Source organism: Rhea americana, unplaced genomic scaffold (genome assembly GCF_003343005.1).
Source record: "Rhea americana isolate MKP2758 unplaced genomic scaffold, rheAme1 scaffold_10, whole genome shotgun sequence".
Classification (NCBI taxonomy): domain Eukaryota; kingdom Metazoa; phylum Chordata; class Aves; order Rheiformes; family Rheidae; genus Rhea; species Rhea americana.
This window is the reverse complement of record NW_028185039.1, coordinates 777,464-847,031: the sequence shown is the minus strand read 5'-3', so window position 1 is coordinate 847,031 and position 69,568 is coordinate 777,464. Positions and strand designations below refer to the sequence as shown.

At 40.0% G+C, this 69,568-nt stretch overlaps 1 protein-coding gene across 1 annotated transcript; it reads right to left on the bottom strand.

The window, feature by feature from the left end:
• Window positions 1–20,590: 20,590 nt before the first annotated feature.
• CARD11 (caspase recruitment domain family member 11) lies at window positions 20,591–46,005 on the bottom strand. The gene is made up of 24 exons (XM_085300441.1): window positions 45,969–46,005; window positions 45,388–45,600; window positions 44,580–44,717; window positions 43,599–43,924; window positions 42,103–42,282; window positions 39,968–40,120; window positions 39,750–39,875; window positions 39,039–39,236; window positions 38,366–38,545; window positions 37,285–37,339; window positions 35,998–36,113; window positions 34,736–34,839; window positions 31,982–32,034; window positions 31,273–31,405; window positions 30,528–30,729; window positions 29,527–29,653; window positions 28,192–28,432; window positions 27,779–27,875; window positions 26,603–26,698; window positions 25,539–25,671; window positions 24,811–24,990; window positions 23,580–23,704; window positions 22,629–22,744; window positions 20,591–22,104 (listed from the first exon to the last, which is right to left on the bottom strand). The coding sequence occupies exons 1-24, from the start codon at window positions 46,003–46,005 to the stop codon at window positions 21,900–21,902; spliced, it is 3,534 nt and encodes a 1,177-aa protein (XP_085156567.1). The 3' UTR covers window positions 20,591–21,899.
• Between the last annotated feature and the right edge of the window lie 23,563 nt (window positions 46,006–69,568).

Below are 69,568 nucleotides of genomic sequence, written 5' to 3'. Positions count from 1 at the left end.
GCGGAGCTGCCCCCGAGCCGGGGCTCCGCCGGCGGCTGCTGCCGCTGCCTCCGGTCCCGCTGAGGCGCCGCGGGGACGGCGCGGCCCCTCGGTCAGGGCGCGCCGCCGCCTGCTGAGGGAGGCACCCACGGCTCCCTTCCCCCCACTCCGCGGGCTCCGCGCCCCATTGGGCGAGCGGCGTGTCGGTCAACGTCTCCCGCTTCCAATTGGAGAAACAGCAGTGGAGGGCGGGGGCAAGCAGGAGACGGGGCGCAAGGCAAGGCAAGGCCCGGAGGGACAGCGTGAAGGCGGGGCAAAGGGGAGGAGCTTCGTGGGGGCGGGGCAAGACAAGGGAGCGCCAATCAGAGGAGAGCAGGCCGGGCTGTGGGCGGGGAGATTCTGTAGGAGGCGGGACCTGGGCGTCGCTGTGGGAGAAGGCGAGCTCGCCTGTTGCAGGGCGGGGCATGACGTCACGCCGCGTGCCGGAGCCGTTGGGGGCCGTTGGGGGCCGTTGGGGGCCGTTGGGCGCTGTGCGCCCAGCCCGGCCTGAGCCGGGGTTGTGTTCCCAGCGCTGGTAGAGGCTGCGTGAGAGAGGCGAGCAGTGTGCTCCTCATGGACGTTTTTACTTCCCGAGCAAATCGTGTCCACGCTGGGGGGTGTGTGATAACAACGAACTGGTGAAGAGAGGGCAGTGGGAGTATGGTTTGGACCTCTTTTAATTAAGCCAACTTGCAAAGTTATGCAAAAATTTCCCCTATTCCCTCCCTTGGCAGCTGAAGAGCCTGGCCAGTGTCATTATCCACACACAAACAACAAACCCCAAGAAGTTTTAAYCACTGTCAGAGCAAAAATGTACCAGGGACTGATAATTTTGCTGCCGCCTGCTTGCTGCAGAGCTGGGCACGGATGCAGAGGCAGCTGCGGAGCAGAGGCTGCCACGCAGAGGAGGCCCTGCCGCAAATCTGCTCTTCTACAGCGAGGGGACTGAGCGCGGGCCTCGCTGCAGGCCAAAGCTGCGGGGTGCAGCGCTAACCGAGACTGCTAACGAACAGCTGTCCCAGGAAATTGTTCCTGAGCTTTTAGACCTTTAAAGGTTACAGTCAACATTTTAAAGGCTCCCTGGAGAGCAGTAAATGGCCGCTGCCAACAGACAGCATTGGAGCTGTGTCCTCTACTGAAAAGTACCAGAGTCTGTAGTTGTTTTCTGCATGAAGTTTACTTTCTTGATTGACATCAGGTGTAATTTCATGTAAAGCATATTGAAGCAATCTAGTTCAGCRGTAGATTAAAGTAGCAAAGTACACATCTGAGAGAAAATCCCCTTAGTCTCTTGATTAGGTATTGAAGGAAAAAACATTTTTGAAAGCAGCTGGTATGTGATCACCTAGCAGCAGCTGCAATCCCATACCTACTGGCTACAGATTGAAATCATAAATAACGGACACATGTTCTCACTTCCACAGCATGATATTATCCCTTCTGTATATCTTCTTTTGTCTCTACTTCCAGTAACTTATGTTGTAACCATCTAATGAAGTTTAAACTAGTTAATTCCGACTCAGGCATGTACCCACCTCTAAATATTGGGACAATGTATGCTAATATGTACTGGGCAAAGTGACACAAATGCACAGAGCACTGAGGGAAACTAGTAGAATGACTGGAATTTCATAAAGAGTTAGGGCTGTTAGGGCCTTAAGTTGTCTCAAAAGATGATGAAGTTCACAGATTTAGCAAAAAGATTTTTTAAAAAGTTAAACAAAACCCTTCAGGGAAGTTAGTATCCAGTGTGACTATTAATCAGACTGAAATGTTGCTTTAAGTGTTCTCCCCCCCAAAACCTAATTTTTTTCTCCTTAGTAAGAGGAGTGACTTAAAACTACCTTTGGGTATCACAGAGTCAGGAGGAGAACAGCACAAAGCACACCATTCATTGTAGCACGGAACCTTTTTTTGGGGAAGTTATTCTCTCTCTCATGATCTTACTCTTTGACTGCAGTTTTGAGACACAGCAGCAGCAAATTCCACTTATGAAATACTACTGTAATTCACAAGTTCACCCACTGGATGTCCTCATTGCCTCGCAAGAAGCCAYTCAGACCAGTAGGATGTAGACAAACAAATCTATCCCCACAGCCCCCCATATTCTGTAGTCCTGATTTTCAGAACAGCTGAGTGTTCAGAACTCCCTTTGGAATCCACAGATGCTAAGCAGCCTGAAAATCAGACTCARTATAACTGTGAAGTGCCCAGATTGGTATTTTCTGATTAGCTCAGTTACCCCTGCTTCACTAGCTCTGTCTAGCTTCCATTCGAGAACCTCTTCAGGCATCTGGGGTTCTAAGGATTTTTGGCAAAGAGTTCAAACAGCTATGAAGACCAGCTCCCCTTGATAGGCCTGCCTCTCCTGTAAGTAAGAGTGAAATTATAGTATACAATAAACTCAGCAGATAAATCAGTTGGCAGATGTCCTTAGTTCTTTACACATTCATCCATGAAAAGCAGCTTTCAGTAGCAGACATCTAACGGCCAAGAAGGCCCACTCCTCCCTCATTCTCCCACAGTACCATTGTTGCTTCCCTAATCATTCAGAAGCTGTTCTGAAAACAGGACAAAATAATTTGTTTACTATTGTAAAGCTGAAGCARTATACCTTCTGTTGCTCTGCTGAGGTACTGGATGGAATGTCCCAAATGCATGTRAGGATGCCTGTTGATGTTTCTGCATATTTTTTTTCTATAAGCATAAGCAATAGGTGTAGAAAGGCTTGAAGGCAATCTCAACATGTTCCCATTCTCCATTTTCTTACTGTCTGCTCAGTTCTGAATTTTAAGACTCCCAGTTCATCTGTCTTCTTTCCTTACTTCTTTGGGCTTATATCAAAATCAAAAAAAACATATTAATACAAGCTAGAATAAAATAATACTAGTATTTTCATTTTTCTATTCCTTTTTTACTTCCTAAGTTTTCTAGCTTTACCTTTTCTCTATTTCTATTCCATTTTCCCTGTCCCACACTGTTACTTCCTATAACTCTTGTTTTCTTTTTGCTGAGTGAAGAAATACCTGTACAGCTGTTTCTATTTCTCCTTCCTTTATCTTCCACAGTGAAGGAGAGGGAGACTGAARGATGGGGAAAAGTAGAGGAATGGAAGATTGAACAAAAGAAGCAATGAGGGTAACATTATTTCCATTTCCCTTCTTTGCTACAAGGCAACTGGATTATGAGCAAAAAGATGGGGAGCACTTGGGGTAAAGGCTGGAGCATGAACTTGTGAGGCTTTGAAAAGAGATAGCAAAAATTTAGAGCTGAAAATTTGTATGACAGATGGAGAAGTTAATGGACAGTGTGTATGTGAAGACCTTATTGCAGATGGGGTGACATCTGGGGCACCTCTGGAAAACCAGGAAGAATTTACATAAGAAGCCCTAATACTGAACTCCAATCAGTACGGTGCTTTTTCTATGACTATTATAGAAAGCCCAGAAGAGGACATGGCCTGATTGATGAATGCTGGCACAAAGCATGTGAAATGAGGAGAGCTGAAGTGCTTGATCTTGGCTCTTTGTACTTGTTGCAGTCCTCACTTGTTTCTGCTTTGGTCAGGCACAGAGAGGAATACATGATTTAGCCTTTGAAAGGACGCAGAACTATCATTTCAGCATCTTGAAGCTTGTAGTTGGCTAACCTCTAATTCTTGTTGAGGCCCCATTTGGATGATAGCCCATTCTTTACCCAGTCCCATAGCTTATGTGACCCATAGCTTAAAAACTACATTCTGTCCTCTAAAAGTACRTTTTCATCAATAGTGGAGAGGCACAGAGTGGAGGAGGTGCTAGCCCTTCAGCTGAGAATGCAGCTAACAGACCCTGTAAGTGCTACACAAACTGAATGTTTGCTCATACCTGGGACACTGATGTAATTTTCCCAAGCATTGCCAAACACTGTCACTGCCAGGAAAAATACTTTGCTTGGTGAAAATGGGAAGCAAATAAAACAACAGTGAGGATATACCTACACATTACAGTACAGCACCATGCAACAGTGCCATATCTAGCTCTAACATAATTTAAACTTCAGAATTTAGGTAAGTATCTGTTAATCTTAAGACAACAGAAAGATTAAGTATGCACAAAGGGAATCACCTGAGTTGATAAATCACCCACCTTGTCCTTTTTGACCACTATGCTAGATGATCAGACCGAGTCAAAATATTGACCTGTTGTTCGTTACCACAGGGCAGAAGCACTCCTGGCTTAGTGTGACTTATTTAAAGAGGTTGGTGCCCTTGAATTGCTTGTTGTGCATTTAGATAGCAAAGCTTCTAGATTTGAGGATTTCTGCTCTAATCTTTTGCTTTTTCCCTATTGCTGAGACTGTGACTCTCGTTGCTCACCTGAGGAGGTGCTGCAGTATAAATGCACCTCAAGCACTCACCTAAACTGGTAGATTTGTAATGTTAAAAGAACTGTATTCTCCTTATTGAATTCTCAGAGGTTTTACATGGCTTTTACATGGCCAYGTCTCTGTGTATTCTCAATAGCAGACTGAAAAAATAAAGAGGGAGAAACTGAACCATATCCTCCAGGGGAGGAATGAAACAAAAATTGTTCAAATAGATCTACTATTTCTAGTAACATCATTAAGTATATGAGTTTCTTCCAGTACTAAGGTATGAGGTTTTTGCTACAGGTACTGAGACCTTTGCTGGATGTTTTCTGCAAGTCTTTATGATCGCTATTGTAATTTGCTCATTCTTTGAGATCCCAATTCTTTGAAATTATAGCAGTCTTAACTCCCATGAAGTAAATGAAAACTGAAGTARCTTGGCACATCTTTACTTAATAGTAAATCTGGATCTCAACTTTACCTTTTCCCCTTTTAGCTTTGCTTTAATATACAGCTGAGTTCGGGACACTCATCCATTTTTCAGGATCTGGATTTGCCTAACCTCATTGAACTTCTAACTACTGACATCAAAATCAGAGAATCATAGAATCATAGAACAGGTAAGGTTGGAAGGGACCTCTGGAGATCATCTAGTCCAACCTCCCCGCTCAGCAGGGTCACCTAGAGCATGGCAGACAGGGTTGCATCCAGGCAGGCCTTGAATATCTCCAGAGAAGGAGACCCCACAACCTCTCTGGGCAACCTGGTCCAGTGCTCCGTCACTCTCACAGGGAAGAAATTCCCCCTCACGGTCAGGCAGAACTTCCTGTGCTTCAGTTTCTGCCCATTGCCTCTTGTCCTGTCACATGGGACAGCTGAAAAGAGTTTGTCCCTGTCCCCTTGACACCCTCCCTTCAGGTACCAGTACACATTGATAAGATCCCCCCCTCAGCCTTCTCTTCCCCAGGCTGAAGAGGCCCAGCTCTCGCCGCCATTCCTTGTAGGGCAGGTGCCCCAGCTGGTCGTCTTTGTAGCCCTACGCTGGACTCTCTCCAGTAGCTCCATGTCTCTCTCATACTGGGGAGCCCAGTACTTTGACACAGTACTCGAGATGAAAATATTAAAAGCAAGCCTAGACAAAGAACTAGAGAACCAGGAACAGCCTTGTAAGAGTGGAAGAAGAAYGGATAACCTAAAATTACTTTCAAATTCTAATTGTTTTATTTCAATATATTCTGATTTTTAATTATATTTTCTTTATTGTTAGTTCTGTGAGTACAGAAGCTGCAGAATGTCTGGTTCATGCCTCATGTGAGTTCAYAAACATGGATTCTCTTGCAACGGCCCAGCCACTACCAAGCAATAAAATTACCAAAGGATGCTGTGAGGCAAAGTATGTCTGCTCCTTTCATTAAATCTGTGGGCTATTTTTTTCTTTTCTATGTGACTTTTTCATCTTCTGTCTCTCAGAGGATACATTATTCATACACGTAAAAGTATGTGAGTTGTGGCACCTCACCCAGTTAATTTTCACTATTTTCAGACTGCTTGACAGTAGCCTGTTCTCCTTCATTTCACACCAGCCAGCTAGTGGATTAGTTCACTTTCAAAACACAAAACCTCATGTTAATCCCCAAACAATTAATTACTGGGAGAAGACAAGCATAGTTTAGCCCAACCTGTGACTTTTCCACTGATTTCATGCAGTAAGGCACATTCTGTGTAATTCAAGGCATGCCCTGCTAAGCGTCTCRGAGGCTGTATTTTCTTAGTGTAAGGTTATCTTGGTTACCTCCAGGGATGGCGTATTTTGGTCCTGAGAATATAGAAAGAACAGAAAATGAGGATCTGCTTGAAGGTGTTTTCTCAGAGGATACAGAAACTGGACCCATGGGATCTGAGCGTAGGTTATGTCTCAACAGCCCTTGGTTCTGAGTTCTGAATCCTTGGAAATATTCTCAGAGTACACAGTGACAGAACAGTTAGGAAAGGAAAATTTATCTTCAGAGTATCCCCCCCCCCCAAACAGGAAAACAATGCAAAAGCTGATAAAACTCCTAAACATGCTTGGACCTCAGACACTGAAGCAGTAAGTTGTATTGTCAATTCAGGCTCATGTTTAGTTTGGATGTCTGTGCTATAAAAAGTCATTGGAAAACAAGATGAGCAACTTTAAGAGAAAAAATAAGGCAAAATCTCARAAAGTACCAGGATCTTAACACACAAAAAAGTGGAGCTCCCTGAGAACAGAACCTGTTGTGATTGTTGCCAATCTATGCCCATTTTTTCTGCATTATCTTTAAAATGACTTTTCATCTGGTGATACAGAGCCAAATATCTCTATAGGTAACATGTAGCTCCCCAAACTAGTAGGAAATTAGCAAACCTTAATCAAATTCATGCATGGTTTGCTATTGCAGTTCCACATCTGAAGAGAAAACAGATGTTCTCTTTAGTTATTCAGGTCCAAAGGAAAGCTGTTGRTTACTGTTGTTTTTTTAAAAAAGGCTGGTGCTGAAAAGTTTTCAAATGATGCAATTTTTTACAATTCTGCTCCAAGGCTGACCTGAATTGCTGAGGTGATGTTTGCAGATGTCATGTCACCCACTCACCTGCCTCATATTTCTTAACACCTACCCTTTAGGATGAATAAATAGAACAGAGTCCACAGTGTTTACCTGAGACCATTAATGGGCTAGCAGGCCAGGCTTCCAAGTCCACTTGCAGAATTTGTTGTTACATGTCTCAGCATTCTGCAAGGAAAAGCAGAATGGTTGCACATCTGAGAAGGYAGTGCCTTCCTAGGCAGAGAAGGCATCTCTGCTGGTAGAGATGTCACTAAACGGGGCTCTCGAGACTTCAGTATGAAGAAGAAAAATCTTGATCCTTTACCTCATTCACCTGGCTCCCTTCACTTAACACGTGTTGTGCGTTCTGCCCATATAATTTTTCACCACACTTTGCAGATGGGCAATCTTTTCTCCTTCTACTTTTATACAAATATTTTCAAGATGTGAAAAACATTGGCACTTACAGTGAGTCTTTGCCATCTGAAAGAGATTGCCACTGCAAACATGTATGAATGCATCCACATATATTTGATATTCAGTTTTCACTGTGCAGATGGGTTTACAACACAGAGGCTTTCAAAATGCTAATTCTTTAGGCAGTAATACTTGTTTGTTCCTACATGTTTATTCATTGCTCCCTGGATGGGGGGATCCCAAGCTTTCCTTATTCCTCTGCAGCTACCAAGTGGAGATTAACATGAAAAGCAGATCCCTGTCAACACAAAAAAGCTCCAAAAAGAACAGCAAGAGCAATAAATTAGTTCCATTGGCATAATACCCTCGCAAAGTATTTATCTAAACAGTCTTTGTTAGCCTGTGAACATTCATGGTCTCACAGATAATTTGGAAGGAGAAACAATCACATGCACACCTAAATGAGACTACTAGCTAATTTAGGAATTAATAGTCTCCAACAGTTGAGTAGGAAAGGACTGTGTCATTTAAAGAAATGACTGCAAATGATGCAAAACCTGGGCAGCAGGAATGCAAGAAAGAGCTGGCAGGAACTAACCAGATGAGTGATCAGCATTTTATTCAGATGGTGTTTCAGCGTCCACCCAGAGGAGATTAAGTATCCTGTCCTCTCAAAGCAGAAAAGGAGAAATAAATCAGGCTTTACCACAAGCAGGGTGGCAGGGAGTTAATTAGGAGTGGAAAAATATATTTCAGTTTGCAAAGGAATAAAAAATGAGCAAGTGAAGGAACTAAAATACATTGAAAAGACATTGGAACACACCTGGGAAACAGTGACTGAGAATCTGGCAAGGGGAGTCTACAGCCACTAGGGACTGCACACAACAGGTGATTCAGACAGCTCAGTTAAAAGCTGCAGTCCAGTAGCCAAATGCTATTGCTCTGACTTGTCATATGAAAGCAGACATTTCCCATATCCTGTCTCATGTCAGATTCTCTCTGACAACAAAGCATATAAAAAAATGGCAAGGTTGCATAAAGAAATAAAATAACCTTCAGTTTCCTCTAAAAGTAGTTTTTAAAATAACCTTCAGTTTCCTCTAAAAGTAGTTTTTAGAATAAAACCCTGCAGATGAAATTAGCGTTTAAACTGAAAATAAATTTTGGAGTAAGTTAAATTCTTACTTCACTGAGCACAAGCATCATTAAAATCAACAGGTATTTTCCCACACCCCATAGGGTTTGCCTCCCAGGGTTTTTGCAAAACTGGAATGTAACGGGTTTTGCTATTAAAACACAGGAAACTACACAAGAAAATTACTGGAAGTCACAAGAAGCAGAACAGTGGTGAAGCTACCATATTGCGACATTGATTCTCATTAATTACTTAACAGTGAAGCTCAATTAAGTGAGTAGTAGATAATGATACATGCCAGCCACAGTTCTGTGTTGTAGGAGCATGTGCATATAGATACATTAAAGCAGGAGAAACTTTCAAGGGCAACACACTAGATATTTTCCTTCCCAGACTGAGGTTAAACAYATCAGGGGAGTGTGCCCCTGTAGTCCTAATGAAGATCAGTTCCAAAGTGAGACCCAGGAGTCCCCGCTTCAGTCAACTGAATGATGATACCACGGCTCTAAGTGAGGCAGGGACGTCCGGTTCCCACTGGGTTCTAACTGGGGATATTTCACTGCCGAAGACAAAGTACTGGCCATCATTGATAAGAGGCGTGTTACCTCTCCAGCAAAAGGCATCAGTTCTGCTGTATGCCCTTCCAAATCTGCTGACATACTTTATGGTATGAATGCCACAGGTTGCGGGTGTCTGCCTGACAGGAAGGGCTTGTGTGTGAATGGATGCATGGAGGGCTTCTGGTTGAAATAACTCATTTAATTAATTAATATTTCAGTGACTTTTTGCCACCAGTGAATAYCAACATTCTTAGTTTTTGGTAAAAACTAGGAGTCACATTTCAACAGATTTGACTGTAATATGTACAGATAGCATCGAATACTGCAAGAGCACAGTCTGTGGTCAGTCACCATTCTATTAATTTAGGAGCAAAATCATGGTGAGTGCAGGAGAAAGCAAGCTGGCTTTCAACTGTCTCCATCTTTGTTATTTACATACCATGTCATTTTGATCTTGTTTTTTGCTTGCTGCTTTGTGCTGACAGGTCCCTGATTCCAAAGGCAATTCAGCCCCTGATGTGAAGCAGAACAACAACACACTGGTCCTGTAAAACAACAGGGCTCCCCCCTGCTGCTGTCAGAATGCAGGGATTAGATGCAGAATAATGCAGTCCCCGATCAAACCTGCAGCTGTAATTCAACCTCTGGACAGTGCTGATGCCATAAATTTGTGAAGAAAGTGCAGCTCAAGCGATTTGTGAACAACGCCTGGTGAGTCCAATTGAATTACGGTTGTGGGAGCAGCCGGGATCCCCCTGCACCGAATTGTTAGTAGTGAGAGTCAGAGGATGATTACTTACGATTTTAATGAAATTGAATTTTAATTTATAACCTTGGCTAGAAGAGGAGAAAAAACCATACAGTGAATATTTGTGGGTGACAGGGCAAAATACAATCAGAAGCCCAAAATAAACAGAATGAAAATGCGTTCCCCAGGGAGAGACAAGATGACTTTATCTTCAAAAATATATTCATATTTCAGCAAATGGCTATGACATAATATGCACTGAAGAAAGCTATTCTATGTCATAGTTCAGATGATGAAAAAGTTCAGGAATAGAATACACAAATATTAAGTTTAAGATATTTTCCATTATTTTCTCCAATTCATTTATGATACCTTTTGAGCAATTCTTGCAGCTGCAGTTTTATTGGAGGTGAGAACATAGTAATAAAGCCTTTGGAGACACTGCAGTTAAATTTCATGCACAGGAATTACATTTAAAATGTCACCCATGCCGGAAGGAAGATCTTTGGAAAAAAACCCTACGTCTCAGAAAAAGCAGAGTTGTTTAGCTGATGCTGAAGCTGTCATAGTCCATTGTTTTGGCATGAAATCAGCAGAATGGTAACTCCAAGCATTGCTCACATATTATAATCAAATAATCACACGAACCCTTTCGGAGTAAGTCTTCCAAATTTAGCACTGTGTAGTTATTATTGAAAGGAAAAGCATGTTTAACACTAAATATCGGTTTACATAAAAATGCTCTTCCAAGTTTTCAGATATTACTCTGCTATTTCAATGTCCTTTTAATATTGCACTAAGTAATTCTACTGGGACCATAGTAAGGCATATGGACATTAAGAAAAGTGGTTTATGAAGTTCATATCAGGTTTAGAAATGTGAAGATAGAAAAATGGAGAAGTTTCAGTAAGGAGTACAAAATGTATGTAAGGGAGTACTTGTGGCTCTCAATACAGGATACACAAGTGTTGCAGCTTACAGTAAAAACCTGCAATTCAGGGATGAACAGAAAGATGTGGCATGTAGAGTGGAAGATAGGAGACTTGGGGCTTGCAGCGGGGGGGTCACACAAGTCAGGCAGAGTACTGGAGAGGTGCTGAAAAATGCTTAGGCTTTTGGCTTTACATTTATTTTACAGAAGGTAAATCAATATCTTCTCACCCCAGTGCACTTGAATCATAAGGCTTACTGTTACAAGGTGACCAGKGCTTGAACATGTCTCTTCTGAACCGAAAACAGCTTAATCCAAGTAGATTTTTTCTATAAAATATCTAAAGCACTGCATTACCTCATGCTGCAAGGCAATGGGACCTAATGCGGTATTTTGTCCTACAACTCTGGACTCAGGGGATAAAAACATCATGCTATTGAAATAGTAAAACATGCAAATTAAGGGGGGGAACTTCAGTGCTATTTGCATATATTAAACTTTTGTGGAAATGAATAGTATTAAAACACGATTTGCTACATAAGAGAAGACTGTCGAAGAAGCAGGGTAGTCCTACTGGAAGAGATATTATAAAATAAGTGGCTAATAATGAAGGGTCATTCTTTTCTTACATGTGTCACAAAGTTATTTCACATGTAAGTGTATTGTCATGCACACTCACATACTCATAGTCACATGGCCTGATTTTGGAAACGAAAGCTATGTTACTTTGCCACTGGGGGGAGACATCATTCTTTTAAAAAGGTGTAAAACTTCTGCTGGCATAAATACATTTAAATAAGAAAAGGTTGAAAAATAATCTTGAGAAATACAGTTGTTGAATTTGATCCAGGCTGGACACAGTAAATCACAGGTCGTAATAACAATAATAACACAGCATGAATGAAACAGTGCCAGATTAACAAAAATACTTAATGTTTCCACTTTGATCAATACTGCTCAACTGAATTTTATCAAAGATCTGAACTTAGTCCAGGTTAAATGCACCACCAGTATTTGTATATTCTCGTTCTACCTCACCCCTTCCCAACACTCACAAACTGTGCTTGCAGAAACCCATTTATGATGTTACAGTCTCAGACTAATATTTCCTAACCCTTTATCTGTGACCTTAAGTGTGACCAAAAAATGTTCCTGTAGATGACATTTAGTTTTCACTTAACCCCTAGTGACCTAGTGGCTCATTTTACAATCATTCAATTACCCTGACTGCTACTCAAAAAACCTAGAGAGAAAATAATTGTTTGTTATAGCTCAAGGTCATCAGCTGCAGGAAGATACAGATCCATCAGGCAAGTTTGAAGCCATTCTAATCATGCACTGTTAGGACAACTGACAAGTGTATGTACGTACTTGAGAGAGGGGGCCAGGGCACTCAAATTCAACATCTTCTGCTCTAAAATCCCAAAGCTTCTGTGAGTAGAACAAAGAAGCAGTTCTAGTTGAGTTAGCAGAAAAAGGAATAATTCCATCTGATGTAGTGTGGCACATTCCCAAAGAGGGTGATGTTGCACACAAGCCTGTATGTACACGTGCAGATATGTGGTGCATACATGCACACAGATGTGTGTGTACACAGATGCAAATAGTCATACATTCTGCTTAAGTACAAAACAGCATCTCAGCAAGATAAAACACGTGATAAGAAAGAAATTCCTGTGTGAGAGACCCTCACATTTCCAGTAACAGGCATGAACCTATGGAAACTTTCAGCTCAGCTGATTATTTGTGGTTTCTGTTTTGAACTTTATTAATGACACATGCTGATTGCCCTTGCCACCTGCTAGCTGCCTCCTCACTCCTGAATTAGGCTAATTATAAAATTAATGTAGAAAACAAAGCTTTTTTCACATGTTTTCGTCACCTTCCCACGCAACTGTATCTCACACCTACGGCTGCAGCCAACCATGAGTTTCCTGTTGTACTCATTGAATAGGGCAATTTCAGAATATATATAGTTCAAATACTTATAAATCTCTAGAGTAAAATCATAGTTGCACTGAAAATGGGAGTTTCATCACAGATTTTCATAGCTTTTTCAAGCAAAGTTGTAAAGTTGCTTTTGTTTCTCAGCCTTGTTTATGGAGAAGAGATGATTAATGTAAACTTACAACATCTGCCATCCTTTGTCCTTTTGTTGACTCAAGTATCATCTTTCATAAACCACTGCATACTACCTGACAGCACTCATCTGGTCTTCCTTAATGTTTTAGATGTGTTGGATGAAGTCTGCAAGATCCAGCTTGTAAACAGTGATCGATTAGCAAAGAACTAGGAAGAAGCAGGAAAAAAACATGTATCATCATCACCTTCATTATTTTTACTGAAAAACAAAATCTCATCCTGAAACTGTCTAAGTATATGTGTATGAATATTCTGCATACCCTTTCATTGTACTTTCTATCTGCATTAGCTGTATAACTGTTCTGATCAGTGCTGAGAGCTTTTAAGACATGGCATCTTGGAGAACTAATTTTCAAAAGTGCTCAGGATCCATGATTCTCATGGATTTTCCTACGACTTCACATATAGGACTTCTAATTATCAGAAAATCTTCATATACCATCTCATACCAGAGAGAAGAGCATGACTTGGTGGAAGAACCAACTGTTCTGACTATCATAATAGAAATAATAAGAGCAAAGAAGAGAAATTCAAATACACATCCCTACTGCACAGTGCAGTTCAATCTTTCTGAGGCACACAAAGTAAATAGTAGTAATAAAATGTGATGGGAAAATCAATTGGAACAAATGAAGCACTGTCTGTGCTGTATTCCAGCTTCTCTGTCCCATTGTTACTGCTTTGATTAATAAACAGCAATCTGATAATGAGCAAATCAGCTCAGCACCATGATATGGACAAGTAAATGCTGCAGACGTGCTACAGTGACAAAGCTAAATCTCACCAGCATGAGCAGTTGTCTTTGGAAAGCTGCTTGACTATTTCAGGCAGCTGGTAAGGGAAAGATCATTACTACAGCAGGGAAGGCAGTGCTTGGAGGGCAGCACTCTTTGGGAGAGATGCTGTTGTAGGCCGCTGGTTTTGATGTTATATTTATAAATGTGCACTCAGAACCAGGCATCAATTTTTCACATTCATTTAATACAAGTTTACCCCACTGACTTTCTCTAGGGTGAAAAAATGAAGGCAACAACCAAAAACTGTCTCTTAAAACAGTATTTTAACAATACAGCAACACTGCTATAAAGGACTCCAGCTAGGTCAGAGTAGAGAGCCAGCTTAGTTTCTTCTGGTACTTATTTAGACAAACTGGAAGTTAATGTACTTATGCCAGGAATAAATCTATCAGCTTTCTCTAATCGTGAGCTAGTCTTTATTTCTTACTATGTTTTGTTCTTTCCTGAACATTCTGGATTCCCCTGTGGCGAGGGAGGATGTTGCCTTGTGTGTTGTGGCTCTCCCTGAGCACTGTCCTGATGTGCTCCGGCCCCTTTTTAAGCACCATGTCAGTACCTAGTCACTGAATACTGGTTTGAGAGTGATGGGATTAAATGTGAGCAAGCTTCAGTGCCCGTTTCTGTTTCCTTGCTGCTTTGCTAATGCCTTGATAGATGCAGTCACTGCAGGCTGTGCCAGAGATCCCTGTTAGTTCCTCACCTCCTCTGTGAGGAAAAATTATCAGATTCACTGACATTTCAGAAGGAGAGACAAGGAGAAAWGTGCATAATTGATGTACTTTCTGTAAGAGCAATAGTTGTAGAGACTTTAAATCAGAAAAAGAAAACTGTTTTCCAAAGGACTGGATACACCAAAGACTTGTCATCGAGAAACGGTTCCAAAATCTGACTGCTGAACACAGTAAGGCTTTCTATCAACTTGTGGAAGAGAAATTAGTGAGATAGCGAATAAAGGACAAAAGAGTTGCATCTTAGCTTTCAGGTGGAATTCTTCCAGATAGCCAGGGTGGCAGAATGGCTATTTTGCCATTGCCGTGAAAAGTCACGATGGCTGCTGCAGCTCAGAGAGGGATTTGTGGAGTGGTACCTATTACTCTTTAGACTCCTTTGTAGCAATTAATTCATCTCTGCCCTGAAAACAGCAAGAGAAGCAAGCTGCACCCCAGGACTTTTCCATAATCCATCTCAAATCCACTATTTTACGATACTTTTCAATTTTCTATGGTGGGAATGCCTGGTCCTGGCCCCTGTCCCAGTTCTTCATCCCTGGGACAGTAACACTCCATTCTGCACATACCACTGAGAAGCCTGGAGATGGAGCTGAAATGGCTTGTGAATCTGTTGATAACTTCTAACCTGCTGGCTGCTGTTAACATTGCTCCTGGATTGGGTGTTGTGGGTACTCTGCTGTCTGGCAGTCCCATCTTGTTATTTGGCCAGGCACGATGGGGATCCTATGAAAGAATCATCTCTCTGTCTTTGCTTCCTGTGTCTGCAGTTTGGAAGAAAATCAATATTGCTATGTGTTGCTAAATTGTCAAACAGCTTTTGATGCTAATATCTGATGAAGCAGCCATGCTGGTACAGATATTTACTCCCAGACAGTTTCTCTATCACCCACCATCTGCTTCTACAGGGTCTTTTTTTTTTTCCTTTTTTTCCAGTGACTAATGGTGCATTTAACCCCGGAGAGCCTGTGATCTGAACATCAGAAAGTTTCTGCAGTAGAGGAACAGAAAAAAAAGAGGCGGGGGAGGGAGGGTGGATGAGCTTCCTGTTGTTCTGAACTTAGCTTACTGGTAGAGCTCTCAAATCAAACTAGAAATCTCACCACTGAAGGCAGCCACCACTCCAATCCTTGATACAGCTGCCAGACTTGTTTTATACTCTCATTGAGAGTCTTGAGACTAGAACAGTTTATATCACTGGGAGTCAGCATTGCGCAGGGCTTAGAGCCAGGCCGTGTCACTGACCTGCACAAACAAGCCACATCAACTCTCTGTCCCGTTTCCCCACCTGCATAGAGTCATTAACAACACCTTCTTCATAAACATTAGTTCTATAGATGTAAATTATAGGCATGGGAGGCCTTCTGTTCTCTCTTGAAAGTTCAGAGGCAGAGATCAGATTTTATACTAGAAACACTCAGGCCAAGTCCTTGAGAATGGCATGAATTCTTCAGTGTGAGGGTTCAGGATGATCCTGGAGGGTCAGGAAGAGTTTTGTGGAAAGATCAAGTGTGATTTCAGGGAGCACTGCAGAATGATGTGGTCCCTGGAAGATTCAGAAGGAAATTTCCTGTCATAGACTTTCAGCGGTGTGCTGGCTGAGCTAGGTTTTTTGTTCAGGAAAGTGTCAGACAGGATGGTTCCACCAGTTCCACCAGGTACTGTGTGGGCAGGTCTCTTAGATAGTAGCATCAGTGTAACTCCTGCTATGCCAGGGGGACTGCAGCAGCCTGTGACTGTATTACCACCACTGCCAGAGCAAAAGAACTATATTCATCATGCTTGCACCAAAAATCACACTGGGATTAGGTCTCCAAAGTCAAAAGGCCATTGTACACTACATTGATCCAAAAGAGACTCTCCTTTTTCTCCTGCAGGTAAGTCCAATGAAGCAAAGCTCTTTTCTGGAATTATCATTTCAATTTACACGCTTCCCTTAATTGTTTGATGCAGTAGATCACTGCACAGAGTAGTGCTCAGTAGTTCCTCAGAAGGATCTGAGGGCAACCCAAGTGCGCTGCCAGCCCTGAATCTATGTGTTCATTACATGGAGTGGAGAACAAATAAGAACTTTGGCAACGAGGCTGGGCAGGAGAAACAGGGGGAAAAACTAACTTATAAGAAAATAATCACATACCTCTTGGCTGAAATCTTGTGTATCTTTTAATGGTGTATAGCACAAAATAGTGCTACATTAAAATAGAAGCTGTGATTCTGCAATGTGTAAGGATCAATGCACATTTTGTGTGCATGTATATGTGCCTACACTATGTCATGCACAGATGTGCAGGACAGAGACATCAGGGTAAGCAGTCACTTGCAAGTGTTTTGGGCATTTCTCAGAACCAAACACGTGCAAGGGAGATGGTAACTGCACCAAGAGGGAACACATATGATAAGCTTCACAGTATAGTAGATTAATGCTGAAGGATTTGGAGCACACAGTTCAAATAGACACAAAATCCTAGAACGTTGCTCTCCCAAGAGTCCCCAAACCCTAGCTTGTGTCTTGCTCTTCCAGTCTCTAGAAGACAGCACAATAACTATTTAAAAGTCTCAGCCTTACATGACCACGCGGTCAGTGTATTCTAGCCCCAACAGCTCCAGGGTTACATACAGATCTGAATCCATCAGAACTGAACTCAGCCTACCTGAATGCTGCCTGCCTGACTCTGTCCTTGCTATAGAGTCCTCCAACTTCAGGCCATGAATACAGCTTGGCATAAAAGACAGCAGACATCTCTAAGGGGCTTACAGGCATTTTTCCAGCTTTGTCAACTATCTCCATTTAGTGTTCATAGGCAAAAGTCTGTTCCGTGTGTTTTCCTACTCCCTTGCAAATTGTGCTACCAGAGCTGTCGGTGCTGCAGACAGACCGATTGACAGCTTAGCCTCTAGCCAGAATTCTGGTTCAAAAGAATATCAAATTCTGTGTAATAAAGTTTGCATGAAATTTTCACAGCCAACAATTCCCAAATGTGCTGAACTGCATACTGAGACTTATCTGCATGATAGCTTACCTGACTTAACTGTGAGATACCAGCTTACAATATCATTTTAGTAGTGGAGATAAACAGAATATAAAGCCAAATTTAGTTTGTTTTTTCCATGATCATAGAAATTATAGCACATCTGATACCTATAAGCAATTACTTCTATTCATTTGAAATATATAAACATCAGATACAAAATTTCCTTCAAAAATTGTTTCAAATGATTTAATAGACTTTCAAAAATATTTCAACTATAAAAATATAAAAAACTCAAAATAAAGAATTGTTTCTAAGTAAAAAACTGTTGTGAAATAATGAAAAAGACTATTTCAGTATTACAGAAATACTTTTAAAATGTTTTAATATAATGTTATCAAAATGAATACATTTCGATAGAAAATTGATTTGGATGAAAACACATTTTCTAACAGAAGACTATTTAATTGAAAATTTTCCCAATTGCATTTTCCAGTGGCCAATTTTTCAAAGACGTTTTTCAGAGAACACTTTGCATCTGAAAATTTTCCAACAAGATCTTGCGATCTCAAAGGAAAGAAGTTTCCAATAACGTTTTTTAAAAGCCTGTTACTATTGTATTCTGTATGCCTTTTTACAGAAAAAGTAGCATACTAAATAGCAGGGAAATTTCCCTGACTTCCTGATAACTCCTTGTTTCACTTAAAATATAAATAAAGTTGAGAAACTTCACTTAAACCTTTAGTGATTTGATTTTAGAAGGGATGGGTGTAAATATTGCTTACCTAGGGCAGGCATATGCCCTCGGTATCTTGACATGTCTCTGTCAGAGGGCTTGATCTGAATTCTGATGCCAAACATGGATTAGAGCTCAAACCTGGCTTCATAGTTTTTTTTTTTTGTTTGTTTGTTTTTTGTATTAGAGTGAGTTAGGTAACTCATCTGAATTCCAGTGGTATCTGTAAATCTAATCATCAGTCACAAACCTTGTATTGCTGTTTAACAATACAAAAAGACCTGAAGAACAATCCAACAAAAAGCCTGTCAGACCTTTAAACTTATAGAAGATCAGATAGACAGTCTGCTTTGGGTTCAGTTGTGATACTGTTTACAACAAATGGAACCATTTCCATTTTCCATCTCCATTTCTTGTCCTTGTTTCCAGTTTCTTAACAACATGATCACTACTGAAGGTTGATCAATAAGATGTCTGTACCTAGGTGGTCATTTGTATATGTGACCAAGGATCAAGGAGTGTATGTATGTATTACATTTATATGGAAGGAAGGAAGTGGTTGGCAGCTTAAAGCAATACCTCACAAGTAAGAATTAGCAGAATCAAAAGTGATCTACAGCCTAAGTTCCAAGCTTGCACTTCAAGCCTACCACTCGAGGACCTGGAATTCACACACTGATTCCAGCACTCTGACAGTTAGGTAAATCCACATTCTCTTTTCAAGCCTGTTATTTTAAATATATTTCAAAAGATACAGAGGTTAATTTATTTCAGTTCAGACGGATGGCATTTGGATCTGGATCAGAAGCATTTCTTCAGCTGGTGGAAATGATAATGGTGCCTTTTGCTCTGGTGCACTTCTGAGAATGTGCTCCTCTTACAGATCTGCTCTTTGAGTTCATATCCAGAAGTCAAGGGAGAATATAGTTTTCAGTCSTTTTCCGTTGAATGAAAGAGGGATGATGGTTATGTAGGCAACACACACAGCTCAGTCAGTGAACTTCACTTAACAGAATCTAGCTGCTTTGCATTAAATGAACTGACAACCACAGTGCCTCATAGTATCTGCAAAGCTGGGAATTTAGAGGAGGTTAACTCAGACACCAAGTTAAGAAACCCATGCTATCTATTCCTTCCTCTCAAGTTTCACAGAAATAATTAGAGCTATTATTTTTCTCTGTCTCCATCTCTAGTCCCATCTTTCCCATAAGGTGAATTTAGCTGTCCTGTATTACAGACCTGGAAGTTAAATGCTAAAGGTCAAGCTAATTTTTTAGTTTCTTCCTATAGCCAATGGAAAGAAATAGACAGGAGGACAATTCATGTCATCCTCAGATAGCCATCTATAGTAAGTTAGATGAATGGAGGCGTATCATTGTAGAAGGAATCTCCTTTAGGCTTTGGCATCTACCATTCCCATGTCTAAAGCTAAGTGAGATGAACTGTATCCACAGCTGCTGTCTGTGCAAAGCAGACTCAGAACTAAAGCTGTGGTGAGAGATTGCTGCAGAAACAGCTATAGCAGTTTGGGATAGTGCATCCCCTTCTTCCCCATTAACTGTCTGCTCTAGCTACTCTACTAGATGTCATTGAGCCCTGTGGCACAGCCAGTGGACATGGACATCATAAGAGTTATGTCCTGCGGGAAGTCAGTCCCATCCGGAAGGGATGGGAAGCTGACCTGGCTGACTTTTTTTGCTGAAGCAGCTGAGGAATAGTTTCATAGCCACTTCCACTGCTCAGCTGTGGCCTCAAAACTAGTAAAAGATGGGCACCAACAAACCATGAGTGGCTGTTACCCAGGGTTACATTATCAGGACAATAGGAACGTCTGGAAAATGCTCTTGGAAGACTTAACTTCTCTAACTGATACTTTCTTATTTTTTGTTGAGCCACAGAGGATCTCTGAAGACACATCCATGACTGGTTGTTATTTTTGTCCAGGAAGGAGTTGCAAAATGTGTATGCAGCTTGTACTTTGCAGAGATTGCAAAATAGTAGTATCTCTCTGCTTGCAGAGTCCTAGCAGATGGCATGGGGCAGGTAGACTGCTATTCTCTGAGAAGCACTAGCTATGAACAGTCTTTCAAACAATAACGCGAGAAACAGCAGTAGGAAGTTTAGATGTAAAATGACATAAATGATTTCTAGAAGGTACCATTAGTTAAAAAAATGATGTGCATGAAAGTAAAAGAGCAAAACAGCACAGCCCCACAAGCCAACATGAATAGACTGAATCCACCTGAGAGGCATCCACAATATCAGAAGCTCATCTCAAGGACAATGTAGCATCTCATCTAGTGAGGGCAATCAGTCCAGATGTTTAGCTTGGATTCTGTCTTTTTACTACCAGCTGCTGCATGCTGGCCCAAAGGTGAGGGGCTTAGAATGAACACAGAAGCAAAGACAAATTTGTCATAAAATTTGTCTTAGAAGGTAGGCACCTTCTAATGGCAGGAAATGAAGGACTCAAGGATAATGGTATGTACAACTTTTCATCCGTAGGTCAGACTTTATTGCATTTCAGCAAGTTGTGCAAGTCATTATTATCCGATCATTCTTATTGAATTAATTTGGCTGTATAGAGGAAAAATTTTTAAAGCCCTAAGAGATTTAGGAGCCCACTTTCCACTAATTATCAGTGAAACTTAAACTCTGGGGACTGAAATACTTTTGAAAATGGGGTGTGGTCTTCCAAGTSATGTACAAACTTTGAAAATGTTACCCTATTTGCCACAGCACAGTGTGATGCTCACTGGTCTCTTTGCTGTCAGTCATAGCAGAGAGGTCAAGGACTGAGTGGCTCATAGCTATTACTGGCTTATGAAATTCTGTTTTTCCTCTTCTCAGAACTATCCCTCCTGTTGAGAGCAGGCATGTTGGCAGGCGATGATGTTGTAGAGGAATACAGATTTCAGTGGAGAAACAGAGAAACCTTTTGTCTAGAGAAGGCACCATAGTATTTTCCTTGAATAAAAAATGTTAAAAACTGAGATGCATAAAAGAATACAATACAGAGGCTGAGATAAACTAAATGAAACATCAGCAGACTTGGAAAGATGTGATGTGCCACGGGGACTTTGGAGTCTACTTTGCTGTAAGTGCCAGGACTACAAAGAACACCTGTAAAAACGTTAAATAAAACTCAGATTTAGAAGCGAAGGGAAAATCGTCATTTTAACTAATGCCAGAAATAGTAGTTAATTAATTATTTTCTTCCCTTCTGATTAAATGGTCATGTCAAAACAGGATTACGGAGCTGCTAAGGCCATCACTGGTAGTGTTTTAATTGCTACCAAACAGCCTTCAGCTTCCTTAATTGAATATATTCAGAATATCACCTCTAGACTGGGTGTGGGGCACATCTCACTTTTCATATCCTTTAGTCCAATCCTCATTCCATATTTCTCCTGGATTCCACTTATCTGGTCTCATCAGCAGTGTTAAATGAGGCAAATGCAGTCCATATTTTAACATAATAAATTACCCCAAGCTCCCACTCAAGATCTTTGTCCTTCTCACATGCCATACAGCTGCTGTCCCTGAAGAGATACTGGGAGGTCAGAAGTAATAGAGATGGCAGTGTTCTGATCCACGTCCTACCTCCCTAGCATCTGAGACATTCACTATTAAACACAGCTCCAGTTCCGTTCCACGCATGTGTTCTGCCAGCAGGAAGAGTCCTCAGCCAGCGAGGGTGAAACAGGAGCACTGGGAACTGAATCAGAGAATTCTGAAAGCCCCAGCTCCACTTTGGTATGTCCTTAAGTAACCATAGAGCTCCATTTTATTTATTGTTCTTTACAGCTGATCTTCATCTATCCAGATGGTTTTACGCTGCTCTTCTCCAATCTTGTCTTTTATCGTTCGGATAAGATCTTCAATACTGCTCCATGCATCTGCCTCTATAGAGGCATAAAGACATGGCAGTGCTTCCAGTTCTTTCTCCTTCAGACGGCACATACGTAAAAACTCATCTTCGGTCTCCGGCTTTGGCAATAGTTTCCTGTATCAAATGATTGGACCAAAAATAAATGGCTTAAATTTTAAATGACTCTCATATGTCCAGCTGTCCCATCAAGAATTTATTTTCTGCTGATCATGTACAAGCAATAAAAGCAGTGGGGAATGCAGCTACTCCAGCTATCTTCCCCTGTCCCCCAGTACTGGCTCTAGGGATAAAATTTAAGAGGACAGAACACAGGGAGAATGTGTTTATGAACTTTTCTTTTCCAGCTACATTACCACAGGAAATGCTATGGGAATACTGAAGAATATTTGACTTCCTCCATGCCCAGTCTTATCCTCCCACAACATTCATTGCTGTCAGGGACAGCAAAAGAGTACTAGATTTGGGGAAAATCCTACTTTTTCCTGTTACAAGATTTCAGGGAGGAATCATGGGAGGAAAGAGTGCACATAAAAGCACCAGATGAAGAGAGAAGAGGTTCTGTATTTCTCTCAGTGGACTCTAGAATTATTCACCAAATAAGACAGAATATCAAATATGCAAAAGATTTGATATGTTACCTGAACCTCTTGATGTTTTTCTCTGAGACTCTGATAAAGAGAACAATAGGATATATCTTGGCTTTGATTAAATCCTTTGTGCAGCTTATTCCAGCTTCCAGCAGACAATGCTTATTCTGAAAACAAAGTCATAACAGTGTCACAAAGGAACATTCACAGCTGTGGAATCTTGGGATAAAGGTATCCATACTTCGTGGGGTCAAGTGAATAGTTCTCCATTTACCACTGCCTGGGTTTAAAACCTTTTAATCAAATATACATTTAAATTCTAAACTCCTCCTACCAGTTTACAATCAGTCAGTCAAATAAAGGCTAAGTTTAATGGCTTTCTAGAAAGGTTCAAATACAAATGATTTGATTTAAAGATAAAGACTATGATAAAATACAAGTTTTATGTATATACACAAACACACATACTCGCTCTTTGTTCAGAGAGAACATCGACTACAGCTACTTGCCAAAAAMCATCACTTGAATTCTCCTTTTCTCCATGCTGTGCATCAAATTTACTCTACTTGAGATGAGATTTCTGTCTTTGACATTGTTATCTTTGTACAATACACCTCCATGTCTGTGTTTCAGGCTATCCTCCCTTTTGTCTAGGTCCTTGTACCTCTTAGTCTCACACACATTTATATATACTTATAAAATGAAAAGGAACTGAATAAGAGACAGAGCATAGAAAATGAAAGGATATTTTACTGTATCAATGTGGGTCATCGCAGGGAATGAGCAAGAATATAAAAGAATATGGCTGAGGATGAAAAAGGAAGGAAAAGCAAGAGCACAGATCAAAGCTATTTGGAGGAATAAACAGAAATCTGAGATTGAATGCAGACAAGGGGGAGAACATGCAACTGTAAATTGGTCTTTCTCCTATTCAAGAAGATACACACATTGCAGACAGATTCACAGACAACTTATTGAAGAGATACAGAATACTCTAAGCACCTTGGCAGTGACAGCCTCAATATTGGCAGGTACAATACATTCATATGTGTTCAGATTCTTTTCTCTGCTGAAGATGATAGTCTCTGTCCTTTGCTTCCGTAAGAACTCTTCCTTTGTTACAATATCTGGAAAGAGAAGTAGATGAGGACAAGGTCAAAATTACAACAATAATACACCTAAGAAACTACCCAGTAATACTTCCAGTAGGATGTAAGGATGGGAAAGAGGATCAGCAATGAATTGTCTTTCTAACAGCTGCCTCATTTCTTCCATTTAATTCAATTAAACTTTAATCTGATCACAGCTGAGTMTCTCAGCTATATCCTGCATCAGCGAGTCCTTGGGCAATTACCACAACACTATCAAGGCATCATATTAAAGCAGTAAATACTAGTTCTGCACCTAATATTACATAGTAACATATCAGGGCTGGAAGATGCTGAGAAGTGCTAATAAAAAGGTTACTTTGGTATAGGTTCCTAAAACATGGACTTAGTGTTCCAACATTTCTGCTTAAACTTTCAGAAAATTTGGCTTAGGTTGCAATGTGTGATACTGGTACCCTTGTGAGTTTCAGCTCTGCATCAAAGCTTTTATGCTGCAAGACAGAGGATATTTATTATAATACTTAACTTTCCAGTTTGTCTGGGTAACTGTAAGACTGTGTACTATGCAGTGGGTATTGAATAGAAGTGTAAAAGCAAAATGTCAGCTGTGTTTAATGCTGTGCTGTATACAATCCTGCCCTACAGCAATCACAGTACTGCATATTGCTTTAATAATAAATACTTAGCAAAGAAGAAAATCAGTCTTTGGAGTACATCAAATGCACAATCTTCACAGCCTTGGACTAGATAGAAACCTAGAGTTGCTCTAGGGAAGATATTTCTCATAATAGCAAATACTAGACACAAATTAATCAAAACTTCACATTGCCTAGATATGCAGTATGCAAACAGGAAAAGCACTCGCAGTATTCCAGTCTCTGAGGAGCAACCTAGCAATCACACAGCATACTCAAGGATAATATTCACACACAGAACCTCAATGATGTGTACTGGCTGTTTCAAAAACATTCAGAATATCTCAAATATTCTTAAACACTAGGATTTATAGCTACACTTCACTCTGATGTGTTATGAAGAGAGCTATCAACTGTGCATGCCCATATGTGTGTGTGCATCTGTATATTTGTGTTTCTAGCAGTCATGATCGTCTTTTGTGTCATTACCTGGTTTGCACATGTTGAATTCCAGGGCACCTCCAGAGTTGAGGAGTTTCTGTACCAAGGTCTTGGCAAGCATGGTGGGGGTGAAGAGTACGGGGCGCCTGCGCTCACAGTGGATTGGTCGCACCAAGCTATAAGGGATCAGACTGAGGCTCTTATTGATTTCGCTTTCGGAATCCAAATCTGAGTAAAGAACAGGAGGTTTGTACTCTGGTTTCCTCTCCAACATTRTTTGGAGAAAGAGACAGGAGAAATATATACATTTTAATAAGAACTGACATGGTTAGTCAGAATGGTCCTTCCTTCTCTAATGCCAGGGTTGCCTTTACCATACACGCAGTAGTATGATGTCCAACCTAATACTAAGTAATTCAAGTGCCTTTTGCTTTCGAGAGATTATTTCATAGTTTAACATGCCACTTGCTTGAATCTTCCTGCTTATTAGCTTAACTTACTTTGAGYTAAACCTTTTTGGAGGAAGAACAAGAGAGAACCTAGGAAGAGTTGCCAACCAAATACAAAGGTTCAGTATCATGAACTTGTTCATGAAGGCCTGGTGCTCCAAGCACTTCCAGCAAAATCACTGTTTTGGTCACAAACATTGACTAATATTTGTACAGAGTGGAACACAGAAGTCAGAGATAGGAAAGACTGACAATTTCTTCACAGCCATGCAGCGGCCTTTATATCAGTGCATGTGCATAAGAGCTATTATTATTTTACATCCATACCTTCTAGTTTATCAGGCAAGAGCTTTTTTGCTTCAGAGGAGGTTCGTGCCAGACCAGAGGGCCAGCCAGTGACGATACGGACTCGCTCATTGCTATTCATGCGCTTATATTTATTTTCAGACCTGCTGACAAACTGAAAAGGCGAACAAAGAAATTTGACCCTCATTCCTTACATTCTTTATTCTCTATGTATCCGTCAGCCCGCACTTGTTATCTACAAGATCCAAATTACCTRTGTCTATCAAAGACAAGACTTCATGGAGCTGTTGACTGAATTCTCAGGCTCTTTAAATATCATAGATCTGATTCAGAGCCTTTGTTAATCCCCTTTGGGAGTTTTTATTTTGTTCTCTGCTCTTAAGCAGTATGTTCCTCTTCGCAGAGCTCTGGCATCAACAGTACAAGCACTGATGTATCCACAACAGAGCAACATACTCACTCGGAATAGCAGAGCAACAGTTTTACAGATTATACCCAGAGCTCTGCCCCTTCTTTACTGTACCACTGAGACTCAAACCCTCCTTAATGGCAGATTTTTGCACTGAGAGAAATGCTTCATGCTTTCATTCCCCATCCACCCAGCTATTCCTCTATCCAAACATTAATTCCTCCTCCTGTATGTTTGCTAACCTTCACAACCATCTTCCTTCACATGTCTTTTATCCTTCACCCCCACACACTCTGTAGCATTCAGAGTCACTGACCTACAATTAAAGTACTATTTTCTGATGGAAGCTCACATCACAGACACTTGGGGATTTGGCCTAGCCAAATGCATTTCTCCTTATGGTTCAGACAAAATATGTGATGGGAGACATGTTTGATTCATCAAGGTTATATTATTAATGAAAAGAATGCACTTAAAAACAAACATTCTCAAGAGCAGCTAGAAAACACAACCTATTGCTCTTCTTCATATATTAAATCTCTTTTTGACAGGAAGAAATCCTCATATAGCCTCTATACCTGAGGTGAAGTTTCCGAGGAGATTATGATAGCCTGAGAATATCTACTATTCAGATCTACTATTCTAGTCACCTCACTGAGGATTTGAACTTTTTTACCTGTAAGATTTGGCCCAAAAGAAAGCTTGCTCGGGACAGACGAGGGCTAGTTTTTGGATCGTTCAGTGGGGCAGGCTCCTCTGGCTGCAGTGTATTCTAGTAAAAAATAACAAGAGTTTTTCTTTCTCTCTCTCTCTCTTTTGTTTTTTAAATTATAACATCCAAGAAACAGAACAAGCAAAAACAGAACAAGCGAAAACAGGTATCTGGTATTTCCAATAACGGGGATAGTAACTGATTAACAACTACCCCAAATAATGCATTCCACAATATTTGAAGCAAACCGTAACCACAACACTGCCTATACTGAGAAACATTGCTTCTGCTACTGTTCTTTCACAACCCTTTCTTCATAGGAGATGGCACTCCAGAGTTTATGAAAGAGGTAGTTTCTGCATTGAGAAATTGCAGGCAAAGCTTTGGCTTTCACTAGCGTCTCTGCCAGCGATCCCCATCCCTTTGATCAGTGAGGACTGGAGTGCAGGAGGACTGCACGACACTTAACCTCGATTGAGATCAAATACAAGCAGTGGCTACAGTGTCTCTGCAATGCTGGAAGCATATTTGTCTGTGGTCCCAAAGGCTATTAAGAATTCCAGAAAGAATGTATGGTAACTGATATATCAGTAAGCTAGTTTTTGATTGCACAGACATGGAATTCTTGGGGCTAAAGAACAGAAAATCAAACCACTTTTGCTGAGGGAAACGGAGAAATTGACAGGGCTGTTGTGCATGAAGACTTGATAATCCCACTTCTCTGCATAGCATGTAGTTTGGAGGAGACAGATATTTCTAATACGGGACAATGATAGCTCTGTGGATTAGCTGCTTGTTCACAGTAGGAGAGAAAGAACACAAGGACGCAGCTTCTTCCTCATGTAGATGTGAACATGTGTTAGAGGCTCACAGGCAGAGAATGAAGGGATTAACACCACGCAGAGCGGATATTAGACTTTTAAAGTGTACTCCCTCATAGCAGGAAGGGTTAATAATTTGCTGGAGCTAGGTCCATTGCTGGGGGCAATATTATTTAAAGCAAACATAAGACACCCATTGCCTGGAACAATCAAAACCTACGAAGAGAGTAAACAGGAATTTCGTGTAAAATTAATATAATGAACGACAAGTAGCAACTGAGTCACAGATGGTAAAATGACCTTGTTTATAGGTTCTTACCCGGAGTGCCCGAAGGGTATTATATGAGCTTTCTGTCTCATCCCTGCTTCCTCTGTGCATCAACCGCTGCAGTTTCACCAAAAGAAGTTGCTGGGCTCTGAAAGAAAGAAAGGAATCACAGAGATCAATTTGAACCCACTTGGAAGACGGTTGGACTGTGATGGGTCTGTGTCCACAGAAAAGATTAAATAGAAATACCAGTGAGGACCGACTGAATCGCAGTAAAGAGAAACAAAATAGTGAACAGGACTGCCATGCAGTTAAGGAGTAAAGAATCTCCATAGCATGTTTTCCTGTTCTGCTTTCTGAGAAACCCACATTATTCTTTCAGGTAATATCTGCAGTCATAGCAGTTAGTTTTCCTGTTTCCAGAACCACTACTTCCACTCATGGTCACTCTGCATTACACTCACCTGCTGTAGCTGGGAATAGTCCCTGTTTCCAGATCCCTGTCTGTGAAAGGATCAACTCTGGCACACAACCACTCATACTTCCCCTGATACATGGTGTCAAGAATATGTACAATCTCATCACATTTCACCGACAGGGAACAGCAGTCCAGTTGGCTCGAGATGTTCAGATTCAAGCGGATATGAAATGAATCCCCTGATGTGATAAGCCCTTCTTCCAGTTCTGACAGCAGTTTCCGGTAACCTGTAGTAATAAAAGAAGAGGCCAAAAATGATCAACCAGTAGTCAAAACCTTAGTATTTCTGCATTCCCGGGAGTCCTATGGGAGAAGTACATGGCATAGAAATTCTGAGGCTCCCTCAAGAAACAGTCTATACTTCTAAAATGCTACTTAGAATAGTTACAAAAGGTTATGGGTCTGCAGCTTGAGACACTAATGGGGCATTGCTTTAGGAACAGGTCATGCTGCAAGTATCAGAGTCTGTAAGAAAGATTCCCTTATAGTAATACATTTAGGTAACCCCAATTTTAATGCTTCACATAGATGAAATATAAACCAGAAAACTTCTCAGTAAAGATGCAGATGCAGCTAGAGCTCCATCATATAAATACAGCTTGAGATCTATCACTTATTTTATTGACAAGCTATTTGCTTTACTATTAGCTCTAACTGGCATTCCCACAATCTATATAACACATTCTACCTGCAGCAAAGTGGTGCTCCAAAAACACTTGCAATATTATTTTCTACATCTGAAAACACCAAAAAAAAATCAAAGACATCACTTCCTGTGTGATCTGTGCAGCTGGAATTCTATAACCAGCCTTAAAAATCTGTATCAGTTAGAAATGGCTTTTGGAGTGTCATTTTTGATCCATAACATTAACATTACAAGCCAGGAACAGTAAAACCAAATTCTGTTCACCATGTATGAACTCCAGCTGTTAAAGATAAAGCCACAAAGGTAATAAACAGGGAAACTCCAGCATGGAAATACTAAATCGAACCTCGGCTGGATAAAAGATTCAGCTTGCCACATTTTACTATAGAAAAYGGTATATAAAAATAAGTTTGATTGTGTTTTGAGAGCCATGTTTTTGGTGGCCCACCATGTAAGTTCTTCATACTCCTGAAGTGACAATGGTATGGACTATTTTTGCTCTCAGTTACAGTGCTAAAACCTGATGCAGTTATATACAGTAGCTATATGTAACATCAGTAGACTTGCTTCAGGTTTATACCAGTATAATTAATACCCTCTCAAAGATATTCTAGTCCTGTTGTTCTCATCCACACTACATCCTGTAATAGACCTGAGCCACACTTTTGGTCTTACCTTCATGATTTGATTTATACTGGAGTGTTACTGGACCACTGCACCTCTGAATTGTCCAGTGAACTTCTTCCTTTGTACAAGTATCCAAGGGAACACTCTGATTTTCCCCTTTGATGCAGCCCTCCAACTAGATATGAAAGAAATATTATTCTCCAGTATGGATTTAATCTGAGTCAATTATATCACATTTTTATAGCAGCAGATAGTCTTTTTCCTGATCCTGCAATTCAGATATTTGCATCCTGATAACAAGTATGTTTGGATTATTTAATTTCTCTCCAATTAGGAATACTAGCAGACAATAGAATTGCAGGGCTTTGACAAACCTAGATTTCTCAGTAAAAGGCTGCAGAAGTGGTAGTGCAGGAATGCCGTCCACGCCCCCCCCCCTCCGAGAAATGGGCAGAAGGGATGTTTTTGGTGGAACATTTCCTTCTTTAATAGGATAAAAGTTTGGGAACACTGGAAATGGAGGAAAAATGCTAAGCAGGGAATGACTTAGCAGAAGCATCATTTAACTCCTGCTTGCATGATGTGGGAACAGCTATGCAGCTGTGCAGCCGTTCTTCCCGTTCATACTGCAGCTGCATTTCTGTCCCAGTCCCAGAATAAGCCACTCTGAGGAATAGCGCAGGAGCTGTCATGCTACGTTAAGTAGCACGAACCTCCTTTCAGGCAGACTACTACTGAGAAAGTCGAGAGCAACTCTCACTCTAGCATTTCAAAGGGGCAGTACCACAAGCGATAGCATTAAAGGAAACGGAGTTGTTCTAGTTCTAATCTCTTCCATTCAGAGCTATTGAAAAGTGCAAAGATGTGTGCATTCTGGCAGAATACACATACTACTCTCTTATATTTTCATAGTCAATATCAGATTTTCTTCTGCAAAAGTCATATGCTTTGTCATTAATACAAGATGAAAGAAGAAACAGTATTTCAGTGAGTGTGCATGCATGCAGGTGCACATGTCTAATACTGTTTGTTGATTATTTTGTGCTTACCAGAAGGAGTTGGTGTCCCTCTCGAAGACCTGCTTTCTCTGCAAGTGATCCTATCTTGACAGAACTAATAAAGCTCCCTTTGTCATTACCGCCAACCAGAGTAATTTCTGAGTTGAGGCTGTCTCCGTTCAGTGTGACGCGCTGGATAGTATAGCAGGAGTTTCTAATGCGACCAACAGATGTGACGGAGGGACGGAAAGGTCTGTTTTCATGAAAGGAAGTAATAGTTAGACAATTATCTCAGCTTTTAACAACCAACCCAAAGTTAAATGTATGCCTGAGAAATGAGAGACATATAAATGAACTTTTAATGTTACTGAACACTAGAATATAAGGACTCCAGGAGAAATCTTTCTCATTACTTAATAGATTATTCTGGAGAAGACTGTCTGCTCTGATATGACAGATGTACAATAGCATCCCATCTATGGCAGCAAGATAACAAGATCACAGGAATACATGTAAACCTCTAGAACATTTTATCTGCCCTGAAGGATTTGAAATTCTAAGAGGACCTTCATTGGATCACAGACTATGAAAGGGGTCCAAAATAACATTATATTGCTGCAGACATAACAAGTAAAGACTTAACATAGTATCATGAGATGTGTGTCGAATGACAACTTGTGACATGATATTCCTGCCATTATATCTTCAGCAACTAACAGATAAATGAGAGAGCTCTACTATAGTAGCCTTTCCCTTCCATCACAGTCTGAAGTAGTTAAATCAGCATTTCAAATACCTTTCCAGAGAGAACTTCCTAAATATGGAGCTGACGTGCTCAAGGTCATAGGCATCCAGGCCTTCTGACTGATGAGAAGAAGAGGAAGAATGCACTGAAGGAGCTCCATGTGAGTGCCTGTCATGACTGTCATCTGAAAAAGGTAACAAAAATAAAAACAAGTCCTAGATAGAGTGACAAAGACAGAAAAGGGGAAAGTAAAGGTTTACCTGATCCCAGCCAAAGCTGAATGGGGGAATTCCTAATACAGAAGAATGGTTAATGTCCACAGACCACGGCAAGGAAGGCCACTCTTGCTTACTAAACATACCTGTTCACTCTCATAGAACAGCTGAGGTTGGAAGATTCTGGAGACTGTTTAGTCCAACCCCTCTCAAAGTAGCCAGCTTGAGGAGATTGCTCAAGGCCCTGGCCGGTCAGGTTTTGAATATCTCCGAGATGGAGGCCTCCACAATTTCTCTGGGCAACCTGTTCCAGTGTTTGACTACCTTCACAGTAAAAAGGCCTTTTCTTATTTTTAAATTGAATTTCCTACGTTTGTTTCAATTTGTGCCCATTGCTTCTTGTCATTTAACTGAGTACCAAGGAGAGGAGTCTAGCCCTGTCCTCTCCTTCCCCTCTCAATTTTATGCCTTCCTTTTTTGAGGCTGGTAATCACATCTCATAGTTGAACTATATATACATATATATATGATATACTCTTGCTTACCATCTAGCTCCAAAGTATCACATCCAAAGCTGTCATTGTCCTCTTCAACCAGGCTGGAATTAAAAATAAAACATGAGACAGTGAAAGAGAGAAAGTTGTCCACTTTCTACCTTTCAGCAGATTTCATAAGTTCTGAAGGAGGAATCTGTGAAAAAGAAAGATGCTGGAGCTGCTGGATAAAGCAGCTGCTCAGATGCAAAACAACAAGCAATGGTGACATGCTTGTGGGCCCAGGGAAGAAGTAAGAGGATGACAGGAAAACAGTGTGTCAGCCAATATGGGAAGGGGCAGGTGAAAGGGCAAGCAGATTCAAAAGAAGGAAATGCTAGCAGCAGTGAGTGAATGAAGATTTTGCTGAAGGCAAAGGGGGCTGACGAATGATGGTCTCATCTGAGTGACTCGCACATGCTTCAGCACTACGATACAATGATGTAATGTTTGCGTAACACCTGCTGTATACTGCAGTATGGGTTTTTTCACTATAGATCTAAAATGTCAGGATGGACATAACGAATGCAAGGAAAATGACTGAGATGCAGCAGGAAAGGAATAATTTACCTGCTTGATTTAAAGTACTTGAAGCATTTTGTAACAGCTTAATGGTGCCTCACACGGCTACTCGGGTACCTACAGTAACAGAACAGTACGGTATACCAAGCTTCACGCAGAAACTCTCCTTCCACAGCTCTGGACCCAGTCCAACTCCCACTGACATCAGTCAGCTACAGGCTTTCCTTTTAAAGGTGACTAGATTGGTTGGCCTATAAAAACAGTTAAAATGCACGATTTTTTTCCCTTAAAGGGATATTGGGGATGTCCAGCCAAGTGACTATCACTAGAAGGGACTGATTACAGCATGTCCTTTAGTTGCAAAGCTGTTTAAATGACAACTGCTGTTTTTTCCCATTCAGAATGATTTGTAGTTCTCCTGTGGAGCTGATATTCTGCATATTTGGCTTCAGGTGAAGGATGAATTTTTGCAGTAAGTCTGGGGAGAATCAGCTATTTTTACACTGTGCATAAGCAAGGAAAGGATACACCTTTTCCTACTGTATTAAATTATCATTTCATATTTTTTTCCATACAAAACAAAATCAGATGAACTGTGAAACCTGAAACGTGTCATGCAAATAGCAATTACTTTGGACTATGTTCACAAAAAAAATTAAAAAAAAAATTAGCAGGCTAATTATAAAGTTACAAACCACAGAGAAATCACTTCTGGGCATGTGCTTGACTTTAGCAATTATTAACAAAATAAGGCTATATTCCCACCTTGCTAAGCCAAGGTACCTTCTCCTTCCCCTTGCCAGGGGGAAAGAGCATCTAATATGAGCTGTATTTTTAAATTTCAGTACCTCTCAGTCTTCTAATGCCTTAACATACGGAACAGGACATAGTCAGAGCTGTAGTAACAGAAGGCCACAAGATGAAAAATATCTGTGTAATCTTTACTGCCTTCTGTCATATCCTGCTAATATTTAAATGTTCAGGCATGCAAAGGTTTTTCAATCTGAAACATGAAACATAAAAATCAGTAACAAAACAACCCTTTTTTTCCATTGTGAAGTAACACAATTTATACACAGTTAAAAAGGGCCTTGGAAGACAACGCAGGAAAACTCCAAGGAGACTAGAATAGATCACTCTGCCTAAAACCTCAGCAGCCTAGAAAATTGTGAGGAAGAACTAGTTGAGGATGCTCTCCGTAGAAAGCTGTCTTGAAAATACTTACACAGAGAAAGAGAAGTGAAAGTGACAGTCTGCTAGAGATGAATTTGATTTGAAAAGCACTAATAAAGATGTAAATCTTCTACATATAGAGCTCTCTCTTAAATTTGTTTACTTGTGCTTTATTAGTCTTTCCTCCAAAAGCAATGAAGAGATAGTGTTTTGTTTTTATGACACCATTTCTAGTGTGTATTAGTATCTTCTGTGCGTTCTGATATCAGAAATACCTGTTTCTGAGACCTTTTGATACAAACACTGATGCTACTGACACTAACACCAAAACAGTATTTTCAAGTATCATAATACTATAAAACATTTAGAAAAGGGGTCAGTGCCATTTAGGGGAAGATGAGGTAGGCAAGATCTCTCTCCTTCCTGCCACTAACTTGCATAGCTGACCTGATTCATTTGCAAGAGGGCCATGACCTAACAGAAGTGGAAGCTGCAGCAGAAGGAGAAACAGAGGCGATAAATCCCTCTCCTCTCATCACGATCTCTGAGATACAGAGCTCTGATGCTCTCCAACAAAAACCCCTCCCTCCCTCACCCCAGGACACCCTGCTCCCCACAGATTCTCAGCAACTCTGCTCCATTTTGGCACTGTGCTGAGGAGAAGGAGGAGGTCTGAGAGAAGGGGACAAGGACAGGGACAGAGACACAAGCAGCACGGGGCTGAAAAGCAGGAATTGGAGCCATATCAGGCTACAAAGGTACAGCATGTTCTCTGATAGCATTGGTGCCTGATCATTTCAATATTGTTATTGTTTCTAGGCTATTATATACCCTAGAAAAGGCAATGATGCCATTGTATTGCTCTATCACTCACCTCAGCTGAATCATCAGAGATTCCTGAGTGTTTTTGAAAGGATTAGATAAAGGTCTGCAGCCCTAAAATCCTCAGAAACGTCCTACTGCTTAATAGGAACCCTCCAAATGGAGACAGACACAAAGACACAGAAGGCACTGTTTGCCTTCTCCTTGGACAACAGGTTCCTGCCATATTTCACCAGCGTGGCTGCCTACCTGCAATGAGGGGCATCTTCTTTGCAACGGCGGACTATTGAATCATTTCCTGGCGGCTCCGGAGTGGTAGACATGATACTGTCATTGCGATTTCTCAAGGTTTGCTTTTAAAAAACAACAGTGACAGAAGGATGTTCATATTAGGTGTGCTGTCATTTCTAAACTGCAGAAATGTTAACTTGCTAGTGGTATTCTGTGCTGAGAAGCACATCTAACAATACGAAAAAGTGATTCCAGGCTCACAGAATGTTACATGCAAGAGCATTCATATTCTTACAGTCCAGTGTCATAGCTATATACATACTTTCTGTGCTGACACAGTATTTTCTTCTGTGACCACAAGACTGGTTGCTTTACAGAAGAATTTTAACTTTATCCTTTATGCATGGAGTATATTTTGCACAGCTGATATACAGTGRGGGATAAAGAATGGGTAAGAAAATTACAGCTCTCCATATACTCAATTAACCTAGTATACTTACTAGTATACTAGTTTTRGAGATCTAGAGTAAACTCCAGATTTTACTACCATGAAGATAGTGTAATCCATCAAGGTATCCAACAGATATTCCAAAGAATAGTCCTAAAACCAGCTAAGCTTATTATGAGAGGCAGGGAGTTCTTCCCTGGCTGTTCTTGGGTATAATTATAACTTCCTGGGGCAGCATTTCTCATGGTGTTCTAGCAAGATGTTTTGTTCTTTGTTATTAACACTCTGCAAGAGCATTCTCTCTGTCTGCTTGTCCTGCTGTGTCAGTGCTCACACAGATATAATGGAATATCTGCGTTGGGAGATTATGGTGATACAGCAAGTAGGGGAGAATTGGCTTGGCTATCGTACACAGAAATTTCCAACTGTGATCTGCACCCCTTTTCTGACTCTGTTAGTTATAGACTGGAAAGGCGTGAGAAATCTCCAACAGAATTTTGAAAAAGCTTCTTAAAATAAATTACAAAGCAGCTTTTAAAGAATATCTCTTCCTTCCAACAGTAAATGTTAAACAGCATGAAGAGACAGCAAGAGGTCATAAATACCTTTGAAATATCTTTAAGTAAACACAAACCAGTTATGTGATTTTGGAAAAGGTTAATAACATGGTTCAAACAATGCTGGTAAAAGGATTAAGGGAGCCTCTGGCAACAGCCTTGAATTTGATCACAGCTGGGATGCTAGTGAAGTGCTAACACTGAGTCGTGAGAGCTCTGAACTGCATTTGGAGAGAAGGTCATAGACAGGCAAGGGGCATCTGAACACTCCTTACAATTTTGCTGACTTCACAGCTGCTGAAGGAGTTACTGATGGAAACAGGATTAGAGGAACTAGTGTCTGTGCGGCCATTGCTGGTATCAGCCCCGTCTTCATCCTGTACTCTAACTGCTGCACGCACAGATAAGAGACAAAAAAGAAAATTATGTTAGATCATTTTCAATAGTCTTTCAGTTTTGCAATGACAGCATTACTCTTCCATTTCCATTTACCATGTTTCCCTCATTCTCTACTGGAGAATCCCTCTGCTTTACTACTCTGGCCCCTTCTCCTTCACCTTCAGTTGCCCAAACAAATACAGGAATGCTCACGACACTGGAGAGCCTCTTGCCCACTTTCTCTCTTTCAGCCTCTCCTGTATTTTTGATTTGATCTATGAAAACCAATTACCAAATTCAATAAAGACCATTATACTTATTCATGTTTTAACTTCATCAACTTGATCTGGTAATCTGAAACAAGAATGGCTCACAGAATTATGCTCATTTTTTATGCTCATTATGCAGATTTACAACAGGGACTAAGGAGCCTGAGATCTCTCAAAAGCCCCAAGTAGCACAGTGCGAATGCTTTTGTGGACTTCTGCTTCCACTTCCTCAGCACCTCCAATTTGGACTAAGATTGCACATTCCCTGATACAAACATAGTATTCAATATTCAATGTCTTGGAACAGAAACCATGTCTCCCATCATATCTTGTACAACAGTGAGTATGCTGCAGCACACAACAAATAAAGGAGATGTTCGGTTTGAGAACAGTCTTAGATCAATAAGARGAATTAGAGGAAGTTCAAACATGAGTATACACTCACTAATTTGGTAATTTGGCAACTGGCTGATGGGCGTGTCAAGAAAACCTCAATCTTTGCACTGCTTTAGAATAAAAAGGAATTCCTTTTTATTGAATGGCAAAGGGGCTCCTTAGATGCCTCTCTCCAGCTTGAGGGATTTTACCAACAGCAAAAAGAATATAATGACTTTTAATACAGATATTATTCTAATGCCTTTAAAAAATGTATAAACTAAAAGGAAAATTGAGGAAACAGATCACTGAGATAAGTTGTGTCTGTGAAGGTATCTTGGACAGAAAGGACAATCCAGTAGAACACTTGACTACTTCAAATTATGACATTATTCACTATGAAAGACACTGCCCATTTTAGAGACTCAGACTTAGTTAAGAATTTCCCTTCCTGGCATGTTTGTTAAAACAATCAAAAGAAATGGAGTGGAGGAGACAAAGCAACAGAAAAGGGATAAGAACAGGGGTACTCTTTCTGACCTTGAAACTCTGATGTTTTGCTCATACTGACAGGGGATTTAGCTCTTGGATTTATCTAAAAGAAAGAGGACAAAAAAAAAAAAAAAACAACAACAACAAAAAAACCAAATGCAGAATATTTGCCATACTCTGTAAAACAGATATTTTTCACCACTTTTCACATTATGCTACAATATAGAACCCACAATTTAGAAAATATTTAGGTATCTAAATTCCACTGCAATGAATGGGAGATAGCTACCTAACTACCTTAAAAATCTGGCTCAGATGCATTGCAATTTCCAGATTCTGCTGAGGGAACAAAAAGACAAAAGGTGAAGTGGGTGCCTTGGGACTGGTTTCAGGCAGCTGTTAATACAACAGGCATCTTTTTGGAGTGTACAATGTAAAAAATGCAGCTCTACTGCCATAAGTAATAATGACAGTCAAAGCTCAGAAAAATTATGAAAGGTAGGGAGAATTCAAATGCACATGTAAGGAAATAGGAGCGCAAAACTCTGAATGTCAGACTGTATATTTTTTACAATTCATGAATATAGTACCAGATGATAGCTAAATGAATGCAGCTAGTCGATGAAATCAAGGACCTAACTCACGCTACTCTTACTCTTAAGTGAGAAAAAATTGCCATAATTTAATTCTAAATTAGGCAGTTAATATTGCTCTAGACTTTGTCCATTTTTTTCTATTATTCCTTCCAGCTGATATAAGCTTTTCCACCAATGCTTCATTTTCAGTCTTCAAAATTCCTTGTGTGTTGGACTTTGGGCATTATACCATCTTACCGTTAAGAAGGCAAAGAATCAATTTAATGAAGATACTTAAAGAATATGAATGAACAGCAAAAGCAATGGCAATACATAAAATGGAGAAAAGGGGCAGAAAATGATCAGTGAAGCCTGACTATGTCTGCTCCTSAACATACAAATCTTCACAGGGCCATAACTGACAGCTCATTATTATACGTAAACCTATGCCTATGTTTATAGCACAACATTTTTAGAGACACAACAACATGCATTATATCTCTTAGTTCTAACAGTCCCTAACTGTACCATTTCAGCCTTGTATTAAGACATACCTGGATTCCCTTTAGGTTCACTCTTCTCTTGAGTCGAGCTTGATCAGGCAAGAAGAATTTGTTGTCTTCTGGAGACTCTTCAGAAGTGGAGGAGTCATCTGCTTCCTGACCATTGGCTTTTGGGCTAGGAGCCCCAAAGGTCTGGGAAATAATGGTAATGGGCAGATTCCGTGGTAAACTCTAAAAATCAGAAGGAAATATTTTATTTCTGAGAAAAGCTGGGCACAACTCCTCATGATCATCTTTTGGTGTAATCTGGTTGAACTGTCTGTGAATACAGTGCTCCAGAAGCTTATGCAGAATGTGTTTCCTGTCCCAAACTAGTAACTCAGATCGATTCTGTGGGGATTTCTGTTCACTGGGGCACATTCTTTAGAAGATGTATTTGTATTTTCTACCCCAGAATAGAAATTCATTGTCTTTCTGTATTTCTTTTCCTTCCATCTAACCTCAAGCTGTGGAATGCCAGCCTTTGAGAAGTTATGTGCATGATGCAGCAAGCTTGAATCCCACTGTACTGAGGAACTTCTCACAATATTGACATTTACTAGAAGGAAGTTATTTTTTTCACCTAATTCATGAGGGGAATTTAAAGAGTCCCCTCTTCCCTTCATACTCAAACGCTTCTAAGACCAAGTCTTAAAGGAAACAATCCATGTCATCTCAGCCCCACCTGGTCATGAAAGTTATTGTCCTTAGAGAGACGTCGGAGTTTGCTTTCTAGGTTAACAATGCAAGCCTCTTTCCGAACCACTTCAATTCGGAGTTCATCATTTCTCTCTTCCAGCTCTCGAATCTGCTTCCTGTACTTATCCTTTTCAATCAGGCACTGTGAGTACTGTGTCTGAGCCTCATCACGGGAACGGAATGCCTGCAGTGGAGAGGAAAAACCTGTTTTGCACAGAGACAGCAGATATCCTCCCCTTGTGGTTTAGATCCTAAGGTCTTTGGAACAAGGACTTCATAACAGGTGTCCATCCATCAACTTACACAGCAATTAGAATCAAGATCTGCCACAGTATTACCATTAAAGATTATGACGATGGGGGAGGTTCTTTTCTAGCTCCCTCTTAGCTGGCAGTGGCACACTCCAGAGAGCAAACAGAATTACCTGCCTCTAAWATACAGCTTACAGCAGTTAAGAACTTGGTCCTGTCTGGAAGATGCTACACTATGGAAACAACCCAATATTATCCTGCACTTAATTACATTTATACAAACTCCAGGAAGCAGTAATTTCTTGTATCTGTTTATTTTTAATTAATATTTTATTAAATTAATATTAAATTAATATTTTGGGTCCAGTCACCCTCAATTCCCAGAAGTGAGGCACAAGAGATACAGGCTGTTGCTACTAAATTTCCTTCACTTAAAATGGAGATACCTGATCTCGCTCCTTTTCTACCTCCTCTAGCTGTATCATCACAGTGTTCATACGGTGTTTGTACATCTCACAGTCTTTCCCTAGCGTTGAACACTTCAACTCCAAGTCTTCTTTCTCTTCAAGGTACTGTAAATGAAACACACTGTTAACCACCACTGCTCTCAGAAATCTTTTGGGCACTAGCTTGAGATATTTATCCCTATCCTTCCATTTCTCACCTTATCTCTCAAGTCCTCCACATGACGAATCTCCTCTTGGAGATTAAAGATCTTGTTGACCAACTCATGACGATCTTCAAGTGCTTCCTTACGGTCATGTTCCAGAATATCCAAAATGGCTTTGTCTGAATCCGGCAAACTCCGCTTGTCAGCCTGAGGAAAGAAGATTTAAGTCTTAAAGAAGATTAAGAGTCCAGGGAAAGAAAATAGAGTATTGTAGGGAAAAAAAGAAACAAAAAACAAGAACAAAGAAGAGGAACAGAAAATAAGCATAGTCTTGCAATGCAAAAACAGGAGAAGAGATGGACACGTGTTCATATTTTAAAATAAAGTCAGAAAAGACGAATAAAGCTTGTCGTGCTGTCAGAATGGTCTGATGAAAGAATTGTTTTACCTTTTTTTGGTACTGGATATAATTTGATCTATTTGGGATGCAGGGACAATTCTTCACTCCAAGCCCTGCATTCAAAACTCTTTTCTATTAATCAGCTCTCACTGAGCACAAAATTCACCCTTTACCAAAGAGCAAGGCCTAAGAAAACATTCAGGGGAATTTTTAAAGCATGCATAGGCTTTCCAGGCCTACGCTCAGTGAATATTAAACATGCCTGGAGTAGCTTGTACCATTGCTTCATTTTCCATAGTGTCCAGAAATAATTTTTCTTTTGGACTTAAAATTAACAAGGTTATTAGAGCAGATTCCAGCAAATAAATTGTTACCCAAAATTAACCATAAATGGAAGATGAAAAAGGCACAAAATGCAAGCAATGACATGCATATTTATTTTTAAAATACATTAAGTTGGAGGTTTCACTGACATTTTCCTTACCTAATAAAGTATGTATTTCTAAGATAAATTGCCTTTTATTTATTTATATTTTCACTTAGGAGAACACTAATTATAATTCGCTCCTATTTTTCAATATTTTTAGATTATTTTTCTGCTTCTTTAGGTGTTATAAGACTTTTTCTATTAATGTAAGAGATTCTATATAGACTAGAACTCATGGAATCATCTGAACCATGCCCTTTTCAACCTTTGGATTGGATTTGTATTAGACCTAAGAATTGTTAGGCACTACTAGAAACCATCGCCATTTTCTGAAATACACATATATTGATAATATTTTTACAGTGTCACTTTAAAAGGACACAAACCTTTTCCAGCAAAGTGCCAAGCATTCTCATGTACATCCTAATATTTGGCTAAGCTCTTCACAGTGTAACACAGTGCTAAATTACCTAAAAGTTAGCCTTTTTTCTCATCTACTCAAACAAAGGTTACTTAAGAAACTTGTACAAGCTACAGCAAYCTTCTGTGGGGCATTCTGGTAACTAGGGACCACACAAGTACAGAAACCTTTATTACCCTCTTCTTCATCTAGACCTTTTGGCACAGATGTAACAATAGCACAAAACAGGGTACATAGACCCACTGTCACAAATTTCTCAGCTGCCTATTTAAGGCAGCTTTGTAGCGACAGACTGGTACAAAGAACCACAGTGGGGCTAAGACGTAGAACTGAATGCTCAGCGATTAAACAGATGCATTTAGCATCTTGAAAGAGGCACTCTCTCATGTACAGTTTCATTTATTAGATGACARGGAGTTTTCTGTACAATTCCTCTTCATGCATGTGTTTGTACAGGGAATACTACAGACAGCTGGGAGCTATATATCCTTCTGTTGCTTCAAACTTTGCACTTATGCTCATTATGCTTTGGAGGTAGAGGTTTCACTCAACTCTTCGCAGCATTACAATGGGAGCATTTATTGAGGTGAGGTGTAGCAGTAGACCAAGCTACATGCTTTTGTTGATAGAGTTAAGAGTTTCCTAGTTATGGACTGAACTCCCTGTCCCTTACTGAAAGTATGTGGGAACTGTCACCATCTGCTGCTTTTCTGCCCCCATGCTCACAGCCTCATTCAGACACCGAGATCCTCCAGTGCAGCCACCAAGGCAGACCGTGAGGAGATGTGGGGTATGCGAGACAGTATGGGAGGAGAGTGTAGAGCGGGTGCCTGGAGGAAAAGAGTACTGAAGCCTGCTCAATCCATCATCTTGGTGAGAAGGATGCATAAGTTGAAGTGTCTGACACTTAAAATTTTAAATGCAGTGACTGGCATTTATACCTGTATGATGGACTGTAACTCCTGGATTTTCGTTTTCATCATCTCATTCTCCCGCTCCAGCTCCAGCACCTGTTCCTTTTTTGGTCGGTTTTCAATATCATTTTTCAGCTTCAGTGACTGGTTCCTCTCCAGCTTGCACTCCTCTTCCACTTTGTTCAAGCGATGCTTCAGCTGGTCAATCTAGAATAGCCAGGGAGCAGTGAAAAGGAGAAACAGGAAAGCAAAAGAAATAATCCTTAGCTGTGATAAGGACTGCTCTCAAAGCAGTTTCACTTCGAGGGGAAAACACACTGTCATAGGCAGGAAAAAAAGCTTAAATTGTAACTGCTAACAAGCAGCAGATAACCAGGTTTGTGAAGGGGGGACGGGGTGTAAATGTCCAAAATTGAACTTTTGAACTCTCAAGCAGAAATCTTCTACTTGCTAGCTAAAACTGGTATGGGCTGGTTGTAAGTTTTGATAACAGCTAGGCTAAACAAAAGTGGCACATCCTGAATCCTCCAATTCATAAAGAGACATGAGACACAACCACCACTTAGGAGACTGATCATGTGCTGTGATTCTGCACATTGACTATTTAGGCCGGAAAAACTGAGGACTTGGGGTTCTAGAAAGAAGAGGTGCTGCCGAAAAGAAGGGTTCCCACAAAGAAATGGTCTTGGAAAGAAGAAGGTGGCCTAGAAAGAAGATGATGAAGATCCTGGCTAGAGGAAAGACCCTGGAACTCTGGGAAGGTCCAGGAGGTCAGAGAGAGGAGTGGAGATGAATGTCAGGGGAGGTCCAGGGACCTTGACTGGTAATGCCTGAGACTGGTAACTGCAAGCAGTGGCAGAGCATGAATCAACACAACTTTCTGCCCAAACTTCCTGCACCAGTAACAATCTCCCCACGAGGAAGTTGAGATCTAGAGAACATAGTGCTGGCAGGGGGGAGTGAGCAACCGAACAAGTGTGTGAAATGATCGCGTAAGGCAAAAAGTCTAATCTTACTGGTTCTTAAATAAAACCCAACATCCAGATCCACTTGAYGGAATACTCCATCAGAGTCATTTACTCTGACCTGCCCTATACAAGCATGAATTTTATGGAATTTACGGTATTTTTCTTCCATTTCCTAAATGCCCCCAAACTGTTCCAATGACGTATGTGAGAATTTTTGAATAAACCATGATGAGCTGTAGTGCAAACCTGGTCAACTGCCCCAATATATTATCAAGCCTGAAAGTGCAAAATTATGTTTCCAGCAAATAATTATATTTTTAATATTTTGTTTTTAAATGCTACCTTAATTCATTACAAGTCTGTAAATTATATGCCATTAATATATATCACTGCAGTAGGCATTTCTGTATAGTCATGCCTTTAATCATCTGGATGAGCAAAACAAATGAAAACTCCACATCTTCCTAYGGTAAAGTGAGGTCTCATTTTGCCAGCTGCAACTGGCATCCTCCATTGCTGCTTTCTAATTAAAGAAGCCCAGAGCATTTCTCTCACCTCTAGCTGGAGGTCTCGGCTCCTCATCACGGCCATATTTTTCTCTTCACTCAGCTGAGCATACCTCATGGCCAGATTGTAGTTTTCATCCTTCACCTTGACCAGCTCATCATTGTAGTTGTTCCTCTCTTCCTTCATCTTGTTGTACCTCTCCTGGAAGGTCAGCAGCTCTATTTTGTTCAATTTTAGTTGCTTTCTCTCATCTTCCAACTGACGAGACTTAGCCAAGAGTTCACAGCGCTGTACATCTTTTGTCTTTACTTGCTGCTGAAGCTTAATGATCTCATTCATTAGGAAATGGGTAAGGCCTTCATGTCCCTCCTCCACTGAAAATATTTGAACAGCTTATCAGCTTCTAATAAAGTAACTTAATATTAGAGTAGGATTCAGCAGAACTGAGTAAACAACAAATGCCCYAGAATATGCACAGAGAGGTGGATTATGCATGTGCATACACAGACACGCACACATTTAAATATCTAACTTGTAACAATAGCAATATTACACAGCACACTACTACCGGTATCATAATATACAGGTACACTTTATGTCTGGGTAGAGTATGAAGCTTTTACATTTGTCTCGTTGCTTTGGCTGAGCTGACAGGCATGTGAAAATAGCACAAACTTTGTAAAATTAATCTATACATGTACAATTAACCTGAATGCTTCAAATTTACTGCACATGTGTAGATCATCAATGTAAGTTCTCAGTGTTTCTTCTGTTGAGACTTCTTGTAATGCCATTCCATTTGAAGCTCTTCAGCCTCATTCAGACAGCTGGGCTGTTTCTTTTCTTTATACCTTATCTATTGCTATCCTTTTTCACTTGAAGGGAACTGAAAAACTACATCTCTCACAGGGCACTGTAGAATGCTTCTAGAAGACTATAGTTTTTATTACCATTTCTCATCTGAAAAATCAAATCCAGTCTTCAATGTAATCCTCATTTCAACAGGCTCCTTTTACTGATTCTACTCACCAACAATAGTGGAAAATCTCCGTGTAGGCTCTTTCCCTGTCACCAGTTTGTAAAGTTCAGGATAGTAGAACTCCAGACTCTCCAAGAAAACTACATAGCCCCTTTGGCCCTTGGTGTGAAGAATGTCCAGCAGTCGGCCTAAGTGAAGCCCACAGAGAAGAGAGTRAGAAATGACATAACAGCACTAGGAGCAGCATAAGAAAGATCCCTGAAATCAAATCTCTTTAAGGTTTTTCTATGCCACAGTAATGCACTGTGAAAAAGTCAGCTGATTAATTGAGTTCAGGGGAACTCATAAAGTAATGCCATGTATCCTTTATGTTGGTGCTGATTGCTATTCCAAAGGAGTGCAAGCAAATTCATCTCTGGAACAGAAATTTCCAAAGAAAATTCATCTCTGGAACAGAAATTTCAAAAGACATGGTCTTCAGTGCAGCCCTTACCAGGCAGTATTAAAACAGTAGGATGGCAGATCCTCCAGCGACAAATCATGAAGCACTGCAAGATAGCCGAGAGCCTACTCTAGGAATGGCAATAACTGCTACTTGTTTTAACTGAAACGTTTGCCAGAGCTGTGTCGGGAATTTGAGCCCAAGAGTTCCAGTATGCACAGCACTGGCAAGAATCATTGTTATAAAAATAGCTCTTTTCTGCAGCAGCAGATTCCCCCCTTTACAATAAATCTCACCTAAATGAGATACAGGTTTCCCCATCATAACCTGTAATTTGATACAGGCTCCCCCTTAGTTTCAGCAAAATAATACTGTTCAGATAGGGGTGTAGATGTAGCCATTCACGAAATAATTACCTGCTCGGTTAATTTTGGAGGGCAGCATAAGTGAGTTGAGCACTTCATCCTCATCTTGCTCATCAATTACTTTACACTGCCGTAGGTATGGGGTCAGTTTGGCTGGATTGATGTACCGGCTCAGCATGTGGCGGTTGCACTCTACATTCTCCCACAAAGCTTCCTCCTCATCTTTCAATGTCTCCAGGCAGTCATCCATCTCCAGCTCTCCTCCTTAACAAGAAAAACAATGACTAAATGAACATTGAGGAGGTGGATTTCTATCCTATTACTTTTTCATGTTACATAGGATGAGCTTAGAATCACCTCGGACGAGTGTTGAAGTTGCCCTGTATTCTTGTACTGAACTGTTTGTACTGAAGCGCAGCCTGTCCACAGCTCATCAGGGAAGTGACAGTTCAGGGAAGTCCTATCTTGAGTCCATGAACTATTGCATATTGCTTTCTAGTGATGAATCTGTAGCTCAGCTAACTCCATGAAAGGCTCTACCACTCAGAGAATCCCATGATGCACAGAAGGGTATGAATGTACAGAGCTGAGAGCAAAAGCTTGCTACAGGCAACTACAGCTTTCATTCTCACCTCCTTTGCCCTTCTCAGCTGTGCTGACTTGACACATACTTTTTGCTGCATATATGTGATGAGCCAACACATGTAAATGACTGCGCCTGAATATCTAAGTATTCAGGTAGTTATTCCCAGGAAAGTATCTATATATGTCTACCTTCTACACCTGTATGTGGGATTGACTGATGTGTGGGCACGAATGCAAGTACGTGTGAGTTCTGACCTTGGCTTTCTGTGCATTCTGTGGGTAAGTATGAGCATTTTATCACCGAAGTCTGAAAATGTTCTTGACTCATGCAAATATTATCACATGATCTCCGAGTGCTTGCTAAGCAATTTCCTGCCAGCTCCCACTCTGTGATCAGCTCATTGAAATCTACAGGGCAGGCAAAAATGAGGTGAGAAAACTTGTGCTAAAATCAGCCACTAGTGAAAAAAACCTTGCAAAAGTCAAACATGGAATCCTCTCCCTCTTAAATTCTGTAGTAAGTGTTAAGATTTGAAACATGCCTGATTTTTGAATTCTTGCTTTTTCAAGATCTTACAATCCAGGTGACACAAGGAAGTTAAGCTCCTATTTCAAGAGTTGCTTTAGCCCATCAGAGACCACAGTACAAGAACGTGCAGTTCTTTGGTCATATGAGAAGAGAGCTGCCCTTTATGAGACTTTGCTGTTAATCAGTAACTAAAGAGCTCAAAACGAATACGTTGTTTTTCTTGGACTAGAAGAGTTCTGTCATTGTGTTACAATTTTCTCAGCCTCCAATTTAGGAGTTGGGAAACAGACTGTGTTACACTGAAAATCACCAGGCGGAAAAAGCTATGGATCTCTATTGCTAGGGGCTATTAACTCCTTCTCATTATGGAAACTAAAAATGCAAGAACTAGCCTGCTAACTAATGTTTTCGAGATTGTTTTTCTATCCTAATGAAATGCAGAATAGTCCTACAAAAATGTTTGTTCTTTATTTGGTGCTTTCAAAGATATTCCTAAGCAGTTCAAAATTCTAGACTGGGTTCAATATCTCTTTGATAACAAATTYGGTTGGGTTTCTCATATTATGGACAGGTTAGGGGAACATTACTAGGGGTCATAGTGTTATCTCTTTTACTCTTGTAGTTCCATATCCCAGAAACCACTTCTTTAGCATTTGCTCTGCAGATGGCTTCTAGATTTTAGCACTCCATTATCTGCTATTAAATGGACCAGGACAGGCAATGATCCTCAAAGGGCTAGGAAGACCAGGTCTGCCTGATGGGAGCCAGAATTATAGGGACATGGCTCCTGTTATGGCAAAGGCATTCTGGGCTTAGGAACTCATTACAAACTGCATGAAATCGCAAGGGAACAAATCTTACTGAACACCAGCATTTAGGTGGTAAAGACAACACTGCAGCAATGAACAGCAATAGAAAAGYAGATAGCAGTGGGAGGACTGCTAAAGATGAAATAGATTTACCTTATGATCTCATGATTCTCACGAACCTTATTCTCTATCATTACTCTGGAAATAACTCTATTTCCCTTCCAAGGTAAATTAACAAATACTACGTAATTTGAGAAGGTGACCTTTTGGGAATAGAAGGTAGTAAAGTAGAAGGTCACAYAGTGCTTTAGTCATCTTACAGCCACAGCTATTCTAGTGCATCTAAAAACATGTGTTGTAGGCTCCTTGATTTTAGGGAGGTTACCAGTAACCTCACTATGGACCTCAGAGTGCAAAAGAAACWCTTGCCTGAAGTTGACAGGATGCAAAAGCTCTTCTGGTTTTCTGCACTGAATCAGAAATTATTACACTCTCTGTCAGCAGCTCCCTCAGGAACATCTTCATTAAATGATTCAAAGAAAGAGTTCATTCATTCATGTAATTCTCAACATGAATATATTTTTACATGACATTAAARATACCTTTATCAAATTACCCCTCATTTACTGGCAAAATATGTCCATAGTGTTATTTTGGGGACATAATATTTAATGGGAAACTAGTAAATATRTTGCATGAGTGGCTATGAGTTTTAAATGGAAAAGAAATTTCTGGCAGCACACTCTTACTAAACACAGACTACGATCAGGAGCAAGCCCTTAAAGATAATGTAAGAGCAATAGCCTCTGACTGCTAATGTAAGAGCAATAGCCTCTGACTGCTAATGTAGGAACCTCAGAATCTTCCTTTGGCTTCCTTCTTTAGATTTCCACTCTGGAAATGTCCCACCAGAACAACAGCTAAGTTCTCTCCTAGGTCATTGTACTGTTGCTCATCTTCTCTGAGGGATTATAGCCGGGTAACASATAGCGTTACTCTTCTCTGGAGCTTGGAGTGCTGCCTCTGCAGCGTTTCTTCAGCCAGACTGAAGGGAGTACAGAGCATAACCCTCAGCTGACTTCACTGTCTTCTGGAGTTACCCCAGGGTACAACAGGAACGGACAGCTGATATTAGTACAGTACCGTTCATAATGACAACATATTTATTTGATTCAGTTTTTAATATAATGCTCAATAGGAAATAAAATGCTTGTTATTGGTTGAAATCTTGGTGCATTGGTCAGAAAACAGATCTGACAACTGATCCAGTGGGAAACTAATAAAAGCATTACATTAGTGACTTGAATTTTAAAAGGAGATTTTTCAGCAGCACATATATTTTCTAGGTATTTAAAGTATCTTATTCCCATTTTCTCTCCTTCCTTCATGAGGTCATATTGYAGACAAGTTGTTTTCTCTTATAAAATTAGGAATGACAGATTAAAAAAGCTTTAAAACGCATAGTCACTTATTTCATTTGATCTTCCTGAGCAGTATCTAGTATCTGGTTCCAGCATCTCTTGAATTGTAATCTAACACATTCAGAAGTTGTGATATATCATAGAAATACCATGGCGTCCATTACAAATCACAGATGTGAAGTCACAGACTTGGACTGACTTCAACAGACATTAGCCAAAAAGAAGTAAGAATTGCCACAGCAGTTAAAAAATTGCTCTCCTGCTGCTCCTTTCAGTAGTTAGTATACAAGATAGCTTTTAACTGCAGGAGATCTTAACCCAGGAATAATCTTGGCTAGTTCCATCTATTTCAAAGGTCTCTGTAGATGCAGGGAAATAAAAGTGACATTCCCTTTTTACATTAAAAGAAACACTCCAGTCCCCTCATCTCCTTTTCTCTCTCAGGGACTATCCTTCTCTTGGCTATTAGAAAAAAGTGAACCTTTCTGTGTGTTTGCTATTTTTTTGCTATATTTTTCAACTGAACAAATCACCTTACAGTTAAAGCTATTCTCTGTTCTCACTCAGACTCCGTCCTTTCATATGTCAGTGACACTCTCCCCTGATCAAGGGAATAAAGCCCCAGGCTTCAGAACTAGGAGTTCTCTAAAGTGCTCATCATTGGGTTAGATCTAAAGCTTCATTTTTTTGTGATTCACTTCATGATGGTGCAGAAATTAACCCCTCAGCATCTTAATTATTTGCATCCCCTTGCTCTGAATTCTTGTCAGCCTACCAATACTGAGAAATCACTGTGCACAGACTGCAAAGAGAGGCTTCAGCTAGCTCTGCTGATTTCTTGCTAGCTCCTTTGTGAAATATGAAAAAGGGTGTTGTCTACACAGGGAGGAGCAGGAGGAAGTTTATTTTGGAAGGGGTAAACTATTTGAATGTTTTGGACTTCTGCATTTTTCACAGATGTTCACAGACTGGCAGTATTTAAAAAGGAACCACAACATAGAAAATGTTTCTGTAAATTATAAGTTTATATAAACACAGGTTTGTTCACTCCAGATGCTAAGTATGTATATGCAAAATGGAAAAAAAATGTGTAAATTATCACACTTTAAAGCAAAAATAGAAACTAAAACATTTTAAAACTGTGCGTGCAATTACTCCTAACATTTTGAAGGTATGTTGTACTACATTCTCTTTCTATGCATATGTCTAGATTGCATGGGCAAACATCCTTTCTCCCTCAGGTTTATACAGTATCTCACACTAATGAAGTATAACAACAGAATGATTTTCTCAAAAGCTGCATTTATGGATAGATGCAGTTTTGCCATATCAGAACCATAAAACCACAAAGGGATTTAGCGCTATTTTTAATTTTAGAAGAAAGTCAGAGTTTAAAGTGTGATAAGGAAATCACATTCCTTTACATAGGGAGACAAGAGAGCTGTTTTCACCCTCCTGGTATTCACAGATGTTGACTATCAAGTTTCTAATTACACTGGCTACAGTTCTGGATGGTACTGAAAACTAACTTTAAAAGGTTAAATACTGATTAAGCAGACTAAATTTGCTTACCTCTGTTTGCAAGTTCTTACAGATACCTAAATCTGGACACCCAAAGAGAGGGAACAAAGTCTGAGTCTGCCTTTGAGAATCTGGACCTTATATACTTTCTACCTCAATTTCCCTACCTGAAAACAAGACTGGTAAGAAGTACTCCTATGAAAAGGTAGAACTCATTCATTACTGACTGCAAAACACTTGGAACTGCCAGGATGGGAGGCCCTAGAAAAACATTTATTATTGGCACAGTTTTATTTCTTCATATTTTCAAGCCTTAGAACACTTTCTGAACCCTAGAAGCACTATTGAATAGATTGGGCTGTTTTCCAAGGCTGGACATGCAGAGACTGCATCCAGAGCTCCCTCTAAAAAGATTCATGAAAGATTCAACCAGCCTACTGAATGCCATGATTTCAGTGAAATATAAAAGAAAAATATAGAAGCAGATACTAAAGTAGTAGAACAGCAGGAAGCTTTAAACATAAAATGGGATTATGTTAGCACAAATATTTTATGATCACTTCCATTGAGTCAATCATCCTGTTACACACAATCTACACAGAAAAATAAAACCAACACAAGACTTCCAAGGCTTCAGTGAGGTAAAGCTAGATCTTCATTGAAGCCAGATGACAGTCATAGTCATAAATGTTATTCCCATTCTCTGTGCAGAAAAGAGACAGAGATGACCAAAACGAACTTCCTAACTAGCTCAAAGGACTGTGTAGGCCTATTCATCTTGCTTCTACAAGCAGAAAGGGTGAGAAAATTCCCCTTATTTTCATAATTATTACCTCAAGAACAACAGATTAAAAGGAAAAGAAATAAAGCATTCTGTCATGTTATTCTTATTCAGTATCCCTGTTCTATGAAAAAAATAAAAACAATAAAATAAATCTGAGGAGATCTGACTGTAATCAATACTCCTGTCCCAATAGAAGAAGACCAGAAGAATTAATGTTATAAGAGTTCTCCTTAATCATCTCTTCCTTTGCCATTAGCTACTCTCCTGTCTAAGACCAAATCCACATAAAAATCTATTCTAGCAAAAGAGAGAGGGTAATAGATAGACAAAGCAAGGATGAATTATTGTTATAGCTAGTGCAGTACATCCAGTGGTTTGTTTAGTATCGCCTAAATCACAAAACACTGCACGCACCAAACGCATATTAGATTTTTGGTACTGAAGGATAACATTGCTTAAGAGCTGAGCAACCCTTGCACTAATTCCACACTTTGTATTACATTTAGCTTTTCATCTGCTTTTGAAATTGCATATGAATTTCTATAAAATATCTACCTAGGGGACCAACATATTTCCACATTAAAAATGTTGTTTTGTCCAATGAAATACTGACGTGAAAGATCTTACTTGGTATGGTAATACTTATTATTGTCCTGTAATGATCTCTACTTTATAAACGGCTGAGATCCATGCTTTCACACTATGCTCTCCATCTGTTTAGAATATCTAAAGTCTATGTCCTCCTCAAGTCTACTAGCTTCAGAACTTCAGAGTTCTTATCATATTATCACATAGGAAGGAAATGATTGATCTTGTCTCAATAGCAAACCCACAGCAGGTTGTGCTACCCCAGACATGCAACATCCAATCAGACTCAGTTGTAGAACATACATTACCGACAATAAACAAAGAAAATGGAAAAGTCCTCCTTTACAAGCAACATAAAGTTTTAGTAATGATGTTTTGACTGTTCTGTCACTTTCTGTCTGTGTCATTCTATTATCTACATACACTGGAGATGTTTCTAGATCACTTAAAAAAACAGACCATCTGAGCTCTACTGATAGAGGAGAGACTTTATAAAAAGAGACAGAGAGTGCATTCATCTCACCAGCTTTAATTAGGCACCTAGTTTAACTTAGCAATCTAGTTTCTCTATAGTCAATGGAAGAGAAAGGGGCTTGTCCAGAACTTCATCTCACCATTTTAACTTCTACCTTAAAATGCCCTCTAAAGCTTGGTTTCCAGGCTCAACTAGTTGCTTGGATTCCCTCTAGGGTCAATTGGGTGAGATTTGCCCCTTCAAGATGGCAATGCCTATGCTGGTACTTAGATAGATGCTATTCTGTTGAGTGATAATTAATTGACAGTATCTGTGAAAGTAAAGGAGAAATGAGAGAGATAAGCAAAGAGAGATAGAGAAAGAAAATGAGAGAGAAGATACTTGGAGTTGAGAAATGGACAGGACAAGGGAAAAGAAAATATAAAAAGGGAACAGGAAAAAAGAAGTAAAAAGAGAAGGGAGAAATATATAGAAAGAATGAAAGTGAAGAACAGAAGTGAGATAGGGATTACAGTAAAAGCAAAGAGAAAGAATATGGGGTGCAAAGCAAATGAAGGGATAAAAGTTGTTTGCAATAGGAAAGGCCCTGCCACAGATCCTGGCACATCAGAAATTAATGTTAGTTCTGAGCATGCAAATCAAGATAATGGTACAATAATTTAAATAAATAATTTACCACAGGAATGTGGTTAGTGCATCTATTTAAAAGGATTTGCAAAGTAGCAGTGGAGAGCTGAAAGCCTGACATTTAACAAATGTTTTAATCTACACATCCTCCATGCTGTTATGCATGATGATGAGAAGGACAACAAAAAGATCACTGTGCTAATGTAGTATAAATATGTTTATATATGTGGCCTTTTTTAATTCAGCATTAGCTGAAGAAATTTTCTTCAGCATTAGCTACTAACATGGGCATTTCTTTTCAACTAATACGTGCTAAAAGTAAAGATCTAGAAAAGAAGCCCCCATCCTCAGGCTGCCAAGGACTCATGAGAATGTTTGTCCAACAAACGGTACAGAAGTCATTACTAGGTTCCAGGTTCATTTTTTCTTGAGATGGACTCTCTGTTTTTACTATCTAAAGAGATTCTAACTAGCTTGAGAAGAGGAGGAGGCAAAACTGGGGGCAAGCAGGTAGTCGCGTGCAATTGGGAGAGTTCCTGCCCTCAGATCTGGAGTCTTGAATTCAAAATTCAAGTTGGCCATACATGGAAATGGCTTTGATGATCGTAGGATAGGCCCAGTAAACGTGTACTCACATTACAAAACCCAGCACATTTTCTGTTACAGAGAGCCATGATTCATGAGTAATTTTCATAGACTGAGCTATGTAAGAACCTGGTAAGGCAAAGATTCATTAGCTGATCTATACATATTAAACCCACATAACCCTTGCACATATCGCCTGATTCTCATCTGTGTTACCAACACTTCACTTCTATTAATGCAATGAGTCACATGAAACTGAGGAAAACAAAAAGAAACATAGTTATGCCATACAAAACTACCACTCATTCAGTTTACTTAAAAAGTTGTACTTTCTACAAACTCTTACGTTACACAGGTTCAGAAATAGCAAAAAAACTATTCATTCAAACATTCAAAGAAGAATGCCTTCCAGGCAGTAAGACAACCATTCCTTGATTCCTCGTAGGTGATACTTGCACGGCCAGTCACAGGATAACACAGAACACATTAGCCGGGAGGACTGCAYGCTAGTTTAACAGTCTCTATACTCAGCAACACTAGATGGTAAATGTGTAGGCCATTCTTACAAAGAAAAGGCCTCAGTCTGTCAGGTAATCTCACTGTAATTCACCATTGCACAAGAAAATTTGCAAATGATATTTTACATATCGCGCTTTACAACATCACAGAAAAAGGAGATGGAATCTTATATTAGAAGTCCTACAGCTAGGCAAGACAAAATACCCAAAATATAAAGAGAGAACAAATAAGAAGCCAACTCTTATAATCTTAATATGAAGATCGATCTTAGCAAACAATACTATTCCAAACACAAGAAAAATAACAGAAATGCATACTGCTGCATTATAACATCAGCATATGTTGCCTGTGATGTGAATATGACTCAGTTAAACATCTGAAGCGCATTATGCTAAGATATAATAGTTCCACACCTAGCCCTGTGAAGACTCATCATTCATGTTTAGCTTTTAATGGCTTATCTATTTTGCAGGATCAAACTTGTCCATTCTCCTAAGGGTGATGACTGCTATCATTTGCATATGCATTTTGTTCATTTTATGTAAGTTCAGGTAGACAAAATAGAAAACTATACCTTTTTTCATTTTGTTACCCATTTGTAAATACTCCTTTAAAATTTATCTGAATTTCAAAGAGGAGACTGTTCTCTGGCACATGCTAGCTGGACCGCTGCTTGAACAACGRCAAGCATGTCCTACAGAATAACTATCAGCAGTCTTTCCACCTCAAAGTCACTGGAAGAAGCAAGCTTCACTCTCAGTTATCGAGTGCCATGGAAACAGCCCTTGACAGCCATTTTACTGGCTAATTGACAACAGTCGTTATCCTCTCAAACTTGCCTAAAGCCACATGAACCTGTCAGGCAGCAGAACACAAAACACACAGCAGAAAACTGGATGCCATTTGACCACAATAAAGTATGCAATAGAGCACAAACAACTTGGCCAACAACTTGGCCCAGGAGGAACAAAACTTCAGCAGAAATCAGAAAGAACTCGGTATTATATAACTGGAAATCAAAATTTTCCTTTCAGATGGAAATGACTGTACTTGTTTTATGAACTGACTTCTCCACGTTATGCTTTCTGGTCACCTCCTTGTTTTCTAGCTCTGTGTCCTCTCCTTTCTTACCCTGCTGTAGCAGGACTGTGTCGTGTAGCTCCGGAAACGTACACCCACCATCCTCTTTCACAAACTTACTGTCTATATATAGCAGATAGAAAGGTGCTGGGGGCTGCCTGACTTCCCTTTTCTTCTAAACAGAAGTTGCGAGTGACTTTTAAATATGACTCCATTGTAGAGGAAAATTTAAGAGGAGAGTTCTTATAGCCACAGAGAGCTGTGCTCTGGATGGAGTAGGAGACAGCCAGTGCCTCTACAGACCCTCCCCTCCTACAGGCACCACAGCTGGGGTCAATTAACAATTCGAGGTCTCAGAAGAAGGCACATGTATGCAATCAAGAAAGAGCAGAACAGTCCAACATGAGGAGAGTTATGCGGAGTGCTCAGGAGGAAGGATCATGTTTTGTCAAATTCTCTGCTGACTCTGGAAATAAAATCTTAGGAAAATTGAAACTGTAACGTGATGTCAGAATCACACTCCACCTGCGAACGTGAAAATTGCAGCCGAGCTCTTTCAAAAATCTTTCCTTTTTGAAGAACTGTGGCATTCTTCAAATGCTAAGTATTTGAAAAATTGGCCTTTTAGGGCTTTTTGAGGTGCTGATTTTTACAAGAATAGAAAACGGCTTTCCACAGCACTTATAAATCTGGCTGGAAACAGTATTTAAATGGTTCTGATTCTTCAGTATTGTGTAAACTCTCCAACATTCCCAGGGGAAGAGGTCTGGCAGTATGTGTCAGTGCTTATATATTCTAATCTTTCTGAATCCATGAAATGAAGATTTTGCTGGTGAGCAGATGATGGTAAACAGTGCTGACGGATCAATATCTTTTCAATATATTATCTTTGACTACAAGTGAAATTTTAAGAATTAGATGAAATTTCAAGCTTTGAACCCTCTGAAACATAATAAAAGAAGAAAGGTTCTTTCTACATCACTAGCAATATTTCTAGGAGAAGCAAAAAAATTATTTCTCTTATGCTCAAAAATTAATACAGTATAGAAACTACATGGGATTTTAGGTCAGACTCTTGTTCCATTACTGTTTGCTCTATTTGTCCTTTTTTTTCAAAGCTGGTAAGTTCAGCCTTGCAGACTCTATACTGCTGACTCAGCTTACTGAGCCAAAACTCATAAAAATCTATTTAAAGGAGGTCTAATGATTTTATTTTCTAATCATAAATATGAAATCTAATTAGCATCTCACTGCTAATGAAGTCACCATGGAAGACAAGACTGAGGAATCAACCACAGGGATGAAAAGTCAAGCATAAAACAACTGTTATGCAGAAGCCAGTTTAACTCCTACTTTCCCCACATCAAATTCCAGCTCTTTTACAAGAGCTTGTTCACAAGTTTCTTTCTTTAATGGCAAGACCAGTCTATCTTCTGTGGCAGCAATTACTCTAGCATGTTAWAGCATCATGCAAAGTATGGAGTAATAACAGAGGAGGTTCAACCTGAAATAGAAACAGAGGCAATGTAGAACAAGTTGGACATGAATTTAAATTCTATTTGCTCATACTCTAACCAGGTCAAGAAATGTTTCAAATCCTATAAAAACAATACACTCACCACCTGAGAAAGGAAATTATATTATTTTCCAGGATACTGCAAACATCAGAATGATGAAAAGAATGGTTTTGAGAAGAAGCATATGGAGAATTTTTAAAGTCTCTTTAATAAAAACGGGAAATATGCCCAGTCTTTTTATTATTAGCATTCCTAGAAGGTGAGTCCTAGCTGGATACCAGCACTGACTCTGACATTACTGGGTGAAATTCTGTCTTCTGTGAGCTACCCCTGCCAGCTTCTCTCTAGAGTTCTTGAAAGGCCAAGAGCTCTTGATCTGCCTTTTCCTTTCCACATCTGTCTGACAGGGTTATGAGTATGACAATCCCTGCACAGCAACACAGATGGTCACCCGGGGTGAAGGTAATGAGAGACAGATGTTCTTTTAATGTTACTCCATGAGATGCCTTGGGAAAGGAACACAAAATGCAGAACATCACTGAAGRAGGACTCAGTAAGAAGTGGGCAAGTACTGTGGGAGAGCTCTGAAAGGGATGACAAACTATAGTAACCACAACACTGTACTTTCTCCTTATACTCACACTGAAATTGTTCACAGCAAATTAGTGTGGGAGGAAGTGTTTACAGGACCTGTCCTGAGAGAGAGTAATTATTAATGATTCCTGGATTGCAAGTAAAGCTTTGGAGTAATTTTGTGTGTGGGCATGCCCTTTAGTTGATCTCAATGCATTCTCTGGGCTAAAAAGGGCTTTTTATTAGTGCTGGTCTTGGTTACTCCCGGGTGGATAAGATTTTAATTCACGTACATTCCCTGATGAGACTTCAAAACTGGAAAAATCCAGAATGCAGTTGCAGCATTATAAAAAATTATTGCCTTGTAATATGACAAAACCAGCAGCATTTACTCATGATCAGTAATAAAAGCAGAGGTTGTACAAACAAGCAGTGTTCTACGTAGCGTGGCAGAAGTGGCTCAGGGACGGCGAAGCTATCTTGGAAGCTCTGTCAGACCACTTTTCACTTGACGCTCACATAAYGCTTTAAAAATACCATTCAGTTTTCACTGCAGGCCAAGTAAGTCAGCAGTATTTCCAGGCAGCTGTAAACATCAGTGGACAGAGTAGGTAAATGACAGTTGTGTCAAAACCACAGTCCGCAGATTCTGCTTACCAGCTGTCCTGCTRCACCTTCAGTATTATTTCACTCCATCTCTCATCAGCGAGTCTCCCTAGCTGAAGTGACAGTCTCTACTTATACTCTGATTAAAAGCAGCAAGAAGCTTCTTTAAAAACAAATCATTTTCTAGATTCTGTCTTCACTTTCCTTCCTGCATATAGCAGAAAAAAATGCAGGCTCTGAGAAAGTAAAAAGCTGGAGGGAGAACCATATACCTTATTKTGACATCCTGATCCTTCYTCCCCCCTTGTATTGACCCTTTCCTTCCTAGTAACCCTGCATGCTTAGACCTAAGAAAGCTGTGAGAATGGGACTTGGGAATGGGAGTAATGAAAATGGAGCTACCAAAGACAGAAGTGACTTTCCAGGTTTTCACCAGCTAGGAGTGAAATATGCAGCTTTTACCACTTTCTATTGTCAATAAATAAGTTATATGCTTTGAAAACTGGATACCAAAAATCCCTTTCAGAGACCTGGATTTTGAGTCTTCACTGCAGCATAATCACACTTGCACTTCTTAAAAGGGACAGCTCCACTATGGTATCTCTTAGAGGATATCCTGACATGTTTGTTGGCAGCAGTGGATAGCATGGCACACATAAGGGAAAAAAGTGCAATGCAAAATATTACAAGTTGCAGAAATATGTAAGACAGAAGTCCAACATAAAAAAAAGCTAAGTTAAGTTTAAGCAACATCAAAGATCTGTCAGAAGTAAATAAACCCCCAAAGCTCATTTTTGTCTTGGCACTCCATTACTAACTTGGCTTCTTATATCYAAATGCTACTGGAAATTTGTTTTGCTGCTTAATCACTGTCTGACAACCTTACAGCACTGCAGTACAATGTAGTAACTTAAGACTGTATAACAGCAGCATTGGCTATCATTTGCCTTAAGTCACTGAACTGAAATTTCACCTTTCCGATGTTCATGTTCTTTGTCTTTTAAAGGATATCAGAAACAAGGGTAAAAATACTGGTAAAATTTGCAAAAWGAGCCCAACTTACCTATCTCCTGTTTTCATAAGTGATACAGATACACAGGAGCCTGTGTTCTCATTAATAGACAAGAGATTAAAGATATATCTGACACCTTTTGGAGTTTCACAACTTTTGGAAACTGGAAGGTCTTTTGCCTCATCTGGCTGCACATTCCTGCTCTGCAAAGGCAGAGCTGATCCAACTGAAAACATCTAATTTTTTTTTTTTTTTTTTTGCAGGGTTAAATTTCAGCTGTATTAGTTTCTTCATCTAGCCTACCACATGCCTCTACAAATGCTTGTGTCAACCAAGTACAAAAGGTAGTGCAAAAGCAGTAACAAGCTGCCAAAGTCAGGTCTTAAGAAGGATTGCTGTTAGATGCATAACCACAGTCTTGGGGCTGAAGCTGCTTAGACACTTTTGGAATGCTGTACCACGTAACTGCAATGAATCAGCAGCTGCAATGAATCTGAAAGGAGAGCAGAGATCTTGCAAAATTCAGTCAATACTCCCCAGTACTGTTCCACAAATTCAACAATTTTTTAATCACTCAGAAATAGAAGTCTTATCAGAAAAATAAAATTCAGCAAAGTTTCAACTGCAATGAGTTGAAATCTGACCTTGAAAGAGTAAAAAGAAACAAAGAATGTATGTTAAAAATATAATTCTGCCTCTTGCTCTCCTCTAACCTTTCCTCAAAATGCAAGGCCAAAATTGTCAGAAGTTGCTACCAATTTGTATTTTGCCTAWCTTTACATATTTCAGGACAACTTTTCATTGCTGCTGAGCACCTACACATTCACTYGGAATGGCAAACAGCCACAACCCAAAGGTGCTATCAACAAGTCTGAGTTAGGAAATGCTAGACATTTTATTAGCAATTATGGTGATGTGGTGAGCTGTGGAGGTGAGGTGAGTGAGGACCACTAACTTGCTTTGAACAATCAGAAACYGATATACAAATTCCCAGCCTCTCCACTGCAGTGATGATGTCAGTCACTGTAAACAGTAAACTGAGATTTATCCTGATTCAAATTCGTGGAGTCAGACTTTATGCTTCTTTCTAATATTTATGATGTCACTCACTCTACCAAGGAAGAAATAAATCATTTTCTCACTTCAGGATTTGAGGATCTGAAATGCATAATTCTCATAAAGCGTATTTTAAAAGTATATAGCAAGTTAAAAGCAATAATCATATTCTCCTTTTGGATTCCTATATTCAAACTTTTAGTTCTTAGTCAGCAATGTTGTCATTCATTTTCTGGGCAGTATGGTCCAGCTGGTGGCTTATAAGTCACATCCCACCATCAGAAGACTTACTTAATTCACTWTTTTTTCTCTGGAGGAAATAAGGATTGACAGTTTGTGCAGCAAACAGCTGCATGCCTCCTCTTGGGCTTATGGCCAAACCTAGGGCAGAATGAATTTCTGGTCTGAGACTGCCCAGTTCACTGTCTCGATGCGAAGTGGGGGGAAAGGTGAGAAATAATCCACTTCTGGACATGAAGAGCATAATATAGAACAGCTAGGATGTGGCACTGCACAGCCCACACAGTCTGATGCTCCCATCTGACTCTTACGGCTGCCAAACATCCGGGACCACAGAGAATCAATACTGGACCACATTGTCTGAGGCATAGTACAACCACCTCTCCTACTACACTCAGTTGTATGTGTTAAGCCTTCACCATGAGACCTAAACAAAAAAATGTAGAAGAATCCCCCAGATGAAAGTATCACTTTGTCAGCGAGGTCTAGAAGCTCTGCTAGAGCAAGATGGCCTATGGTATCTCTGCTATTTTTTCATTTGCCATGCTTGATGTATTGCTTCATTTCTCTCAAAATAAGTCACTGAGGGAAGCTGACAGATATCTCCAGTTCTGAAGCATGCTGTGCGGAGAAAAGTTTGCTAGTTATTTTCATTCACTTGATGAAACTACCATATGTGGGACCAGAATCAGAGAGCAAGAGGGAAGCAACAGAGAAGAGAAAGGATGGTGCAAAACAAGACGACAAGTCAGGCAAGTTGGATGAAAGGGTCAGACTGAAGGTAGAGAGGAGCTGGGATTATGGGTGAGGACCAAGATACCAGTAACAGTACCTCTGCCTTTTCTCATGTCTTTTCCTCGCAGTAGTACAATGTTCAAATTACCTTTACTATTCCAGCRCCTTTGTGCACAGGCCATATTTAGATCTGTGCTGATGACATTAGCTATTTAGTAGACTTGCATTGAATATTCCCAACAGTGTCCTGCTAAAATAGCTTTGGACTTATGTACAATTATCATGTTACAATGATGCAACCGCAATGACTTTGAGTTCATCTGCATTGCAGATGGTTCTGAAGTGTATCAGGAGCTTGTTCTTAACTTCACAGCCTTCAAAATGGTATTCAAATCCTGAGTATTTCTACTTCAGAYTTATCATTTTCCAGTTGTTCTTTGCAGGTGGAAAAGTTCCATCCTTCCTGGTGCCTTATTCTCATATGGCTACTAAAATAACTTTTGAGCCAGAGTCTGCTCTCCCAGATGTGCAACCCTAGTTGCCCAGTGACACAGCAGAGGTGTTACTGTCAACAGCATTTCATCCACAAAAACTGCCTTATGCTGTTCTCACTATAGATATGAGCAAGTCACACAAAACACCATTGTTTGTTTATTGTAACACTCCATATGAAAATGCCCAAGAATTTTTCCTTCTGATCACAGAATTTCAGATTAAAAAGAAACTGATTCAGTGTTTCCAGCCTTACAGGAAATGTAATCCTCCTTCACTTTTTTTCTAACAACCAAAGCAGAAGAAAAACATACTCTTTTCTGACCTAAGACAAAGTTTAAATTTTTTTTTGTTTCATACTGCATTCATATTTTTCATGGCATAAATTGCAAAAATGGCATAAATTGCAAAAAAAAAAAAAAAAAAAAAAAAAAAAAAAAAAAAAAAAGACAGATGGAAATTAACCCTTCTACAATAAAATACATTAGCCTAGAGTTTTCCTGAAAAATATGTAACTGGAATTACAGGAATATGTTACTGGAAGGACAAAACATGCCAAAAATCTGTTTAAACAAATCAATATTGAGATTTATTCTGTCTTATTTTGGCAGAAAGTGTGAAGAGAGAGAATAGCAGTGTAACAGCAGAAAAGCTTTGCTCTGCCAGGAGAAAAACAGCTCGGAAATAGTAAAGAAGGTAGGGAAAGTTTGTGGAGTTTTATATTTTCAGTCAGGGCAAGTTACTAGTGAAATGAAYTTGATGATCTCACCATGTACTTCATTAGAAACTATTAAAAACAGATAGAATGGCAACTACTTTCAGAAAAAGCCAATAAACAGAGGTACAGGCAGCAGCTGCTGGATGGATACTGTGATTTGCTGTTGTAAAAGACTGGGATGTACCAGTGGGCTTTAGAGAGGGTCCATGGGAAGTTGCAAGCAAGGAGGAAATGTTTCTTAAACACAGATTTCATGCAACACACCAGTGTGGTCAATGAATGGTAAATGTCACTGGTATTTTAACTGAGATGTTAAAAGCCAAAAGCCTTCAAATGATCTTTTCAATGTGACAGTCTTTCAGTTGATGATCAAGGAGAAAAGATTCAATCACTAGTTGCACTGAAGTTTAGAAATGAAGTATATTTGCTGTAATCTTTAGAAAACAAGTTGAAGCAACCTTCAGGTGTTTTCCCAGTTTGCTCAGGACTCAAAATTCACAGAGGGAAACATTTGAAAGGTTCCTTTATTGCTGTTTGAAACCCCACAGGAACCTGCTTTTGTGCTCAAACATATTAGAAGTGTGTAACAACCTATTAAGCATACTCATACTGATTACAAGTATGGGCACAGCTAGATTAGAAATGTTTATACATATACAGCCATAAAATACGAAGTGGAAACAATCCATTAACTGGTAATGATAACCACATATGTACTGTTAGCATACAGTGTTTTCTGCATTCATATAGCAAAAAATATTGATCCCATTTTAAACAGAAACCCTATGTTAAACTCACTCTTCAGTGCCTCAGTTCCAACCTGAAGAAAATTTGCCAGCAAACAAGCAGCAATCAGGGAAGCCCATGGGAGTCTTTCCATTGCTTCCGATGAAGCTGTATTCCTTGTCCGAATCTCAATGAACAGGGCACTATCAGACTACTGCATGTAACACGTTTCTTTACGTAAGGCCAAACTGACCTGAGGGACCAGAACAAACATATCTGCTAATACTACACAGTGTTACTTTGTACAGCAAAATTCACCAAGGCAACCATTACAACCAATAATATCACATACACAGCAGTATATACGTTTACCCTTTTGACAAAACCAGAATGGTATAACATTTAGTTTGACATTTCGGAAAGATTTCCAGTGAGATTTGACAAATTCCTCTTTCCCGTTGAGTTGCTAAACAGATTCACTGAAGTAGACAGCATTAGAAAGTAATGCCCCATCTAGCATTGAAGATAAAGTAGGTTTTGCAGGACTTACCTAAGAAGAATATTCACTTCACTGTAAGTTCAGCAGTGATAGTATACAATGCACAACATGTTGATAGTTTTTGATGCTATTAGTAATGTACTTTTTATGAGCTGTGGAAAAAATCTGCTTTTTGTATGAAAAAGTACAATGGTTTTACCTGCTTTTAAATGCAGTCCCCTGTAGATCATTAAGCATGTGAATTTATGGTAGGTTACTGCACTCACAAACTCCCGTCATTCCTAGAGCCCAAGTATCTGGAGAGTATGCAGGGAAAAGCGGTGTTCAAAATCAAAGTCCAGAAAACATATTTATCTTTAACTAAAGTAAGTGTGACGGTTTCCAGCCGTGGAGTAATCCAGTACCCACAGCTGGGACACACCATGTCAGGATATATGGCAGACATGCCGCTCTGTCAAACTGCACTTAAAACAGACTGGCACTATGGTCTCTCTTTGCCTGAGAGGGGCAAAAGTGAGAGGGTAACATAGGGAGAGAATACTGACTGCAGAGGCAGAGAAAGAAGCTTTTATTACTTGTTGGATGTATGCCACAGAGACCAATTATATACATTTGACAGCAACCATTATAATTCCAGAGTCCTTGAACAAATCACAAGCCGAAAGGTTACCTTCCTGAAAATGTTCATTGCCATTAAATAACTGATCCAGGCTACAGGGTGAAAGCAGCATTTGAGAGAGGGATTGGGGGAAGGAGGAGATGGAGAACCTTATTATACGTACGTCTGAGCAAACCCCACCATTTGTTCTGAAAAGGGAATTGCAAACTCACTGCAGACACTATCTCCTCAGCAAAGTGGACAGCGTTCCGGGAATGCAGTCCAGATCCTCCAGACAACAGTGACAAAAAGCCAGGGCAAAAGCAGGTATCAGTGGATCAGTGGAAAAACTCCCCTCAGCTTGGTAATGCCACTGATTGGCTCTACCCACTAATGTCAGTCACAAGAGCTGGCTCCGTGTTCCTTGTTCTTTTATGTTAGATCACTACAGAGGCTACTTAATGTAGAGCTACATTAGGTCAAATTCCACCATTAGTTACACAACCTTAATGACTACACTTAAGGGGAATATCCATATTTCATGACCATCCATTTCTATATAAAGTTGAGACATCTGCTAAAAAAAGTGGGTAGTTTGTTCTTTTTCAGTAATATAGACTTAATATTGGGAAAAATGGAGATCTCTGAATTTCATCCTCTGTTAGCAAAGGCAATCATGCCATATAACTGATTAAAATGTGACCAAGCCCCAGTAGAAACTAGGTCATTTGGTGCATTACAGACAGCTTCAGTATCACAGCACTTCAGCATTCAGATTTCTTCCATATATTCACACTGATTTGGGTTGCATCCTTCTAGAGAAGGTTCAAATTACTTTTACCTCTAACAGAGGCACATGAAACCAGACTGTTCTCTTTTCATCCATGTTGAAAGTTTATTTTTCTCTTAAATCAGAGTTAAATCTAATTGGAAGTAATCATATGAATCATATGAATAAGGARTTAAACATGAGGTTCTGAATCTATTCTAGGGGAGGACCTCTCAGAATAGGAATTTGCTTGGTAGGATGGAAGGTGTCCAAGCTCTTTCCATCTGAAATCATCCTTCTAGACCCCAGGTATCACAGTGAAAAAAATAATTTATCTTTGGCTCCTTGTCCCCTTGCAATGGCCACTATCCAGCTTCAACAATGCTTGTTTTTAACTCAACCTATGGCAAATGATGAGGATGAAGAAAGAGAGTGAGAGAAAAAAAGAGACGGAACTTGTCTCAGCCAATTTGTTTTTAGGAGATACCAAGGCATCACAAAAAGGACAGTACTGGGGGCACAGAATACTGTAAAAACAAAGCGCAAGATCATCATACAAATTTTGCAGAATGACTAAAAGGAACACAAGAACTTTTCATATCACAGGATGAGTTGTAACAGGGTAAGAAAGAATCATACTAGACCTGTATGAATAAAATGAACATCTCTCTTATTTTATCATTCTAGGTTTGCAGACTTTTCAAAGATCCAGAAGACAAAAATATTATAATGTAGCTGCTTTTGCATTCAGAAGAGAATTCTCATAGCTCAAAGGCCACAGCTTGCTAGCTCAGAATCAGAAAGGATATATTATAATTGCAAACATAAAATTTAAGCTCCTTTCACCCGTAAGAGGATGGACAATTTTTAAGGAGATGGACAGGGTAGATGATTGTTAACAAAATTCTCCTACATAATAATTCTCTTAATAATTCGACTGAGTTTAATAAGTGATCCTTATTCAGTCCTCAAAAACCCACATCAGAACATTACTAGAAATAAATCTTCAGTCTCAATAGTCCTGCTTAAGAATGTGAGGCAAAAAGGCTTCATCAAAGCAACTTACTTCTTTGCTGTATCTGGTTCAAAGCTTACAAACTTAAGAAAGGAGTAATACCAGATACTGTTCTTGGATGCAGTTTTTAATCATGTCTGATCTTTGAGACTCATTAGTATATCTAGTATAGAAGAAATAAGCTGTTTCCAAATCCCAGGAGCAAAGTTACTCCCACCACAGCATTATTGTAGGGAACCTCTACTTCTGAGATTTGAAACTCCAGAGGATCCACAGGATAAAAACTACCTCAGTGTTAGAGAAGAAGTCCTGCATTCGGGCAGGAAGATTGCAGTTTTATTTAGTCTAGTGAAATGGTTTATGATCAATCAGAAGAAAGTATCTCATCCCAAACTATTTTTACAATTTTCCAAAAACATCTTGGATTGTGTTCTCCCTTTTCTCCATCCACACTCACTCTCACCATTATGCTCATACTCTGCTGTAGCCTGCCTATTCTGCAAAGCAAAGAGAAGCTGAAAGACTGCAACACTTCCTCGAGTTCCCCTACAGGTACTCAGGGGGGATGCTAAGGCAGCGGAGAGTAAGACTAACGGCTCCTTCCAATATGAAGTCAACACCAAGATAAAAAGAGATGGAGAAATCTGGTAAAAAGGTTGGGGTAAAGACTTAGGAAGGAGTGGGATGATAAAAAGAGGAGGGATAGAAAGAACTATGTCTGAGATGGCTGTATTTGTAAGTGGAAAGGAAGCTATGGTGTGTTATAGGTGTTAGAAAATTCTGTTTATGAGGCAGAGAGAAACAGAGAAACAGGATGACAGGGGTTATTTGCTGTGAATGACTGCATATGAGTGTGAGAATTGAAAGGAAGCTGTGCAAAGTATAAGAGGCTGGTATTTGGGGATAGGAACTTATTTAGCAAATCCTGTACGTGTACAAGAGACAAAGGGCAGATAGGAAAGCAGTATGCAGGTGCAAGGACAATTCAGTAGAGAGCCAACACCATGGTGTGTGCAAAATTAGCTTTGCAGGCCAGCAATGCATGCTGTGCGCATGAGAAAAGGGATGGGGCAGGAAGTAGGAGTGCGTGTGAGAAGTTAGAGGAGCAATGGGAAAGGGGAACACAAGACAGAAGAAGGAAATGACAGAGGGGAAGGAGAGAAAGATTAAGAACATGGGGGAGGATGTACAGTCTACTGCACAGGCAAGAAAGAGGAGGGGGAGGGAAGGCAAAGAAAGGAACCAGAGGAACATTTGTTACACAGAAAATATGCTTGATGGAAAATAGACATAAAAAGATGGCGAAAGAGATAGTAAGAGACACATCAGGTTTGAGAAAAGACTAAAGGAAGTGAGAAGAACAAATTCAAAGAGAAAAAAGAGCAAAGGAGAAAGACTTTATTACTTAATAGAAAGCATAAATCTCCAGTGAATAGATTTAAAGTAAAGGTTAGGGCACAACATACCATGGGTAGAAATAGAAATTCCCTAGGGGCTACTGCTCACAATCAGTCCTTTCATCTCCCCTCTCTAGACCTCCATTTCAATTCTCCTTCCCAGTGTGCACTTTATTTGAGAACATGTGTGCACCTCCAGCTACAGCCTGCTTACTCCACTGAACCCTCAGCTCCCAGTGCCTGTGTATACAAGGTACAATGAGATCTGTTGAGCGCAAAGAAGGAGCTAACATAACCATTCTCAAACAAACATCCTCTTGAAAATAAACACAAAAAAAGAGAGAGCTGAAGGTGGAAGCTGTATGATTACAGTCAGGTGCTGTCCTAGCCAGCAGTGAGGTGGAGCTGATCTGATAGCTGCTTTCCTTACCTTGGGTGCTCATGAGTGACCGAGCTGTCTTGCTGCAGCTGCTGCAGGCTGCAACTCCCTATGTCGCCTCCATGCAATTGTCACTGTCTCTCTCCAGGAGTCCTGGAGAGGTTATTTGTGCTCTGAAGCTGTTGAAAAGCAAAAAGAAAAAGCAAGACAATCCTTTGCCCTCAAACTGCCAAGAGTTTAGGAAGAATCAGGAGTAGAGGATGCAAGTGCACCGGTGTCAGAATGAGCAAAGAGCGGCACAGAAAGTAAGAAAAAGTGTGTCAGAGGCTGGGAGGGGCGGAGAAGGAAAATGCAAAGATCTGACAGGAAACCAGACTATAAATCTGCTTAAGGCTTAAAAAAACACATTTCTGCTCCCCAGTGATACAGCCTGTTTGCAAATGACTCTGCTTGCAGGTGACAGCAGAGCCCTCAAGTACCACTGCAAGCAAATGAAGAGGCACTTCTGCCTGTTCCCCAGGAAGAGCAGAGGGCGAAGTCGGCAGCAGCACGAGCACAAGCAACTGTATCAGATAGAAAAAGCAGGTTATGTCCAGGGCCTCACTTCTAGTTCCCCAGGCTTTTACAGCCCCCTCAGGCAATGGGGACCTGTTGAATGTCAGCCTTACGGGTGCTGTGCCACTCACAGAGTAGCAGCCCTTGCTTCTCACTGGACATGCTGGCTGGAGAGAGGGCAAGAAGAAAGAAGGAAAGGACTGTGCTCTGAGCAGAAGAGTTTCCAGAATAGCAGTTTCAGGAGAAGGAGTTTCGGGGTTTCCCAAGGTTTCAAAGGCTTTTTGAGGAAACATTCAGTTGATTGGCAGCTGCTGTTTTCTTAAAAGGAAGTCAACAAGATTTACTTCATATAAATACTAGATTAAACTATTAGATTATTTTACAGGTGAATGATACTCTAAACTGTATTTTACAAAGGGAGAAGACTCTCCACTGACATAAATAAGCTGCAATGTCTTGGACTCTAAGCTCTTGTGTAGCTTTAATGCTAGACTCTAGGCCGCACATGGGCTAACCCATATCACTGAGGATAGTTACCTGATAGGTCACAAATAAAAGCTTCCCACCACAGGYAAGCTAGTGAGAGCAAAGTAAACCAGTCCTTTCCCTCACTGTTCTCCCAGCCTTGCTGGACCAGTATTCATCACCAYCACTAGCAACCCTTAATGTTGTCATCTTGCTTGGGGATCCTCAGCCCAAACCATTCACAACGTGCCTGACACGCTTGCTGGTTCTTCTGCTATTGCCTATTCAATCTCCAGAGGAAAACAACGCATAGCTACTGCTCTAATCCCAGTTACTGCCTAGGCTTTTACCGTTCACACTTGGTGGACTGAAGTGAGGCTTCAAGTGAAGCCTCCCTGGAGTCAGTAACAGGTCCTGAATGTGTGAGAAGTCAGAAGAAAGAACCCTTGAGGGGTTACATGTGCATCAGAAGGGATGTGCGCATGTGAGATTGACTCTCTGTGGTTGGAAGAAAGCAGCCATGTATATACATGTATACWTACTCATGTATGTGTGTTTATCTCATGTGGGAAACTACTAGAGAAAGAAATGCATAAAGACTAGGAATGATAARCGTAAGTGAGAAATGACAGAGAATTTAGGAATGTGAGAAGGAAAGAGGCATGATGATGGTAATGGAGTGAGAGAAAAAGAAAGTTAAAAATAGTTGTTAGAGAACAAAGGAAAACACAACGAATGGAAAGTAAGTATAAAAGAACAGTGGAAACACTATCAGAAGACAGGCAGCATCAAAGAAAACAGAAGGGAGGAAGTGAGATGATAGTGAAAAGAAGAAATGTAAGGGAGAAAATACATGGCTCAAAGTGTCATTACAAAAACACTCAAAAGTGTTCTTACTGAACCAAAAACTTGCATTTCATGAAGATTRGAAGAGGGTAGAATATATATGCTAGGGGAGCAGAATGTGTGGGGCATCCCTGCTCTAATCCTCTCTTATGATCCCACTAATTTCATGTATTTGCACCTGTTCTTGGTGCAAAGGGATAAGGGACCTAAATTTAGCCATAAGGATGACATTGAAAAGGATTCTGAAAGGCATATTGGTTCTCTAAATGAAGAGCTCAAAAACCAAGGAAGGCAGGAATTTCTCCCAGTCTCTAATGGAGAACAGGAGAACCTATAATCCCCCCCCTTTTTTAATATATCTAACGAGGACTACACTGTTATGTGCTACTTATATTCTTGTGCAACTCTATCAAAAATCACCTGTGATCAAATTTGTGCACTGCATGTGACAAGGGCAAGGAAAGCTTCCTGCTTTGAGCAGCCAGAAATCTATCCATGTGACAACTGCACG

Excerpts from the sequence above, each read along its gene's own strand:
- CARD11 (XM_085300441.1), bottom strand. The coding sequence starts at position 46,005 with ATGTGTCAAGTCAGCACAGCTGAGAAGGGCAAAGGAG. Across the intron at positions 28,433-29,526 it reads GTATAAATCAAATCATGAAG|GTTACCGGAAACTGCTGTCA; the intron begins GTAAGACCAAAA and ends TTATTACTACAG. Across the intron at positions 22,105-22,628 it reads AAAAACATCAAGAGGTTCAG|GAAACTATTGCCAAAGCCGG; the intron begins GTAACATATCAA and ends CATTTGATACAG.